The 53,231-nt window shown below is 50.2% G+C and overlaps 2 protein-coding genes across 3 annotated transcripts; one reads left to right on the top strand and one right to left on the bottom strand.

The window, feature by feature from the left end:
• Positions 1-18,066: 18,066 nt before the first annotated feature.
• On the bottom strand, positions 18,067-23,695 carry ZIC2 (Zic family member 2). 2 transcript variants are annotated; one of them, XM_032246156.1, is made up of 3 exons: positions 21,649-23,120; positions 19,707-19,870; positions 18,067-19,503 (listed from the first exon to the last, which is right to left on the bottom strand). In XM_032246156.1, the coding sequence occupies exons 1-3, from the start codon at positions 22,721-22,723 to the stop codon at positions 19,150-19,152; spliced, it is 1,593 nt and encodes a 530-aa protein (XP_032102047.1). In that variant the 5' UTR covers positions 22,724-23,120; the 3' UTR covers positions 18,067-19,149. The 2 variants fall into 2 exon arrangements, with proteins under 2 accessions (XP_032102047.1, XP_032102048.1); XM_032246157.1 differs by having other exon boundaries at positions 19,334-19,540; positions 21,649-23,695.
• A 9,263-nt stretch (positions 23,696-32,958) lies between these two features.
• On the top strand, positions 32,959-41,837 carry ZIC5 (Zic family member 5). Its single transcript, XM_032246155.1, has 2 exons — positions 32,959-34,732; positions 39,037-41,837. Exons 1-2 carry the CDS (start codon positions 33,202-33,204, stop codon positions 39,477-39,479), a joined length of 1,974 nt encoding a protein of 657 aa, XP_032102046.1. The 5' UTR covers positions 32,959-33,201; the 3' UTR covers positions 39,480-41,837.
• The last annotated feature ends 11,394 nt before the right edge of the window (positions 41,838-53,231 follow it).

Raw genomic sequence — 53,231 nt, 5'->3', positions numbered from 1 at the left:
CGGGTGGATCACGAGGTCAAGAGATCGAGACCATCCTGGTCAACATGATGAAACCCCATCTCTACTAAAACTACAAAAAATTAGCTGGGCATGGTGGCACGTGCCTGTAATCCCAGCTACTCAGGAGGCTGAGGCAGGAGAATTGCCTGAACCCAGGAGGCGGAGGTTGCGGTGAGCCGAGATCGCGCCATTGCACTCCAGCCTGGGTAACAAGAGCGAAACTCTGTCTCAAAAAAATAAATAAATAAATAAATAAATAAAATAAAAATAAAATTTTGTTTGCATGGGTCTAGTGTACACTTTAGGGTGAGAGTAGACATACTCCTATGTTGTTAACTAATGTGTTTAGTGAGGTCTCTCTGTGGCTGACTGAAAGCCCAACATCTCTTCTAGTGCAGTATGATTTCTAGAGTCTCCATTCAGCTACACTATGGCTACTCTCTGCCAGGTCTTGCAGTTTCTCCCTATGGATACACAGCTTACATTTTGCCAAAGACTTAAGTGGTCCTTATGCAGACTTTTGGTGCTACTGCTCTGTGGAGCTCCCTCTCTGGTACCCTGATCTAGCAATTATAGAACTCAACAGCTCAAAAATCCAATCTCCATATCTTCAACTGATGAAGGCCACAATATTCTACCAGGGTTCCACCTCCCTGCACCATGGATCAGAAAGTGCCTCCATACAGAAAGTTGTGCAAATTATGAGGGTCAACTAGTGCATTTTCCTTCTCCAATAGATACAGTCCTATACTGCCTGTTGTCCAAGATTTGAAAACAGTTGTTTTACATATTTTGTCTAGTTGTATGTGGTTTATACTCTGTTACCAGTTATTTTGACTTGGCCAAAAGAGGAGTGACTGTTCAATAACTTTTTAATAATTGCATATATATGTATTATACAAAATAAATAAAACCAAAACTGAGAGATGATCTAGAAAATATAACATAGAAAATTTTATATATATACCAAAACTGAGAGATAATGATGCGTTTTGGTAGGTTGTATTCATTTTATATTAATTATATATGTATAATATAGATATGATATACGTATGCATATATACAAATTTTCTTTTTTTCTTCTGTTTTTGGAGACAGAGTCTTGCTCTGCTGCCCAGGCTGGAGTACACTGCTGTGATCTTGGCTCACTGCAACTTCTGCCTCCCAGGTTCAAGCAATTCTCCTGCCTCAGCCTCCCGAGTAGCTGGGATTACAGGTGCTCACCACCATGCCTGGCTAATTTTTTTATTTTAGTAGAAACGGGGTTTCGCCATGTTGCCCAGGCTGGTCTCGAACTCCTGAGCTAAGGCAATCTGCCCACTTCAGCCTCCCAACAAGCATGAGCCACCATGCCCAGCCAAATATATATACATTTTCTTCATCACACTTTCTATATCATCTTCTCTATTTTGGTAAGTTGTATTTCTTCCATGTTTTAAATATCTCAAATTAGTCATTATTATTATTTTATATATGCAATAATTATTTCAATATTTCATGTGTTGGTGATCAATAGAGATCAACTTTTTTTTTTTTTTTTTTTTTGAGATGAAATTGTGCTCTTGTTGCCCAGGATGGAGTGCAATGGTGCATTCTTGGCTCACTGCAACCTCTACCTCCCAGGTTCAAGTGATTCTCTTGCCTCAGCCTCCCGAGTAGCTGGGATTACAGGCATGCACCACCACACCCAGTTAATTCTGTATTTTTAGTAGAGACAGGGTTTCTCCATGTTGGTCAGGCTGGTCTTGGACTCCCAACCTCAGGTGATCTGCCCACCTCGGCCTCCCAAAGTGCTGGGATTACAGGTGGGAGCCACTGCACCCAGCTGATCAACTTCTTTACATACCATTCCTTCTTGTAGTCCACTCTCTCCTTCTGGGTTTAATAGACATTTTCCTCCTATACATCCTATACCTCCTGTAATAATTATTAAATGTCTGTAAGTGGTAAAGTCCTACTTTTGAAATCTGTAAAAGTGGGAATTTACCACTGTAAAATCTGTAATAATTATCAAAATTCTGTAAGTGGTAAGTTCCCACTTTCTGAAATCTGGTTTTTGTTTAGCTGTCATTTTTGAATAATAGTTTAGCTGGGTATGGTATCTCAGTTACAGTTATTCTTTTCTTAGCCCTTTCAAAAGGGCTTTGTCTTCAGACCTGTCTTGTTAATGTTGAGAAGTATCCTGCCAGCCTAAATGTTGCTTCTTTGTATGATAATATTGCTGTAGTTTCTGATGTTATCTTGTCTGCCTTTGATTATCCAATAAAAATTTATTGACATTTCTTCTTTCTTTCACTTTTGAGATAAAGTCTCACTCTCACTCTGTCATCTAGGCTTGAGTGCAATGGCATGATCACAGCTCACTGCAGCCACGGCTTCCTGGGCTTAAGCACCTCTGAGTCGCTGGGACTAGACGTGCAGGCCACCCCACCATGCCTAGCTAAGTTTTTGATTTTTTGTAGAGATGAGGTCTCATCACGTTGCCCAGACTGGTCTCAAACTCCTGGGCTTAAGCAATCCTCCTACTTCAGTCTCTTAAAGTGTTGAGATTACATGCATGAGCTACTGTGCCTGGCCTGATATTTCTTTAAGGCACTTACTATATTTTGTATTAGCCACTTTCCATCCTTTAACATTATTTACCTTGTATTATTTAGTTGTTTTCCATACTTGCCTTAACCCCACCAGTAGAGAACAAGCTACCTGACACTATACGAAATATTATACATCTTTTCCTATAAAGAGGCACCATGTTCTTTCATGGACTGGGGAGTGGTATGTAAAGAAGAAAGATCAAAATGCTGAATGTGAGTTTAGCAACAGAGTCTCGTCTCAAAGACTGCCTAGATATGGCTAATGTTTAAGAAAAAATAAATAAGTGATGTACGCATTGACTCTTCTGTTCACAAATTATTGTTTGGCTTTCAGCAGATGGCTAGCATTCTTAGAAACTGTTTACATATCAAAAACGTATTTGTGGCCGGGCGCGGTGGCTCAAGCCTGTAATCCCAGCACTTTGGGAGGCCAAGGCGGGTGGATCACGAGGTCAAGAGATCGAGACCATCCTGGTCAACATGGTGAAACCCCGTCTCTACTAAAACTACAAAACATTAGCTGGGCATGGTGGCGCGTGCCTGTAATCTCAGCTACTCAGGAGGCTGAGGCAGGAGAATTGCCTGAACCCAGGAGGCAGAGGTTGCGGTGAGCCGAGATCGCGCCATTGCACTCCAGCCTGGGTAACAAGAGCGAAACTCCGTCTCAAAAAAAAAAAAAAAAACAAAAAAAAATGTATTTGTTAAGCTCAGCAAAGTTTTCATCTGCCAATTTAGGAATTTATCAATGTGTATACACATCTGTGTCTTCGTGAGTGTCCTGGGAAGAGAAATAGTCCCCACTACTCCCCAACTATAACATCTAAGTTGTTTTCTTTGCTAGCGTTCATATATATCTCAGCAATTCTGAAAGCATAGGAAGAAAATCACCTAAAATGTACTCATGTGAGAGACTGAAAAGCCTCCTGAGTGTAAACGTATCTTAAAGAGAAGATCAAGTTGCTTGATTTAAAACAAAGTTTTGGTGCTTAGAGGAGTAATTTTGAAAGTACCATAGTGCCTGATACTGGAAATTACCTCTACCACAACTACTTTGGATTCAAATTTGGGTTATAAGGAAAGAAAGGGCTGTAGATAAAAATGAAAATATCTGTTTATATTAAAACCAGTAACAGAATACATTGAAAACCATTTTGGAACCCATTGAGATGCTACAGCACAGATAACCAACAATGCCTCAGAGCTCTGGCATCTCTATATCACCCATACAGTCAACACCAGCTATATCCAGAAAAAGCAGCAACAATGCACACAGAAGAGATGCCTGACAAGAGGGGAAACATCCAGCAGACCTATCATCAGTGCATGCAGGCCGTGAACAGTGGCTTACACCTGTAATCCTAGCACTTTGGGAGACCGAAGCGAGTAGATCACCTGAGGTCAGGAATTCGAGACCAGCCTGGCCAACACGGTAAAACCTCATCTCTACTAAAATACAAAAATTAGCCAGGTGTTGTAATCCCCGCTACTAGGGACGCTAAGGCAGGAGAATTGCTTGAGCCTGGGAGTCAAGAGGGCAGTGAGCCAAGATCACACCACTGCACTCCAACCTGGGTGACTGAGTGAGACTCCATCTCCAAAAAGAAAAAAACAGTGCATGCAAACACCAGCGTGGCAAAATCACCAGAAGAAGGCAAATAGTTGAAGATGAGGTTTAGGGTTTTTTGTTTTTGTATTTTTTTTGAGATGTAGTTTCACTCTTGTTGACAAGGCTGGAGTGCAATGGCGCCATCTTGGCTCATTGCAACCTCTGCCTCAGGTTCAAATGATTCTCCTGCCTCAGCCTACTAAGTAGCTGAGATTACAGGCATGTGCCACCATGCCCAGCTAATTTTGTATTTTTAGTAGAGATGGGTTTTACCATGTTGGTCAAGCTGGTCTCAAACTTCTGACATCAGGAGATCCACCTGCCTCTGCCTCCCAAAGTGCTGGGATTACAGGTATGAGCCACCGTGCCTAGGCCAAGAAGAGATTTAAAGTGCAATATATTATATACTACTAAGTCTGGTAGTCTAACAGACTTGTTACTGAAAATACCTAAAATGGCCAGGCTCAGTGGTTCACGTCTGTAATTCCAGCACTTTGGGTGGCTGAGGCAAGTGGATCACTTGAGGCCAGGAGTTTGAGTCCAGACTGGCCAACATGGTGAAACCCTGTCTCTACGAAAAATACAAAAATTAGCTGGAAATTGCATGAACCCAGGAGGTGGAGGTTACAGTGACCCGAGATCATGCCACTGCACTCTAGCCTGGGCAAGAGAGGTAGACTCCAGCTCAAAAAAGAAAAAAAAAATACCTAAGACATCTCTTCCATCCTAGAAATCTCCAGATGGAGTTTCACTAAAGTCTGGGGTATCGTTTTAAAAAATGGGGCACGAGCATTGCTAATGCATACAGCAAAACAATCAGGCTTAATTTAACAGTTGGTCAATGTGCGGCCGTGTGTGGTGGCTCACGCCTCTAATCCCAGTACTTTGGGAGGCCAAGGCAGGTAGATCACGAAGTCAGGAGATCGAGGCCATCCTGGTCAACATGGTGAAATCCCGTCTCTACTAAAAATATAAAACTTAACTGGGCATAGTAGCTCATGCCTGTAATCTCAGCTACTCGGGAGGGAAGGCAGGAGAATCACTTGAATCACAGAGTCAGAGGTTGCAGTGAACTGAGATTGCGTCACTGCACTCCAGCCTGGCAACAGAGCGAGACTCCATTAAAAAAAAAAAAATGTTGGGGGAATACTACTTAGGAAGTGAATTTGTAACCTGCTCCTCAAATGCACAATGCAGTCAATTTTTGTTAGTATATTGAAGATAATTACACTCACTATGAGTATGATGTTTTAAAATCAAGATAGCGCTGACTTTATAAAAGCATTTGGTTATTTTAATAATTGAAAACTCCTACGTTTCTCTCTAGTTTAGACATTTTTAAACAACTAGAAATAAAATAGCCAGAGAAATCTTTTGCATAATGACAACCAGTATGAAAAATATCATCCAAGGAACTAAAGCAGGGAGTACTGCTGAAATCTAATTTCCACACAGTATATGCCATTTTTCTAGTAAATAAAACTTTGTACTTACCGTCCTCAGAAGAAAACCTCCTCATTAGTATTATTTTAGCTCTCTAGGTATGAGAATGAATACAAATGGTTTCGTGGCCCAGATCTCAAATTAAAGCCCAGACCTCAACCCTCTTACTGTCTTTTTTGCCAGAAGCAGTACTAACCCTCATTCTAACAAGGAGGGAGGATGTCATAGCAATGTCACAGCAGCAGACACTTTGAGGGAGAAAGACCAGAAAGGAAAAGTGGAGAAAGGATAGGTGGCTGAGATGAAAAGACAGAAAAGCAACTCCAGGGCTGGGCAGGGTGGCTCAGGCCTGTAATCCCAGCATTTTGGGAGGCCGAAGTGGGTGAATCACCTGAGGTCAGGAGTTCGAGACCAGCTTGGCCAACATGTTGAAACCCCGTCTCTACTGCAAAGTTAGCCAGGTGTAGTGTTGGGTGCCTGTGGTTCCATCTACTCGGGAGGCTGAGGCAGAAGAATCACTTGAATCCGGGAGACAGAGGTTGCACTGAGCCCAGATGGCACCACTGCACTCCAGCCTGGGTGACAGAGCAAGACTCCATCTCAAAAAATAAAAATAAAAAATAAAGAAAAGAAAAGCAACTCCAAAATACCGAGTTGAGTATTGAGGCTCTCATATAGAAGCTGCAGGCACTGGACCGTCTCTCATGCATTGGCCAAAGGCTCTTCCTGGGCTTTCCTAGACAAGGGTGGGGACAGTCAGGGGCCACGAGGCTAGGCGCTGTCAGCGCGGTTTCCCGACCACCTGTCCCCGGCCCACAACCTCACAGCAAATGTGGCCATTCCAAGTCCTTCAGGTATCAGTTAAATTTCCTCCTTGTCTTTATGAATTTGTATTATTTATAAGACACTTGACACACGTTTAAACACTTACATAGCTCCTGCGACTCAGGAAATAGGGCTTGTTCAGCTGAGGGAAAAAAAGCATGTAATGAGGGAGTTAACAAGGGCTGATATTTTTTTACAACATTCTTTAAAAACTGAAAAACCTCTTTAAACACCAGGAACAGCTTAAATAATTCACTGTGGGCTTGAGGGGGCCGTGTGGACGTTTCCCTCGCGGGTCCCTTTCTGGCCTCGGCCTCCCCTGGTGCCATCGCCACTGTGGGCGGAGGGCCACGGGCTCCAGGCCTCGGTCCCAGCGGTTCCGGGCTTCCGGGGCCCACAAGGGCCCGGGGCAGGGCGGGGGCCGGCCGGACCTGGGGAGCCTGGACCCCGGAAGTTGGTCGAGGCGGGCCGCGCCCTTTGAACCCTGGGTGCGCTGGACGTCGGAAGCAGGCGGAAGTGCGGCCCTCGAGGCGGTGGCGGCCTGTCAGGGCTTGGAGCGAGTGGCTCAAAGGCCTCAGCCTCAGCCTGGGCCTGGGCCGCAGCCCTTGGAGGCGGACGATGCCTGAGGCGCTCTGTCCTCGGCCCACCCTGGGGACTTGTTTGGCCGCAGGAAAGGATCAGGAGAGGCGGCTGCCCTTCTCCTACCGGCCCTAGGCTCCCGCGGCAGGCCGATGTGGGGAAGAGGAAGGGGCCCGTGCCGAGGCTCCAGGGGCGGCTCCTAGGCCGGGTCCTCGGTCTTCAGGCCCTCCTGGCGGTGGTTTTGCGGGAGCGAGTTGAGGGAGCTGCGTTCCACATGCCCGAGGGCCCGGGAATCATGAAGCAGGACCTGCGGGCGCGGTGGGAGGAAGGAGTGCGAAGCGCAGCCGCCGTGCTCGCTGGGCGCCGGGTTAGGTCTGGCGGTGGGAATGGCGCCGGCGGAGGTCGCCGCGGCGGAGGGAAGCACCTGCCCCCGCCCACCTTGACCCAGGGGCCGCCGCCCTCCTGCCCCGCGCGGAGTCCCCGCACCCCTCCTGGGCCATCCACGCGGGGGTCTCAGGATGGCGAAACCCGGGACCTCGCGGCCCTCGAGTGCTCCCCTGCCAGGAGGCGACCTAGGTACCCTTTATCGAGCCCCACCGCCCAGGGCAGAGAGAGTTCGACGTTCCCGAGGAGGGAGTCTCCATGGAGGAATTCGTCCTGCTTCACTTCCAGAGTTGAAAGCCCGGAGGCCGTCGGTTCTGCAAAGAGGAGCAGTCGGGCGCGGGCTAGCAAGCAGCTGATGAAAATAATTGTCCTCGAACACACAGCCTTGCGCCCAGGGGCGCGTGCACACACACACACGCACAACTTGCCTTCTCTAGCCGCTCAACCTTAGTATTCCGGGCATGCAGTTTTCAACAACTTGCTTGACACAATAACAAAGACATTTAAATGCCAGGACGCAGACTTCACTTTTTAACCTGCTGTGAGGAGCTACTTTCAAAGCTTCCCCACCGCGAATAAACTGACAAAAAATATGGGGTGCACTTATAAATTAAACACCTTACCCTCAAAGCAACATGCGTTAATCAGGTTTCTAAGGCAATAGCCATCTCTGTCTTTTCCTATTCACCCAAATAATGCCCTAAGAAGGAACCCCTTTACACAAGAGAGAGCTGGGAAAAAAAATGAATTATACCCATTGCTAATAAAAAATCATCTTAAATCAATAGAGCACCACTTGAACTTGAGTTTCTATTGTTTCACTGAATCATCAATGTTTTTAATTAAACAGAGCTACCCTTTCTGTTAAAACATTACATAAAAGGGTTAGGTTTCTACTTTTGTTGAGGCAGCTGGCGTTTGTTGGCTGTTGTGTTTGAGCAACAGACTGTTCAATAGAAGCGAGAAATAGCTCAACGCGCTCTTAATAGACCTGTTTCAACAATGTACCTTGAAAAGGAATACATTGTGTTATTGTGTTAGTTTGCTACAAACCTATTAAAAGAAAAATAGCATCCATCAGGTCTAACAAAACGCATTTGTATTATACGTACTTATCTGCTTCAAATACACTTCTTGGCACAATGTCTAGAATTCAACTAGATCATCAAGAGCTGGACAGAAGAACACGTACCAGTTAGGTAATGATACACGGGCTAAAAATAATAATAAAGGAAGGTCTAAGCAGATGGTAATTGCTACTTTTTTGTTTGTGTATCATGAGAAATGCAGGCAATCCTACTTCAATTAGAAATATATTGCAAAAGTGTGGACTCCTACGACAAAAACAATTTTTAAAATATTTGTAGCATGGGAATATTGATCCAAATCCCATATTTGAAACGAATCTGATACACGTTCGATAGGAATTTGTTTCAGAGAAGGATTCAGGGCAGAAGCGACGCATTTTTAAAGCAAAATTAAACGGCGCAAAGAGCCCAGCTCTTTAGGGAAATGCGTGAAACAAACAAATCGAAAGCAAGCGTTCCAGCCAAGAGGTTGGGGAGCAGCGTTGTCTGGCAGTAGGAAAGGAAGTGCTTCTTGAAAGTGCTTACTTAAAAATGATTTTCTAAACTTATTTTGTTGCATTTTAAACACAAAGTGAAACTTGAAGCAAAGAAATAGGAGACATTCCCGCTACCCAGCAGAACCTATGGTCCATTGCAGGAAGGACTGCCACTTGGACCACAGACCTTTAGAAAAAGCAGAGAGGCAAATGATTAGGCTAATTTAACGCTGAGATCTGCTTAGCAGGAAAGACACCCAAAGTAGCATCTGTCAGAAGAAAACATCTTTTGCTTCCACACAAGGCACTCGATTTGGTTTCCAACCTTGAGTTCCCAACGTTCAACTTTCAAGTGCAAGAATGTTGGGGGCACAAGAGAATAGTAGATTGTCTACAAGTGAACACAATTGTACAAAAAAGAGACAACATAAGTTACAATGACACTCTATGTGAGAAAATCTACTTTAACAAATAGGTAGAACAATATTTTGCCCAATAAAGTCAATCATTTGTTACGTTTTTGAATAAGTAAATTATCATATGAAGTTTAGAAAAATGTTACCCTGAAACTTTAAACGATAGTAGCTATATTCCAAAATAGCTATTTTAAACTTTTGTAGAAGGCATTTGAAGTCAAATGGCTACAACTGTTCTCCTTAGCTGAAACATTTTTTTTTCTTCTTCAGAAGGATGTGTGTGAATGATGTGTATGCATTTTGGAAGGTAGTTGAGATGAATTTGATTAATACTTAAGACTTTTCACTAAGGTCTCCCCCTAGTCCAAATTTACTTTTTAAATTAATTCACTTGGATTTAAAGAGTAGAAATGAGATAATAAACCCCAAATTACAGATTATAAAATTAGTTTCTCAAATTTATAAGTTTTTTGGAAAAAGTCTACATTTTCAAGGTGAGATTTTTTGATGTACCTGATAATCTACCAAATATGAGAGGAATGTCACAATAAAATTGGTTTTGCCATGATATGAAATGTTGTTACAAAGTCTTTCATTTCCATTTAGAACTTTTAGAAAAATCTGTGTGTCTGAAGTTGAACTATCTAGACAGAAATATTCTATGCATTTTAATTTCAGGAGATTCTTCAAATAAACAAAGTTCACCAAAGATATCATTTGAAAACCCAGCAAAGGAAGAAGTGTGTTTTAGAAGAAGACTGTAATCTGATTCTTTGTTTTGTTTTTGGTCTTGAAAATCCTTGATTCTCTACTTTTGCAAAGAATTTTCAATAGTATATTGAAGCCAAATATTTTTATTTATTCCTCTAACGTTAAAAAAAAAGTACACGTAGTATGTACTATAATTTGTCTCGCTTTAAACAATAGGAAGAATAGTATTAGATTATTAGATTACTTTCTCTATTCCTCCCAAATTTTTCCTAGAAAGAAACTGCTGATCTGTTAATTTATCTTCAATAATATCTAGAAAAGTCTTAACCAATCAATTCATAAAAATGTTTTTACTACTAACGATCTTAAGCAGCATCTAATTTGAAAGATTTTACAGAGTACATTTTCAAAGCATCAAGCATCTTTACAGTTTGTTGGTCTGCCTTCAGTAGGTAAATGAGTATCATTTCAGATTTCCTTTCAGCTTCTTTTGCCTTTTAACTCACAAGTATGAGAAATTAGAGAGGTTAATGTTTTTAAACATTTCTGCCACACGCGATTATTTCAGTGGCATTCTCTGGTGTTATGTCTGAAAAAACGGGTGGCCAAGCCTGCTGCCCGCAGCGCCAGACATTCAGCCGGATCCACCCCTGGGCACAGTCATCAGAGGGAAGAGATTCAGCTTCCAAACTTGATTAAAAACAGCCCAACAATTTCTGCCCCGTTAAAGAACTGTGTGATTGGAGAAGCTGAGTAAATTGCCTCAGAGAGGAGGTGGCTGAGGTCTATGTCTGTTTCAAGTGGGAGCAAGGAGAAGCTGAAATAGGCAGTTAGACAGTGTGCTGCGGAAGGGCAGCTTGTCCACCAAAATCTGCAGTTAAAGTCCACTTTACAAGATTTAGGCGCTGAGAAGGAGTGATTCTTCCTTATAAATTTTCACCTTAATTTGATAGGAGAAAGAAAACACATACACATGCCAAACACCTACAGAGATGCTTAGGAATTGTAAACTTATTTATGAGTTACTGAGACCTTTTGTTTTCCATTTAGAAAATATTTCAAAATATGCTTCTCCTCTGAAAGTTACAATCTGAAAGATATAATTTTAAGAAAAACACTAAGAGGGGAAAAATGAAGTAGGAATGAAGAGTGTGTAGGCTGGTGAATAAAATAGGTATCTGTCAACATCTTTTTAATAATACATTGTTGTTCTTGTTGTTTGGTTTGTGATATTTTTATAGTAAAAACAAGCCATCAAAACAGGAATCCAAATATAAATGAAAGTGGGAGGTTTTCTGGTGTATTTCAATGCTAAAATGAACACTATGTCTGTATGTGCCTGTGTGTTCTCCTTCAATTCAAATTTTTATTCCAAAAAGTGGTGCAATTTGTTACTTCTTTTTTTGTGGGCACAGGAGGAGGAAAATATGATACATTTGGGGATTTTTCAGTAGAGCTGTGTTTAGTTTTAATTTTCCTGTATTTTAAAATAAACACTTTGACCAAAGCATGTTTGATCTTTGCAAGAAGGAAGTATACATTGTGAAGGAATGTGCAGCGGTTGGGTATGAAAATGGGGTTGTGACTCACAGCTGCAGGCAGAAAAAAAAGGCGTCGTGGTGTCAGCCAGAGGTGTTCAGTCTAATAATTCAAGCTGTAAACTGTATCCCCTAAAATTACCTACATAATAAATCATTGTGCAAAGAAAAAAAAAGTTTGGACTGAAAAGTGTAAGTGAAACAGCATCCTCAGGAGACTTCAGTACTGGGACCTATTGGCAATGAAGTGAAATACAGGCTTATTTTGTCCAAAACTTTAAGGATCAGAATAATATTGGAAATTATTCTAGCACAGCTGATTTTTTTTTTCTGGCTTGGGTTTCAACACATTTCTACATTGTCACAAAAATAGGTTTATATATTTTTTTCTCTCCTGATCACACAGTTGAAACTACTTTATAGGATTTACAGTCGACTTATGCAGTTTCAAGAAAAAAGTCAATTCAGGAATGGGTTTATTTTAATAAAAATGATTATAGGTAAGTTATCAAATGCATATCAAGAATGGAGGCAGAAATCTTTCTGACAATTCTTTTAGATTGCTGTCTCATATTACACTGCTGCTTATAGGTACCAGAGAAACCACAAAATTTATGTTACGTGGTAAATTAGCTTGCCTAAAAATTCACTGCTAGGTCGAAATACTTAGACACTGCGGTTGGCAAAGCCAGTGCCAAGTCCTGGAGACTGAGAAACGTGAACGTCTGGGGACAGAGTGCACGGTTTGGAGTAGAAGCCTCCGTGGCGGGAGAAAAGATGCAATTGTCAAGAGGAAGTTTAAAGGCCAAGGACACACGAAGTCTTTGAAACAATAAGGGTGAAGAAGTCAAGAAGCAGACTCGCCAAAGCCACACTGAAACAATTTATTTTATAGGAGCCCTATATTTCCATAATTAGTAAACAGAGCCACACTGGAAACACGGGCTGTGGGCTCTCGAGCTCACACGGGCATCTCGAGGAGGACAAAGTCAAGTTGACACAGGTCTCTTTCGCCTGGGCATTTCACAGGAAAATATGAGGAGGAGGAGGCTGGAGAAAGCTGACTCCAGCGAAGTTTGCAATAAGGATTAACTGGAAAAAGGAAGTCCACAGCAATTAAAACCCCTATCCTGGCTCATTAGTATTCATGACTGAATGTCCAGCTTTTCTGTTTATCTTTCTCCCAGGATCAATATCCGAGCAGCATGGGCCTGGGAGGAGCCCAAGTTGGGCCCGGCGTGCGCCTGACCTTTCGCGCCCTCCCTCCAGGTCAGCGCATCTTCAGAACCGCTGGCCAACGCCGCACAGGCGCTCATTAAATCCACCATTCACCGGCTGGCGGGCAGAGGCCGGGAGACAGGCCCGGGGGTGGAGACCCGGCCAGGGGCACGCAGACCCAGCCGACGCCAGAGTTTCGGGAAACCACACTCGGCCACCCTGACCACTGTGGGCCCGGTGGGCCAAGAGAAAGAAAAGAACAAGAAGCAGCCTGGCTGCAGCGGGAGGCTCCGGCGGGGCTCCTGGCAGGCCCTTGCTGGCTCGGCCTGGTTCCAGACCCGAAGTTTAGGGGGCTTTGGCGAGGGGCGGGGGCAACATAAGAGGACCCCAAGCCCACCTCCAGCTCTGCCAGTCAGGAGCCTCTGTAGGTCTCCGCCGGCCTCCGCCGAGCAGCCCAGTCGCTGAACTTTAACTGCGATGGTTATCTCTGACATTATTAACATCATTATTATTTCTACCCCCCACCTTCTCTAGCAGCTCTGAGCCCCTTTCTGCTCCCCGGGGCCACTGGCTTGGCCTCTAGGACAGACAGAAACCTGGCTCCGGGAGGTTGGGAAAGGCAGAGGTTGAGACCAGGTTTTGGGGACGCGGGGGCCAGGCAGCTCTTCCCTCACTCCAGATTTCCTGGGAGGTGAGGGGGCGCCCCACTCCCTACACCCGAAGGCCTGCAGGGCACGCGGGCAGATGGGGCCGCCTGGCCTCTCGAAGCCCCTGGGAGTGGGCCTGGGAGACTTGACTGCTGGGAGCCCGGCTCAGCCCAGTCCCACTCCAGTGGCTCCGGTGCGGGCCTGGGGAGTGCCGCCCGGGCGGAGGACCCTCCAAGGCCGAACTGGGTTGAGAGCGCAGGGCAGGTCCTGCCGCCTCCAAGGCAACGCTAGAAAGGGCTGGGGGAGGTAGGAATGGGTGGGGGGAGAGATGCGGGGAGCGTCTCCTGCTGCCCACATTCACCCCCATTTCTGCAGCCTCAGGTCCTTCCCACTCACGCGAGCCCGTGGCTAGGAGGTGCGGAAGCCGTAGGAGGTGAGGATGTGTGAGCATATGGTGTGAGTGTGTCGGTGTGTGTGTGCGCGCGCGCACACACGCAAACAGGGGAACCCCCGCCCCCGCCACTCTGACAGACAGCTGTGCTGAGCCTCGTCTCGCTTCGTGGGGCAGGAGGGATGCCGGACGAGGGCAGGGCCTAGAGCAGGAGAAGGCGAAGCAAGGTGTCACCTTTTCAAAAGCTCGTTGGTCCCTGGGAACAAAAGAGAAACTTGGGAGAGCGACGAGGTGGCCCCAGGACCAAGAATTCTCGGACCGTTGGGGCGGGGCAGGAGTGGGAGGACCCTGGTCTCGAGTTCCCCGCCGGGGATCTTGGCTGTGGCAGCTCAGGGGCGGGGCGAGGCCTGGACTCGCTGGACCTAGTCGACCACAGCCTTGACCGTGAACTCAGACCCTCTGGCTGCACTGGTTATGGCTTACAGAGTTCTCATTTGCAACACCCGATTCAAACGGCCATAGAGGCCTTTTCGTGCTCAGGCACCCCACCGGACTAGCCTGTTGGTTTTTGCCCAACCACTGTATCCAGTCTGGAAAGACCTTCGTTTTTTTTCCCCCTAAAATAAAAACCCAGCTATGATCTGGGGTCCGGAAGGGGGAAGTGGAGGGGAACTTCTTCCTGCCCTGTTCTCAGTTGCCAGTTAAAAATAGAAACGGTTCATTTCGGTCTCCTGGGGGTGACAGTGGGCCAAGGAGCTCCAAGTTTCTGTGGAACCAGAGTGATATCAGACTATAACCATCAATCCACAAATCATTATTGAACCCTTGCTTTGGGTTTCAAGGACCTCTTTCCGGGACACGTGCCTGCTAAAGTGAAAAAAACCTACCCAAAGGTCCAACCAAGTCTTGACGGAGTGTGATTTTGAGGCCTTGATCGCTCAGCCCTTGGAAGCAGGCCTAGTGCGCCCTTCCGATCAGTTCGGTGGAGTAGTGTGGGAGAGGGTAGGACCCGAGTGTCCCTGGTGGGCGCCTGGTGGGTTTCCATGGGTCCCTGATGCCACGGGTGAGCTCACCAGGGACCTACCAGGACACACATACCCCCAACTCCCCCAGCCCCCCCACCCCCAGCCTGCGGACCTGGAGACCCGTCACCTCTCCGGCCCAGGCCTTCCTTCCCAGCCAACCCTGGGATGCAGAATAGCACGGAGTCCAGGGAAACCCGAGCCTCCGGTACAGTCTGTGATCTGCCCTTGATCTCAGGGTTTTGTGCGGAAAATAAAACCACTTGAGACTGAAAACATCCGTCTGAAAAAGAGACAAAGGGGCTAGGGGGTTGGGAAGAGGAAGAGCGAAGGTGCCGGCCTAGGGAAGAGCGCCAGGCAGCTTGGGATGGGCCTGTGGGGCCTAGAATGAGTTTCTTCCCCCGCGTGCAGCCCGGCCTTGGCCCCAGCAGCCTCCCCTTGCCTACGCCCCGAGGAAAATCGACGCGGCCTCTGATCCTGAAGTAACCGTCTCCCCGCCCCGAATTTCGTGGGATATCACTGAACCAGGGAAAGCTGATACCGATGCTAGTTATCATCCTGGGCATTAATAATGCAGTGAGGATCACGATAATTAATAATAATAATGACGGACCTCCCGAGGGGCCTCCAGATGCCTCCAGATAAAGCGACCCTCGCGCTGAGGAGAGTTCTTAGGTGGTGGATGGAGCGGAGGGCAAAGGAAGCCGCTCTGAGCGCACTGAAGTTCAAGTTGAAGGCGGCGGCTGGCAGAAATCGTGCTGCGGCCGCTGCAAGTTGGGCCTCCCTGCGGGCGGCGACCCGCAGCGCAGCGCAGTGCAGTGCAGGGTCCCAGCGAGCGGAGAGGGCTGGCTTCAGTTTTGTGTCTCTGGAGTCAAGGCAAGAGCAGGTTAGCGTTCAGGTCCGGGGTGGGGTTGGGGGAGGACGCCCGTCCCCCCCACCCCCACCCCCACCCCCAGGCCCAGGCCCAGGCGCCTGAATGCAGTGCAGGCTGTTGGGCCGCGAGCCCTGCGTGCGTTCTCAGTTGAGCAATTTTCACATCTTGACACTTCTACACTACTGCCATCTCCCCTCTCCTTCATCCAGTCCTTGGGATTAGAAGGGCAGAAGAGAAAGGCGAAAGGGAGAGAGACTGGACCACCTTGTTGGATCCGTGACTTGTTTGGACAAAGCCTTGTGAAGCGAGGGACCGGGAACTGGGAGCCCTTTCGAGGGAAGGCGGCTCCCTCCCGCTCCGCAAGTCCTAGGGTGGACTCGGAGACCACTCCCGGGCTGGGATCTGCCTGCTTCATATTTTACTTTTCTGCTGAAAACTAGGATCAGCGCCCCCGGACCCGAAGGGGCCTCGGGCGGCTCTCGGACTTTGAGTTGAGGGAAGCAATCGAACCAACTAAATGCTGTGAGCTCGGCCACGTCTTTCTCGCCGTTTTCCTTCTTCCCCAGATGGGAAGAAAAGCCTCAAGCCCCATGGTAAAGTTGCCCTCCTCACTCCCATCTTGTCCTTCTCCTTAGATTTGGGACTTCTCTCAAAACCAATTTCCACCAAAAAAAAAAAAAAAAAAAATTAAAGTTGAAACATTTCCAATAGGCCTTTTTATTCTTGCACAAGTTATGACAAATATTTCATTTGACTCCTTCGTCCTCCTATGGGGGAGAGGGGGCTTTGGAAAACCCTAAACGATTTTCATCACAGCTTACAATGTGCTCAATGAACTCTCCCAAGGATCAGTAACATATGCCAATTATTTTAATAATTTCGCCTAATATATTAGGGGTTATAAATTTGATTTTAATAGGGGTCTGATTGCTTCAGGAGATGGCGCTTGGGCAGTTCGAAGAGCCACTGGGGAAGGCGAGCCCGGCATCTGTCACCCTCTGGTGGCACCCCCACCCCACCCCCAGGCTGGACGCCTTTCCTCCTCATTGAACAGGTAGTGTGACCTCTAGGAGGTCAGGGCTGCCCGCTCTCCCCAAGCGCCCCTCAGGCCTGGCCAGCCTGGCCCGGAGGCTCATTCCAGGCAGGAGGGAAAGGAGAGCCGGGCAGCCGCAGCCGCAGCCACCGCAGCCACCCGCGCTCTCCGTCTCTGTGGCGGTGCTGGGCGACCCTCTGGAGGTGTCGCTGCTGCCACCCAAGTCTTTTCCCCGCTGGTGGGGGGGGGCTGGAGGGGGGGAGCTCCACCACTGCCCAAGGCCTCTTGGAGCTACTGGGAGATGGAGGTATTTTGATGGCTTAGAAATTTAAAAATAATCTTCCCCATCCCTACTCTTTGGTTATTAAAATTATTTTTGCCTTCTTCCTTTGAGTATCTTGTTTGAAAACTCTTAATAGCTCCTGCGGGGGAGGTAGCAAGGCTATAAACCTAGGAGAAAAGCTGGTGGCCGGGGGTCTGGCTCCCTCACTTCCACCTAGCAATTTTATGTTGATACCTTATTCTATTTTATTTTTACTGAATTCTTCAAGAGGTTCTCTTTTTTGGGGGGGCTAATGGTTTGTTCCTTTCCTATCTATTCTCCTCCCCCAAGAAGATCAAAATGTAGCCTATTTATCACCTTGCCTGGACCATCCTGCTTGTTGGCACACAGCCGCTTTGCTTCAGCAGGATTTCTCTGCTTAAAATTTCAAGCAACTTTTGGTACACACGGGCTCTTAAACTATAATCATTAGGCCAAGTTCAAAAAGAAAGTACTCTGCTCAGTTTTAAATGTGTAATTAAAAATAACTGTACCTCAGCTTTTCAGAGGGAGGGAGAGGAAAGGGGGCAGGAAAGGGGGCAAACAAAGAATAAGGAAATGTTTAGTGCTCTTAAATCCAGCCCAAATAGCTGAAAGAAAGAAAGGCATTCCCTCAGATAATGGAGCCATTAGAAGCTCTGAAGGTTCCTGCCGCCATTCCTCACAGGGGCTTTCCAAAAATTTAATTCACTCTCAGCTATTAAACAAAGGACAAAGAAAATAATTTTGAGACCTTCTGCCAAAGGGGCGCTTTGGCTTGTTTTCTATGCAGAAACACACCTTCCTCCCCAGAATGCATGTGCCACCCGCCCATTCAGGCTCGCTACTGCTACCCAAGTCAATCCTCAGCTGCCTCTTTCCCCATTTTCTTTAATAACTTTGCTAGAAAAAATAGTATGTTCATGCAGTTTCAACACATTTTATTATATTTCTGTATGCATTACTCTCAAAACATCACAAGAAATGATCAAACCACTTAAAACCTTCAAATAAAAAATCTTGAAACAGTTTATGCCCACAATTGTACATATTTATAGTTAAGAAACATTCTTTATAAATATTGTTTCCTCTGTAGCAAGTTAATACCATAATTTAATTACAAATGGATAAATATGGTAACGGGTATTTACAGAAGGAAGGGTGTTATTACGGAAAAAGCTAACGGCACGACGTTTATTTCCCCCCCACAATCTTTCATACAGGAACTAACAAATTGAACTTGCAAAAGCACTACAACATCACATGTAAACCCAGCTAACAGAAAAATACATTCACAAGCGTTGGTGGTGGTGGTGTGTATGTGTGTGCTATGGGTCAGTGTGTTGAAGAAACAGAAGGGCGACTTTGGCACGGCTCGGTTTTTTTCCAGTCTATAGTTACATGAAGTTTACAATCAGGTTGCCTCATAAAAAGGAACACAATATTCAATACCACAATACAAAATAAACCATTTTCTTCCACATTACTTAAAAAGAAACCGGGTAAACTAAAAAAGAGAAGAGAAAGCCCATCACTTTGGGGAAGGGAAGGGGAGGAAGTCGGGGAGGAAGGCAATCCGGAGTTTTACAAATGGACAAACTTCTATACACCAAAAAGCCATTAAAACCACCTCGGAGAAGAAAGGAGGAGTCCGCTATGTACACAGTTTGTCAGAAGACTGGGAACAGGGTGGGAAAGAACGTGGGCATGGAGGTTAGCAGGGAGGTTTGGGTCAACATTTTTGTGGGTTTTTATTTTTTTATTTTTTATTTGTTTTATATTTTCAGCTTCAAAGACTCCGGAAGGGATATTTTTGCTCTTCATGCCTAGATTATTATTTTTTTAAAAAAAGTTTTAAAAATCCTTCTGCTGGTAAAATTTTCATCATCATAAAAATCAGATTCGTAATTTTAACAACATGATCACAAGGTGCCCTCGCTGCTAGCTGCGGGGAGGGTCGCTGCGCTGGGGTGGGAACAGGGAGTGGAGAGAGGCCCGATCCCTCACACGTACCATTCATTGAAGTTGGAGGAGAGGCCGCTGTGGCCCCCAGCTGTCCCGCTGCCCCCGCCAGAGCTGCCGCCGCCCCCACCGCCTGCCCCGCCGCCGCCCCCGCCGCTGCCGCCACCCGAACCGCCTCCCGCGCCGCCACTCCCCGAACCTCCGCCCCGGTGTACCGCGGACACCGCGGCCGCCGCCGCCGCAGCCGCCGCCGCTGCTGCTGCCGCCGCTGGGGACAGATTGGAGCTGCTCTGGGGCTCGGAGCTGGGGGACACCAGCCCCGGAGGCGTCGACGACTCGTAGCCAGAGCTGGCAGCTGGGGAGGATTCAGAGCCCTGCGGGGAGGACTCATGGACCTGCAAGACAAAAGCCGGGAGGGGGGACCAGAGGGGACTGGGTGTGAGTGCAGCTGCTGTGGGGCCGGGCCCCTGGGGGAAAGCACCCCCACAAAGGTCCCCATCGCCACCCCGACCCCTGGGGACCCTCCCAGGCCCGCTGAGGTGGTCCAGACCAGTGCTGCCCCGGTGCCTCGCCCTCCTCCCGGCCGCCGCGGTGGTACCTTCATGTGCTTCCGCAGCGAGCTAGGGTGCGTGTAGGACTTGTCACACATCTTGCAGAGATAGGGCTTATCGGAGGTGTGGACGTGCATGTGCTTCTTCCTGTCGCTGCTGTTGGCGAAGCGCCGGTCGCAGCCCTCAAACTCACACTGGAACGGCTTCTCTCCTGTGGAAGGCAAACACCGGCGCTGGCTGCAGACACCCAGAGCCTGCTGAGCCCTGGGCCGTGGGGGGCTGGGCCGCGGCGAGGGAGAAGGGCCTGAGGGGGCTGAGTCCCTTAAACCAATCCAATCCCCTCTGTGGCAGAACCGAGATCAAATTAACCGCCTTCTCGCCCGACAGTCCCGCTCATTTATTTAATATTTTACTTTCTCCCAGGCTGACGCCCATCTCCTCAAATTTCTCAGGAATGTGGGTAGCTCCTGGCCCTGCCTGCCTTTCTAGAGGGCTTCTTGGATTTGCAGCTTCTAACAAGTTGGTCTCGCCACAGAGAAGCTGTTATTATGACAAAATATTTGGGGCATTATCAAAATCACACAGGCTGCTGGGCTGCTGTCGGTTTCGCGCCAGGGCCAGTAAGCAATTACATTTGGAGTTGCTACGTGTTGTTTAGGGGCCGGGCTGTGGAGAGTGACTGAGCCAGTATTTTCCATCCAAAATTCTGCAAATGGAATTAACCACAATTCTAGTCTCACCTCCAGTCTTTAAAGAATAAGTTGAATGAAAGGTAAATACTAGAGATAAGGCAGCATCTAGTGATTGCGGAGAGGCACAAGCTGGTAAGTGAGGGTTGGGGAAGTCAGAAAAGCCTTTCAAAACCTCCTCGTTTAATTTTCTGGCGGTCCCTGCATCCGGTTGCCAGAATTCCAAATGCTTGGAGTCATTTAGAGGTGTGAGAACTCAAACCTCGTTCCACTTGGAAAGGGGATCATTTAACGTTAAATTCCATTAGCACCTAAATTGTTTCTTAAAGACATCCGCTCAGACACAGGACTCAAAAGCAAGCATTTCATGCAAATAAATTTCTCAAATTTTAAACCTTGTTAAAAGCTTGTCTAGCACCTCTGCTCCCTCCCTCCCCGGAAGAGAACAATAGGCCGCTGGCGCATCCCCACTTCGGAGTAAATATTGACGGGGGAAGTTGCTAAAACATTTGGCTTTCTTTTAGGAAATCGTCTGGCACGATTTTGGCTGAGACCTGGTCATAGATGAATAATCTATGAGGCAGGAGGCGCGTTCTTTTTCAGCTCTCTTCTCACGCGATCCCCCTGCGGGGCCGCGCTGCCTGGGGCTCTAGCTGACCTGGGTCCAAGTTGGGAATCGCAAACCCTCTGGTGCCCATTAGAGAATTTCACAAATTGCTGCGAAACCACCGTAAAGTCCCTGCGACCCACCCGGAACGGGCTTTAAAAACACTTTAAAAATGAGAAATGCATTACAGCTTCGGCTCACACCAGTCTCATTTAATGCGAAACAGTCCCGGGAAGGGCGTTTGGACCACGAGTGAAAGAAGTGGGAAAACACACAAACCACTCAAACAGACAGACACTCTGAGCAGAAAAGCACATTCAGACAAGCTGGCAAAATCCTCTCTAGGCTCGCTTCCCGGGCACCGAATTAGAGAGCAGTTTTATTTTGTGCTTTCTACTTAGAACGGAAATTATTAACCGGGGCTGAGCAAACCAAGCAACTGCATGACCGAAGCATACATTTGATGTGAGGCTGATCATTTAAAACTCGATTTCCGCACATGGAAAAATCCAGCCTGATAATATTCTTTCACCCTCCAACAAAAACAAGCGGCTGGCTCTCTCGTAGATGCAAAAAAACACCTCCCATCCCAGGGCCCCCGCTGGCGGTCTGCACCCAACGTCGGCACCCACAGCCCCTCTGCCTGTGCGTGTCTCCCCTCCGCACCTGGTCCCTGTCCCAGACCGCGGTTACCTGTGTGGGTCCTTTTGTGGATCTTGAGGTTCTCGGAGCGCGCGAAGACCTTGCCGCAGCCCGGGAAGGGGCAGGGGAAGGGTTTCTCGCCTGTGTGCACGCGGATGTGGTTGACCAGTTTGTATTTGGCCTTGAAGGGCTTGCCCTCTCGCGGACACTCCTCCCAGAAGCAGACGTGGTTGCTCTGCTCCGGGCCGCCGACGTGCTCCACGGAGACGTGGGTCACCAGCTCGTGCATGGTGCTGAAAGTTTTGTTGCAGCTCTTCTTGGGGTTGCTCAGCTGCTCGGGGTCGATCCATTTGCAGATGAGCTCCTGCTTGATGCACTGCTGCCGCATGTAGCGGAAAAAGGCACCGGGGTGGTGGTGATGATGGTGGTGGTGGTGGGCCGCCGCTGCTGCCATGTTCATACCCATGTTCATATTCATGGGGCCGTACTGGTTGTGGAGTTGCGCCGCCGAGTAGGGGTCGGTCCGCGGGCTGGCCACCTGGCGGTATTGCTCCGAGCGCCCGAACACCTCTCCAGGCAGCCCGAGGCGCATCTGCCCGTTGAGCACATTCTGCGAGCTGTGCGGCCCGTGCTGCTCTGGCAGGCCGGGGAAGAGGAGGTGGCCCTGCGCGTCCGAGTGCGCATGGTGTAGGCCGCCCGCGCCCGGTCCGAACAGCCCATGCTGCCCGCCACCTGGCGCCGAGTCCCCGAAGCCGCGGCTGCGGAACAGGAAATCCCGGGTGGAGTTGAAGGGCGGCCCAGAGTAGGAGCCAACGTGCGCAGCGTGGGGCCCGAGCGCTGCGGCCGCAGCAGCAGCTGCAGCAGAGCCGGGGTAGGCGCCGGGGCCCTGCGACGTGAACGCCGAGCTCTGGCCCGGGGACAGCTCGTGCGCGCCCGGGTTGAGCTTGAAGGCTCCCATGTGAGCAGCGGCCGAGTCAACGAAGCCGTTCTGTGCCGCCGCCAGGCTCAGTTCACGGTCCTGCATCTCGGCGGCCGCCGCCGCCGCCGCGGCGGCGGAGTGGTGATGGTGGCGCGCGAAGCTGCCCACCCCGATGGCCGGGAACTGGGGACCCGCGTCCAGGAGCATGGCCAGAGCGCCCGCCCGCCCAGGCGAGCCCCGCGCCTCCGCGCTGCCTAGACTCCCGCTCCCGATCCGCGCGGTGCGTCCGGCGGCCACCGGGCTCCAGGCGCAGGCGGCGGTGGTGGCGGCTGCTTCAGTCCTGGGAGCAGCTCTCCGGCGCCCGCCGCCTCCGCCGCCGCCTGGATCTGCCTCGGGCGGCCGGGAGCCGAGCGAAGGCGCAGAGAGGAAGAAGAGGAGGAGGCGGCGGCGGCGGAGGAGGCGCGGGAGGAGGAGGAGGAGGTGGAGGAGGAGAAGAGTCCAAAGCCAGGAGGAGAACCAAAGTGTATTAAAGGAGCTGCGGCGGGGGCGGGTGAGCAGGGCAGGGGAGGGCGGGCGGGAGGAGGGAGCCGGAGGGAGGTGTGGGGAGCCGAGAGGAGAGGGGGGCTACCGGGGGCGAGCACCGCGCAGCGGCCCCCACCCCTGCGCGCACCCGTGCGCGCACGCACACACTCACTCACTCGCACGCCCCGCGGACCCGGAGTCCGGCCGCGCCGAGCAGCGCCGGCAGAATGCAGTCACAGCCGCGGCGGGACCACGGTGCCTTAGCGCCGCGGCCGTGGGCACACCAGGCAGGCGGGCGAGGAGAGGACCGAGGCGAGCTCCGCGCTTGGCGCCCGGAGCCAGCGCACCAGCGTCTCCACCTGACCGCGGCGGGAGTGCCGGGGCGGCAGGCGGAGTCCACGCGTCCTCCACGGCGCGCTCCGGCTACAGCTCCCTCCCCCACGGCCCTGCTCGCGCCGCCCCGCGCGCGGCGGGTATTGTTCGGCGCGGCGGCCGCAGTGTTTAGCCCTCCTCGGCCTCGGCGCTTGGCATTGGCTGCGCCTCGCGTAGTAAACTTGCAGTGGCTACGAATTCCCCCAGATGAAGGCAGCAGCCCCGACGCTCCCCCTTTCTTTAAGTTGTGCCGGAGGAGGAGGCGGGGGAGTAGGGGGAGGGGGATGTGGGAGGGGAGAACGCAAGCAGGGGGAGGGGAGGAGGGGGAGGCTGGGCTGAAAAACAATAACAACAATAAAAAAAGTGATCTCTCGCTCCCTCTCTCCCTCCCACCGCTCGGCCCTGGGCGCTGAGCCGGGAACTAGCGGCCGCGCCGCGTGGACCGAGCGCAGTCCGCGGCCAGAGCGAGTGTGAGGCCCAGGCGGGATCCCTGGGCTCGGCTGCGGTGGGCTGCGTTGCCACCTCCTCTGTTGATTTCGGTGGGCGCCGCCGACGCCGCAGCAGCAGCCTTTTATTTTGTATTTTTTGTCTCCTCCTTTTCCTCTCCCCTCCCCCCGCGCCCCCTAGTCTCCCGCCCCGGCCTCCCTCCCTCCCACCCACCCACCCTCCAGCTCGAGGCCGGGTCCCCCGGTCAAACCGCCCCTTTAACGGCGGCTCCCGCCCCGCCCGCCGTCCCAGGGCCGCGATTGGCCACCGCGGCCTCGTCAATCCCGCGCCCCCGCCCCGCGGCCGGCCCGCCTCTCTGTCCCCGCGCCCCCTGAGCTGCTCGCGGCCCGGGCGGCAGCCGAACGTGCCCGCTGGCCCGGCCTGCCATCCTGCCGCGCTTCACCCGAGTGCTCGGCGCGGCGGCTTCTAGTCCCGGCCGACCGCGGCGCTCCCGGGAGCCGGGCGTCCAGCGTGGCGTGGACGTGCGCCCAGGCCGCGAGGTCTAGGCGTCCTCGGCCGGGTCAGGAATGGGACGCAGCCCAGCGCTGCAGTCCTTCCGCGTAGGCCACCGACTCCCTGGAGACCCGAGCAGCTCCCAGCGGACACCAAACACCTCGGGGGCGCCTGGCCCGAGCACTCCTGGCTGCTCCAGACGTGGCTAGCAGCTGGGTCGCCCGGCAGGAGGCTCTGCGCACCGGGACGTTTCAGGCCCGGGGCCCCGCCTGGAGCGCGCCACGAGGAGAGGGGAGGGCCGGTGTGCTGCCCGCTTGGCACCCTCCCTTCTCTCCCCCCTGCCTTTGTAAACTTGCTCTGTGGCATGGAAACCACAGGTGCAGGACGGTGGGCACAGAGAAAGCCAGGCAGTCCCCTTCTTCCCACCCTCCGGACGCCCACCCAGACACCGCCTTCACCGCCCCCCGCGGCGGCCCCGTCCGCCCCTTGACGCGCTGAGCTCCCCCCCCGCCGCTTGCGTCCTGCTCCGATTACAGCAGTAAACACTGGGCTGCGACCCCCGCGTGGAAGGGGGTTGTTTGGAAGTCGTTTAAAGACAGTGTCACCCTCAGGCTAAATGCCCAGAAGCCGGGCCGCCGCATCCTTGGGCTAGGAAATGTGGGAACGCCCGAGACCAAGCGAGGCTCAGGCCCGAGTTTGTCTGCGGGTCAGGCTCAGGGTCTCGGGAGAAGAAGCCGCCAGACTCCTCAGGGCTTAAACCTTCTAGAAAGCATATATATCCACTCCTTCTCCAGGAGCGGGGAGTGCCACCCGGGCGGTGGTCCGGCGGCGAGGCTGCTCCCGTGCGGCGCCTGGCCAGCCCTGCGGCCCAGGCTGACCGCTGCGGACATTTCCTATCCCGCCGCCCAAGTCTCGCGTTCCCGAGGTAACCAGAGAGGGAACCGCAGACCCCGGGGCTGCAGAGGTGTGAAAAGGACAGCCTGAGGCCAGCGCTTCGAGAGTGTTCGCCGGACTGGACTGGATAACTGCTTTTATTTATAAATCCCTAGGAGTTGAAATAAAATTAAACGAAGAGAAATAATCAATTTTCAGTATTATATGCTGAAATGAAATCAACAAAAACGCGGGAAGAATCCTCTAGCTCACTATGGCTGGCAGAGCCCGGGCTCTCTTGCGCCGGCTCAGGCAGCCTCTCCCGGCTTAAGCGAGTCTCTGCAGGTTGGCGCTGGCCGTAGCACCTAGCATAAGGGACCCAGTGCCCTCCCTCCGTCCCCGTCTTCCCTGTCATGGGGGTGGGGGTGGGGTGCAAGAAGGAGGGAGGCTATGGCATCCTGTCTGAAAGCAAGGCAGTTTGCCTGGAAGGTGGAGATTCTCACCTTTCTTGAAAGGAGGAAAAGTTCCCATTTCCACACCCCTCTCTCTGTGCATAAAAGGGGGCGGAGGGCACTAGCCAAACTGGCCCCCTAGACCTAGAGAGACCTGTGACAGAGACGCGGCCAGAAAAGAGAACTTCTCAGGCGGAAAGGCTGCCCTGCTACGCTGAATCCATTAAAAATTGCCCAGTGCAATTTTTATATTGCACACTTGTTTGTTTTATTCATCAATTTTTATGGGGATGGGAGAGGAGCGCGAGAGGAGAGTACCTGGAAAGGCTTACTCCAAAAATATTTCCGAAGGAAAGTGCTTTCTTGGAGATTGGTTGTGAGAATAGCAGACCTGCACATCCAGAGACCTCACTTCCCTTCCTTCTTTCAGGCCATCAGACTTCCAAGTCGTCCTCCTTTCCCACTGTCTTACCCCTCCCCAGTCCTCCCTCCCTCTCCTCTTTGACCCATTCTCTCGTTTCGCTTTGATTCCGCTTTTGCTGCGCCCGCGTTTGGGGATCGCGCGGCTGGACGCTCGCTCGCGCCGGATTCCGGGGGCCGTGCGCGGCCGGGCGGTGGGGCGGACGCCTTAATTCCCGCCGGAGACCCCGCGGGTTGGGCCCTCCTGACTATTCTTTCCCGGCTCCAGTTCTCCTCTCTCTGCAGGGCACAGAAGAGCTGAGCCAAGTTCAAAGTCACGTCGCCGTCCCTTCTCAGAAGTGCTTTATTTCTCTACAAACCGCAAAACCCCTTTACTTCATGACACTTTTTTTTTTAAAGGAAGGAAAGGGAAGAGAGAGCGAGAGAGAGAGAGAGAGAGAGAGAGAGAGAGAGAGAGACAAGGGAAAAAAAAAAAAAGCATGGAAAGGCTTTCAGAGTTACTGCCTCAAAAGTAGACTCGGGTTCCTTGGCTGAAGGAAAAAAGCGGCCAAGCGGTGTAGTGCACAGTTTGAGTGAATTCAGTTTTTCAACAGGTTTCTGGAAGGGCCCATCTGTGGCAGTGTCAGGCCCGCAGGACCCACAACTGTCTCCATCTGACAAGCATGTCTCTTCTTTGTAAGTTTCCCAAAAGTGTGCTTCCGAAATCTTACGGAGGCGGCGTGCGGCTGGGCCGCAGCCCGGGGCTTAAGCGGATCCGGCTCCAGGCCGCGCGGGCCGGTGTTCATTTCTCCGCAAGTAGAGGGAATGGCAGCGCAATGGAGAATTCAGGTTGTCTTCAAAAAACAGAAAATCCCGCCAAACACCAGAGCGCCCATCCACCAAAGCACCTCGTTGCGGTTTGTGGGCCTCTGTGAACAGTGTTGACTGAGGTTTTTGCTGGTATGGGGTGTGTTTTGTGTACCTATGCATAAATACATCATGTATGAACACTCTGTATCCTTACACACACATAGGCATGCACTGCTGGACAGGAAAAGCCAAAGAACAAGCAAATAAAATTGACCTTTGCATTGAAAAGCAGAAGCTCTTGGTTGCCACACCACTCAAACTTTTAATTTTCCTCTTAAGGAAGAAGGTGGAAATGGGGGTAGTGGGAAAGAGTTGAGAGAAGAAATGAGACAAACAAGTGACCCCCGCCCCCCCCAAAAAAAGGATTTCACAGGATTCCAGCACCATCATCTGTATCACAGACTCATAAATTCAACAAGATCATCAACAGGATATTAAGTTGCAGGGCACCTTTGATTCTGCCTTCTCAGCCACTCCTGGGCTGAGTGACCCCTGACCCATGAAGGACCACATGTGTGGTGGGGGAGCCCCCTCTATAAAACCCACCTAGAACAAAAGTTCTTTGTTAGGGCTTTAGAGAAGTGTAATGTAAAAGAAGGGGAAATTGTGAAAATCTCAGCCAATGTTGTAACTTTTAAATACCATTTGTAAGAAGCAGGGGTGCTCAATGAGGTTGTGATAGGATAAGACCCTCTCCAGTTTGCCAAAAGAATGTATTTTCTTCCTACAGTTAAAATTTAATGTTCTGTAACTGGGCTTATAAAACGTCTCTATATAAAATATGTGCTCACCAGCAGTTTAGTGATAGGGATGTAATATTTGTGTATTTGTCAAAAGGGACTCAGAAAAAATAGAAGCCATCAGTCACCTTGGCCTTTACCCCTGGATTGGTGGTAGTCAGTGGTTGTGGTTTTGCTAAAGGAAGAGAATTAATTGTCCTTACTTGTCTCCTCTTTTCCTGATGGTACTGTTTCCACTGCTGCAAAACAAACAAAACCAAACAACAAAAAATAGGAGGCATTAGCTTATGTGAATGTGTTTAATTATTCTGAAGACCTATCCTTTGGGCTCCCAGGCGAACTATATCCAGAGAGATTGAATACAGATGACAGGCAAGCAGCTTTCCAATAAACTGCAGTATTATTGCAATAGACTTTGTAATACAATTTATGCTGTCATTCATAAATAGCAATGCCATATGTCAACCATATTGCTTACACAAGTAAATCCATCAACGTGTCACTATTTGATTTATCTCAGCAGCTTCTTCAAATATTGAAGTATAGATATTGGAAAGGGTGTGGAGTGGGAGGAACTACCCAAGAAATTTGAGATTTTATTTTTAACTGCACAACCTCTACTTCTCCTTTATTTCCCATCCAAAAACATCCTAAAGGATAAGAAATGAAGGGGAGGAGAAGCACATCGTGGGGCCAATAGAAATAAATATTGAGTGATTATATGAACTGTGAGCATGTAAGAGAGTTCTGTGGTTGTTTTGACCTTCTGGGCATATTTTGGAACAATAATGCATTTCCCAAGAAATTATCAATCCTAATGGTCAACTGTAGGTCAAAGGTCTTTCTCCAACAACCTCCATCTCTGAGGGTAAAAATGATTGCAAACCAAATGAGAGTATTTGATGACAGGCAGATTTTATTCAACTTATTCTTTAGTAGTAAGGAAGTAAAGGAAGTGATAGTTTTTCAATGGCTTTCAGCCACAAAGGTGAGGTGGACGTGGGATAGGCCAACTTCATAACTGTACAAACAACAACCAGACAAACCAAATCCCCACGGAATCCAACATATCAGTCACGGTCACACAGCCCCAGTCTTCTGCCTTTTCATCCTCATGAAGTCTACATAAGTGTGATAGTGCTATTAGAAGAAGCACTTTTCTGTTTTCTGGTTACTCTTAGCTCCACACATATCTGTGGAGCCTCAGGACTCAGGGCCAGCTCAGGAGGGCGGTAACCCTCGGAGAACCCCTGAGAGGGCTGTGAATTGCGGAGTGATTCTTAGCACCCAAAGGCCCTGGGCCAGTCGCAGTTCCCACGCAAGTCAGGTGGTCAGTGGCCAAGGCTGGAGGGTGGGGATGGGGAATCCGATCCCTGCCCCGTGCAGACAGGGCAGGCGACCAGGAGAGGCTGCCCTGAAACTCCCTGCATAGCGCATGGCGAACCTGATTTGGGAAAAGCCCTTGAACCACAAGTCCCCATCACTTAGGGCCCTGGCGCAGCTCTACTAAAATGCAGCTGTGCCGGTGCCTTTGCCTACCTCGCCCTAGCTTTTAGGGAAGGTCTGAGTGGACCATCAGGCCCTTCCCAGTGTCGGCTAGCAACCCCCCTCCTGTTTAGCACCCACTGGCGCCCTTGGGCTGGGCTTCAAAGGTCCTTCGATTCCTCTAGTAATTCGGGTGACCCATTCGCCCTTGAACCCGCCTCTGCCGTGACCCAAATGGCACTAGATGCTCCAAACCCGCCGACACCCAGCCCTTCTGCAGGGAGGCCGCACTCACAGAAACCACGCGGGACCAGCGGGTTGTAAAGCAATTGCAGAGGCAATAAAAGGCGGTTCGGTGGGTCCCCCAGCTCCTTTCTTGTCCACCCCACCGTCCCCCCCCCCCCAGTTTCCCCTCCCTCTGCCTGCAGAAACAATCAAACAAAGGCTCAAAAGCCAGGAAATGTCTAATTCACTTCCCTTAGAGTTTATTAATTGCCCATACCCATCGCAGGAAACTTGGCTGTGTTCGGTGACACACCGAGGGCCCCGGGGAGCGGTGGAGCCTCAGTCCCCCGTCCGCGCAGCGGGGAGCCGAAAGCGCCAGCCCGAGCATCCCCAGAGATCGGGTCCAGGGGGCTCCAGGCAGCTGAGCGCGGTTAGCTCAGATAACCTGGGTTCCAGTTAGCTGGCCATTTACTAGGCCTCTCACCTCCCCAGCCTCCTCACACCTTTGTCTGGGGCTGGAAGGAGGCTGGGGTTGGGGGTGCAACCTAGAGGTCTGGAAATAGGTGCCCTGCAATAGCCCTTGCTAACTCCAGAAAGGATGTTTCCATGTTTCCATGGCTTGCCACTTTGCTGCCTCCACACAGGCATCTCCACTGTAAAACGCAGAAAGGGGCATGGGTTTGAGGATTGGCCCTGACGACCAGCACCACCGTCGAAACATACGGGCCAAACCCACAGAAGGAGAATGGACATAACGCCTTCCACAGCCACCTGCTTTTAAAACTAGTATTATTATTCCCTTCAGCGCCCTGGAAATTGTTGGTGTTTATTTAGGAAGTGTGACACAGTTATTGGGTCTTTAGAAACTTGGGATGTTAAGGGGGTTTGATTTGGTTCCCAAATAGCTTGAAAAAGAAACAGCGCACCTGGGGTCAGGCGGGTCATCACAATAACAAAAAGGGTTTCTACAAAATAAAAAGCTCTTTTATAAAGAAAGGCAATCCCGGAAATCCACTGCAAGCCTTCCTGATGACCATCTAGCTAGGCCTATTCTCAGGTTTAATTGGCAGGCGGTTTATTGGCGCCTTATTGGTGTTGATTGAAATTTTGCTCCCAGTCTTTTATTTTAAGAATTAGCATCTCAAGTCGATTTACCTGAGTCAATTATCTTTTTAGGGTCCAGGTTTGGTCATAAATTTGCAAATATTCATTAAACTCACTTTGTAAATATCCCTCTTTCCTATCGCTCCCCAAATCTCTATTATTTCCTAAGAAGTCTTTTCTTTTTTAAGGCTTCCATAAAAAGAAATTGATCAGGGAGCTATATTTGAATTAAGACATATTAAATCGATGACAGATACATATCATGCTGTGTTTAACAAGAGTTGTACAAGGAGGCGGGTTCCAGATTCCGCACGGCTCTGCTGCACCATTATTCACATTTTTACAGCCTTTCCTTCATGCCTTCACCCATTAAACCATTAAATTTCAGCAATTCAATAAAACAAAGCAGTTATAATTTTGACGAAAAGCTATTTTGAAGGGGGTGGAGGTACCCATTTTATTGCACAATAAAAATGCTCAACAGTCCATATTAAAGGCTAGGTTGTGTTTATTTTCTTCTTTCTTTATTTATTCTTTTTGTTTTGTTTTGTTTTTACTTATAACCTGCAGGATTGAACCCAAAGCTGCCATTACTGCAAGAATTAATGCTTATTGCCAAGAAATTCAAATAAAGGAAAGGCATCGTAAATGTTCTGAGAGGAAATCAAGACGGTGATGATAATTCCAAATGTAATGCTTTCTTCATAAACCATCTATAAAGATGGCACAGTTCTCGATCGACCTTCGCCTGGTTGGCTTGAAATGTTTTAAGTGTTTGACACAAAAAATTGTGAAAGGACTCGTCCTCTCCAAATAGAGATGAGGATTTTGTTACTGCTGTTTATTAAATTTTTTTCGTTGTGTTTCCACACACACCTTTAATTCCCCATATTTGAACTTCATTGAAGCTTAAAGGAAAAGTCCATTTGGAATTTGATGGTAGCATTGTCTTTGTTTGCTTGTCAGTTTTATACAAGAAAGGACATTCCTAAGTCTCATACCGAAGCCCCCTGTTAAACATCGTTCATACCAATGTAAATGGTGCTATCTAATCGACTCTTTTGAGAATATTTCTGATTACTTCCCAGGATCATCGCCCCGATAATGGCTTTGTGCGGTCTACTTTTACTTGGACTGCAAACGAATTAAGTTGGAAACATGTTTTATTGTATCTCCAAAGGAAAAAAAAATCACATTCTAATCATTATCACTTTTTTTACAAGTAATGTTACGGATGGCAGCAAAATAAAAAATTAAAAACCCTGGACTTTAATATACGAGCATTTTGAAACATCACAAATTTCAAAGAATGCTTTCTTTTAAAATCTGAAAAGGACGCTTTGGGGCACTACAACCCCTAACTTGGGGGGAGGAGCCCCACATTTCTCTGTCTGCCAAAAAGTGATGCAGGAAATTTCTATTTTAAAAAAATCTATTTGTTACCAAACCACTGGCAAGGGATGGGATTCGCTTTTTAGAAAGCCAGTTTTTATGGTTTTCAAATAAGACATCTTAGAGGTAGACTGGTTTATTAGAAAACGATAAGGTGAAATATTATTAGCAAATAAAAAGCAAATATATTTATTGATTTCAAAATAATATTTTATTGGATCAGTTCTAATTGTGGACCGGTCAATGAAACTGAGGCATACATGTGGACTGTGACCTGGACTGGAAGGAGAACTTCTGCTTAAAGGACGGTGCTTATTTAGCGGCTTGTCTCTGAAGAGATGCCGTTTGGCCTGCCCTGCCACTGTATACCCGAAAGGCAAAAGTTAGAATCGCTGCCCGATTTCCTCTCCCCCGCCCATACTGTAGATCTAATTGAAAGTGGCAGATCTAGAACCGATGAGTAGTGAGATTACACTTCGAGCCAACTCCTTTGAACCATGTTGAAAAGGACTCCATGAGCTAAAAAGTCGAGGTAAAACGGTTCCTCTGGGGAAATACTTATTTTGACTTCACCTGGTGTTTCGCGGAGCCAAATCATTGAAGTTGTCTTGCAAGCAATAGACTTTATCTTCTTCACTCCGTCTACTGTCTGTGCGCCCTAGTTCAGAGCTAGGCGGGTTGGGTGTCCAAATAAGAAGTTTCTAGCATCACCACTACAGGTAGGACGGGCTGTTCACCCTCCTCCCCGAAAGAGCAGCCTAGGGCCCTTCCACCCCGCAAGGAAGGTGGAGGTAGAAAGTACTTGGGTGCCAGAAGGCACACAGCGAGAAGTGAGGTCGAGGTTTTTGAAACTGGAACTTTGCTCCTAGGGGGACCCCAGCCCCTCACCACCCCGCGCCCTCTGCCCGGGTGCCGGCGCGCGCTCCGTGAGGTGCGTCTGGGGAAACGCCGGGGGCTGCGCGCGCAGGCCAGGCTCAAACTTTCTGCAAGTGCAACTTGGGCATCCCTGCGGAGGCGGGGATGCGGGGCTCCAGCAGAGGAGGGGCGCTTGGGGAAAGCGCAGGCGGCCGCGAGCACGGGGGCGGATCCCCGCTGGGCCGAGGGCCTGAACAGGAGCCAATCGGGCAGCCGAGGCTACTGCCAATCACGCGGCTCCCTCCAATCCCACCCGTGCCATTTCCAAAATCTCGGTCCCACTGTGCAGCTCAAATGTGGTGTTCACTCTGCCAATCGCTGGAGGATAGAGTGGGAACAGGAATAAGCAGAGTTAGGAGGCCAGGACAAAAGAAGTTAAAGAGCGCCTAGTATATACATGTTTTTGAAGGCGGGCAGAGGGAAAAAAGTCCCCCCGGTGAGGGTCTATGGGCCTGATTGTGTAGTTCTGATGGAGCCCCCTTTGAGCAAGAGGAACCCGCCAGAGCTGAGATTAGCGGATTTGGCAACGGCTCAGGTCCAGCCGCTTCAGAATATGACAGGCTTCCCGGCGCTGGCCGGCCCGCCCGCCCACTCCCAACTCCGCGCCGCCGTCGCGCACCTCCGCCCGCGGGACCTGGGCACTGACCCCGGCGTGGCCACCACTCCGCTCGGACCCGAGCACATGGCCCAGGCAAGCGCGCTGGGCCTCAGCCCTCCCTCCCAGGCGCTCCTGGCACACCCCGAGGCTCCGGCGGCCGCCGCCCTTGCTGCAGCCTCGGTCGCGCACCCTGGCGCCGGCAGCTACCCCTGTGGCGGGGGCAACAGTGGCGCGCAGCCCTCTGCGCCCCCGCCCCCCGCCCCCCCCCTTCCTCCCTCCCCTTCACCCCCTCCCCCTCCCCCGCCTCCTCCTCCTCCTCCTGCCCTCTCGGGCTACTCCACCACCAACAGTGGCGGCGGCGGCAGCAGCGGCAAAGGCCACAGCAGGGACTTCGTCCTCCGGAGGGACCTTTCCGCCACGGCCCCCGCAGCGGCCATGCACGGGGCCCCGCTCGGAGGGGAGCAACGGTCGGGCACCGGCTCCCCCCAGCACCCGGCCCCGCCTCCCCACTCGGCCGGCATGTTCATCTCAGCCAGCGGCACCTACGCTGGCCCGGACGGCGGCGGCGGCCCGGCGCTCTTCACCGCGCTGCACGACACGCCAGGAGCCCCCGGCGGCCACCCGCACCCGCTCAACGGCCAGATGCGCCTGGGGCTGGCGGCGGCGGCGGCAGCCGCGGCGGCTGAGCTGTACGGCCGCGCCGAACCGCCCTTCGCGCCGCGCTCTGGGGACGCGCACTACGGGGCGGTGGCTGCCGCTGCGGCCGCCGCCCTGCACGGCTACGGAGCCGTGAACTTAAACCTGAACCTGGCGGCTGCGGCGGCGGCAGCAGCGGCCGGGCCCGGGCCCCACCTGCAGCACCACGCGCCGCCCCCGGCGCCGCCGCCGCCGGCGCCCGCGCAGCACCCGCACCAGCACCACCCCCACCTCCCAGGGGCGGCCGGGGCCTTCCTGCGCTACATGCGGCAGCCAATCAAGCAGGAGCTCATCTGCAAGTGGATCGACCCCGACGAGCTGGCCGGGCTGCAGCCGCCGCCACCGCCACCGCCCCCGGCCGGCGGCGCCAAGCCCTGCTCCAAAACTTTCGGCACCATGCACGAGCTGGTGAATCACGTCACGGTGGAGCACGTGGGCGGCCCCGAGCAGAGCAGCCACATCTGCTTCTGGGAGGACTGTCCGCGCGAGGGCAAGCCCTTCAAGGCCAAATACAAGCTCATCAACCACATCCGTGTGCACACCGGCGAGAAGCCCTTCCCCTGCCCCTTCCCGGGCTGCGGCAAGGTCTTCGCGCGCTCCGAGAACCTCAAGATCCACAAGCGCACTCATACAGGTGGGTGTCTGTCCCCGGCCGCGCCGCGGCCGCCACCAACTCCTGCGCCGCCGCCGCTTCCACCGCTGCTTCTCCTCCTCCTCCTCCTGCTCGCCTTAATTTTTTCCTCCTTCTGCTGCTTCTCTTCGCATACGTATAACCCGGACATGTGACTTCTTTTTTTTTCTCTCCCCCTCTTTTTTTCTATGAATAAGTAATTCGATAGCACACACAGGCCCCGCGTTGGGTTGCCACACGGCGGAGTCTCCAGCGCTCCCGCAGCCCCTCAGCCGGGACAGGCAACGCGCGCCAGCCGCCGCCACCACCACCTTGGAGCAGATGCTGGAGAAGCTGGAGCAGGAAGGCGCCCAGGACCGTCGGCAGCCCCCACCCGTCCGGCCTCGGGAAGTCGGGGAGGGCGATGGGAAAAGAGGCCGGAGCCGCCCTGGCAAGCGCCTCGCTTCCCACCGGGTCGTAGGCCCCGCGCGGTCGCCGAGCTCCGAGGACCGAGCGTGGGATTTGCTGCGGGATTTAGGCCGCTCGAGGCAGCCCCTCCGGGAGGGGAAGGGAACCCTCTGGGAAGACACGAATGCGCTTTCGGGCCCCCAGAGACCACTCGCATTCGCACTCGCCCTCCGTCGCACACCCCTTACGTACACCTTCGCTTGCATGCGTCTCCCACAATTTTACACTCATGTCCTCCCGTGCGTGCACCCCATTCCCGCGACACCGACACCTGTGTGTCCTCACACTCACACCATTTACGCGCCCCACGCGCTCTCTCGCACGCAGTATCATACTCGCCCTGGAGGGTGCTGGAGTTAACATATGTCCTAGGGAAGGTTCTAGTTGAAGGAGGACCGAGCCTCCCGCCATCGGTGAGGCCTACCCTGTCGTGGAATTCGGGGGACGCCTTCGGCGTCGTAGGGACCCTCCCATCCCCCCTCAAGCCCTGCCTCTGGGGGTCCCACAGCTCTGAGGAGGGCGACTGCAGCTCGGGGCGGTGGGATGGCTCCTGTGGGTCGTGTGCCCCCTTTGAGCGGACGAGCGCGTCGGGCGGAAGCGCTGGTGAGCGTGAGCGCAGTCGGGATTTATAGGGACAAACACGATTACCCCTCGGAGGACACTTAAGTAACAGGAGTTTACGTTCAGTAATCACTTGGCTGATTTATCGGCGCTGCCGCGGCCAGGAGGCAGCGGTCAGGGCTGGGGGCGCTCGGGGCTCTGCGGGGGCAGCCGAGTCGGGGTGGCCCGAGGCAGGAGCCTCGGCCTGGCTCCAGCTTGCCTTCGTGTCATAGGCCTCCCCTGCCGGCCTCCTGATGGCCGGCGGGGAGCACGTTTTCCCTGGAGCCCTGTTTCTTTCTAATCGGGATCAGTCCGCCTTAATGATTTTTCCAGAAGGAAACTTCCCAGGAGGCTCTCGTAAAAACGCCCTGGCCAGCTAAGCCGGCTGCTCGCTCCTGTGCCCAGCACTTCTCGGCCGGGCCAGGTCCAGGGACCGTGAAGCTGCTCCCCACCTCGGCCCCCAAAAGGAGCCCCCAAGCGCGGTGCAGTGCGCGGACTCAGGCCCTTCCCGCCAGCCTAGGCCTGGCCAGGGAAGCTGACTTCCCTTCGCAGGTACCTGGAGCTGTGAGCGTGGAAGCCGATCGGGACCCCGGCGAAACGGTCCGTCCCCCCGCCTCCTGTCCCGGATGGCTTCCCGGGCCGCCCGCGCGTGCGTGGGGTCGGGGCAGCGGGCGCAGGGGACCCTGGGTGCCGAGGGGACCTGTGGCCATTGGGTTTTTGGCTCCGCGTCTCGTGGACGGTTGCATTTTCTGTCCCCTCCCGGCGGCCGCGTGGGCCCCACCCGGTGGAGCTTGGGGGTTCTTCCGGGAGGGATGCGGGCGCCTTGGGTTCAGAGTCCAACCATATCGCGGTGTTTCTGGGGGTCCCTGGGCCTCTCAGCCATCCGTCGTTGTGTCCTGAGAGGGTCCATCCGGACTTACTTCCCTCCCTGCCACGCCGCTCTCCTTTTTGGGGGTTATCCGGGATCCCGGAACGGATTGATCAAAGGGACTAATCCCCGAGCCACTCCCGAAGGCCCCTTTCCTGACCCACGTGCCCCCAATTCCGTTTATAACCGTCCTGCGGGCCCGACTCGTGTGCTCTCTCGGGAGAGGAAGCTGCTAGGAGCTGGCGGTGCCCGCACGTAGTTCCTTACTTTCCCATAGGCTCCAGGCTCTCAAACTCTGTAAATAGTTAAATTCTGACGTGACCCGTCTGTCGGAATCTTAAAAGTAAACACTGAGGTCTCTCAGCCTTTCCAGTTAGGTAGAATTTGCTCATTCCCTTAGGTCCCCTGAGCACACGGGCCGTGGCCGTTCCATTGCCCTGGCCTGGTTCTCTGCTGTTTCTCCGAGCACCTCTTCCTTTATTTACCTCTAATGTTCCACCTTGCCTTCCAATCCCTCCCTTTCCTGAATCTAGTTGTTTGCCTTTTTCATGTGCAGTGGAGGAGTTAGCAGTGTTCAAAGCGTTTATTCACAATCCGGGATATGTAGGTTGAACAGAAACATGACCATGCTGAAAGCAGCATTGCATTTTTCGTAGGGTGGGTGAGTAAACCCACTTACGCCTCCACATTAAAGAAAGGCTGATTTTAATTTTTTAAAAAGAATGTGATGTTAACTTGGTCTTATCTATGACTTAAAGCGTAATATAGAAATCAGGACAAATCACTGTTTTGATAAAAAGGAATTTGCTTTGTTTTTGGTGAAACTCATCCACAGAGAATTTTTAGAGGTTGCGATTATCATGGAATTGTGTTGTTTCTCTCTTTATATATCACTGTAGGAGGCATATTTGAATAATGTCTAATTCTATTTTAAAACAGTATTTCCATATAGGGAAAGTTAAATTCCAGGCATCCATCTGAATACTCTCAGATGTGCTAGCAGACTCTGCCACTGAGGCAGTTATCGTTGGCAAAACTCACTGCAGTAAAATACCTGTACAGGGGTTGCAAGAAAATTCACCACAGAAATGTGTGTACACTAAGCTGAGGCTTCATAGTTTCTTTTTGAAAATAAGTTATCCAAAACAAGGGAAAACGTCCTACCTAGTATATCACCAGAGGAGCTGCTGAAATGGGAGCAATTCACCTTTATTTTTAAATTATTTACATAAAAGAGGAAAATATTATTAATACAATAATATGAATAAAATGATTTGTTCAATTCTGGACTCAACTATATCAAGTTCAGGGATGCCAAGGGGAGAGGGAAAATGCAGTTAGACTGTTGCTTGCTGTCTTCCTTTTCTTGCTATTTAACACCAAAATGTAGTGTGGCTGAATTTCTCTAGTTGTCTTATTAAGTATTTCCATTTCCTGGACTGGAGGCCTTGTGTTTAAAGGCATTGTGTTCTCGGGGTGGTTAGGTCAGCTTCAGGAGGTGTCAGGCCAAAAGACCCTTGCCTTTTTCAGAAAATCTTTTTGACTATTAAGCAATGTAGTCAAATGTACCATACTTATGGTATAAGGTAAAGGTACGTTCTGCTAAGGTTTGTGGTCTTTATTAATGTTTGTTATGGCTCTGTACTGCTGTGCTCTTAACCACCCTGCAAGTAGTGAGGAGAGCTGTAGAATGCAGAGGCCAACAGCCTATTCTCTGCCCAGCTAGCCCTGTAAAAACCGAGTGCTGGGAGTGTGTTTCACAGGTGCCTCTGTTTCTAAAGAAAGGCATTGTTTTGTTTTACCTCCTTCCCTTTCCCAGCTCCACATTCTCTCCTGCTGCCCCTCTCCATCAATGAAATGCTGGGGAACACTGAAAGGAAATGCCATTATTATAATTTTACTGTACCCCCAGTTTACTTTTAATTTAGTGTATGTGTTTGTTTTTTTTCTTTCTTATATGCTTACTTCCGCCTGTGGCTTTGGAAGTATCATTTGTGTTTATTTTGACAGTAGGATCTCCTGCTTGTGTCTTTGAGTGTACAGACCCTGAGGGGAGTGTGTCTGTTGGGGGAGGGGGTCTGCGGGTCCCAGGTGGGCTTCAGTGTTATATACTGCTCTTAGTTCAGCACTGGGGATCTCACCCTGACCCCTCTGGGACTGCAGGGGCTGACAGCCTCTTAGGAGCCCAGGTCCAAGCAAAGCCACCAGGCCAGTGGACTCCAGGCCCATCCTTGAAATATCCCTTCCCTTTTATGAATTAGGAAGAAGAATTAGGCTGGGAGGTGGTCTTTGGGAGAATAGGAAAAACACATCCTTGGTTCTGCTCCAAGGCTTCTCTCAAGTGAGGGGTCTCTGGAAAGCCATTGTTGACTCTTCCTGTGTTTTGTTGCAGGGGAAAAGCCTTTCAAATGTGAATTTGATGGCTGTGACAGGAAGTTTGCTAATAGTAGTGATCGGAAGAAACATTCCCATGTCCACACCAGTGACAAGCCCTACTACTGCAAAATCCGAGGCTGTGACAAATCCTACACTCACCCAAGCTCCCTGAGGAAGCACATGAAGATTCATTGCAAGTCCCCGCCACCTTCTCCAGGACCCCTTGGCTACTCATCAGTGGGGACCCCAGTGGGTGCCCCTTTGTCCCCCGTGCTGGACCCAGCCAGGAGTCGCTCCAGCACTCTGTCCCCTCAGGTGACCAACCTCAATGAGTGGTACGTTTGCCAGGCCAGTGGGGCCCCCAGCCACCTCCACACCCCTTCCAGCAATGGAACCACCTCCGAGTCTGAAGATGAGGAAATTTACGGGAATCCTGAAGTTGTGCGGACGATACATTAGAATTTATGATTAATAATAATAAGTGAAATAATAAGTGGGAGTCCTTGGACCACTTCCTAACCTGAGACAATGCTGAGCCTGAGACAAACCCGTGCCTCAGACTTGCCACCGGGTCTAATTAGCCCTATTTATTCAGTATGAAACCCTATGGTGTTTGTACATTTAATTAATTTAATTAAGATATTTGGGCTTTTTTTTTTTTTTTCTCTTAAAAAACAAACAAAAAACAACCAAGCTGGACTTGTACATTGCAGGAGGACAGGGCTGGGGGCAAATTGTACCAAGAAAAATGGAGAGATTAGTTAGTCGAGATACAGACTGCTGATGCAATATATATATATATATATGTATGTATTTTTTTTTTTAAAGGGGGAGAAAAAGAGCATTAAGTCAGAACTTAACACAGCAACAAGGCCCTCTGCATTTCCTGGAGTGCCTCTCAAATGCCTTTAACACCATACTGTAGGCTGCTTTTGAGCCTCCTTGCTGGACCCTAATTCTGCCAAGGCCTCTTGATTGTAAACTACACACCTGCTGCATTGCCAACAGATCCTGGACTGTACCTGTGTCCAAAAATATTTGTAAAAACCCTTTGAGTTTATTATTTGTAATTTTTAATTTTCTGATCTCACCTTAACACAATATTTTTATACAGGATTATTTCTTCAGTATTCTACTGTGTGATTAAAAAAAAAAAAGATGCAGCAACCTTAATATATCTCCATATCTTGTGCTACTGTGATTGCTCAAGCAAAAGTGGAGGGAAGAAAAGCTGCTGCAATAAGACAACTGTGAAACTGTGATATTTTATAAAATAGAAGAAATTCAAGTGCTTTCTTTTTCCTCTATGGTGTTGTTTTTTTTTTTAAATCTGAATTCTCAGATGCTGCCTCCTAACTGTCCAAACTTATTGTGTAATAAAGAGATTCTGTTTTCGATCCTATGTTCTTTGGGATGCCAACATTCACAGTCAAGTCTTGTGGAGGTGTGATGATGGCATCATGCCTATTTTTTTGGAAAGCTGTTGTTTTTGATAAACAGGCCAACCCCTCTTTTATACTGTTGTATCAACCTTTTAAAAAGTCTATTTTTCAATGCCTGAAGCTGCATTTTAATGCATTTTCTTCCACCTGAGCACTGAGCACACCAAACTGGAATCCATTTGAAAATGACAGTGTGTGAAGTGTATGATTTACATTAAAAGAGGGGAGGGAGTTGCCATACATATTAAAATTTTTAAAAGGTTTATAGTTACCACCAAACACTGATGAATGTGCGACCTTTGCCAGAGCTGTCAAGCTAGGATAAAAAAGGTCAAGGACCTAGGACAATAACTCTTAGTCAATTTATTTTCGGTTGGTACAACACATCTCCCGTGCAAAATGTAGTCCATCAGAAACATCATACAGATATACTAAAGAGCACTAATTTATCCTTAGAGACCCTGAAGACACCCCCTCCCCAGGGTTTGTAGAAATTTGTTTTGTGTGCTGTGAGTGGTTGATGTAGTCTTGTCATTGTTAATAACTTGTATGTGAACACTATTATTTGTACAGTTGAATTAATTTATTTTCAGACATCATCCTTTTTTTTTTTTTCCTGGAAGAGTTCAAAGCACACCAAAGAATTATATTATACATTTTGGTGAAAGATTGTCATTTATGATCCATGGTTTATTTAATTAAAAAAAAAAGGAAAGAAAATGGAAAAATATATTTTTAAGCTTACTTGAATGAACAATGTAATGTGAAAACCAAGACTCTTCCTGCATGTCTTTTTTGCATTGTGTTGATGAGATTATATATAGTTTATAGATATATTATATGACTAGTACAGTGCATGGTGCTGTCACTTGGAAAGCCTTTCAATGTTGTCTTCAGATTGTTATGGTGAATATGAAACATGCAGACCCTCCTTTATAAAGAAAAAGACCGTAAAACTTGAATATGAGATAATTTTACATTTTAAAAGTTTATTTGATTTTCATATTATTCACTTTCAAAGCCCTTTCAAACAGAAAAGATAAGTTATGAACTTTTGGGGGGATAATTTATGTATCGTAAACTTATTAGAACAAAATATTCCTGATGTATAATGAGTTGTTTTATTTATACAACTTTTTCAATGGTAGTTTGCACTATTCTTTATTATGCTACAGGTTTATTTATTATGAAACAAAGGAATATGTATTTTATGTATTTTGCCATACATAGGTTAACTCTTTGCCACAGATTTATTGGTTCTTGATACACCTAAAATAAAAACTTAAAATGTGTACCTCCAATAGAGAGCAAGCAAGAATGATTATGAAGTAACAAATTTAATAAAGGTATTCTTATTATTATTGCTGATGTTTTACCTATTGGCGTATCTCTCATTCTCTTACAAACAGAACAGGTTGTGCTAATTTGAGTCAATGTCTTCCCTTGATCTCTTGATTTCTTAGCCTCTCCCCAAGCAATGTAATATTTTTGTTGCCTGGTTTAACTTCCAGCTTACAAGCTTACCTAGGAGCCATGAGATTTTTATGAAGACTAAGCCTTGCAGGCAATACCTAAAGTAGCGTAAATCTTTTGGGTGATTGTATTTATTTGTTAAAATAAGTAATATCCTGAGTGATTCTAATCAGTGAAAAGCTGAAAAGTGAATTTTAGCATTTCTTTGGTGCCTAGCCTCCAAAAGGAAAAAAAAAAAAAAAAAAAAAAAAAAGAATGAAGAAAACTTGGAGGGAGGGACAGTGAGGCTTCTAGACACAAAGAAGGTGGAAGCAAAATCGGTCAGGGGCTGAGATGGGTATTGAATCACACTGAGTAGTGGACATCGAATGCCTCTTACAGCGTGGGAGATCAAGATGCAGTTTTACTGTAGTTTGGTCTGGAAGTTGAGTGGCTATTGGTAATGTAAGCTCAGCATTTTGGGGCAGGTGTGTAGAACAATTAGATTCTTGCATGACAGCAAAATATTCAAGTGGCTTAAATGAAGGTATTTGGCTATGCACAGGTTTACTAGGCTGGATGTTTGCTTGCGTTTTTGTTAGCAGATACAAAACTGATAAAGGCAAATAGTTAAAAGCAGTTGCTAGTAATGTCAATAAGCATTTCTCTGAAAGGTTATAGTGGCTTTTGAGAGTCAGGTTTGTTAAATGCAGTAAAGGTGAAACAGGTTGCAAAGAGTTGTTTTAAGTCAGATGACAATAACCAGCACACGAAGGAGAAAAACACTCATAAATGAGGGCCCCAATCAATGGGAAAACTTATAGCTCTCTAATGAAGTTTCTTGTGAAAAGAAGGGTGACACAAAGCCACCAAGACATGAATCATTCATGGGAAATATAAAAGATAAAAGATATCTGACAATGAGCAGAACCTTGTATAGAGTGTATAAAACAAGTTTCCCCTTCTTATTATCTGCTTTAAAACGCACAATCTCCCACTCCCAGCGTTCTCTGTCCAGTCTATAGAGTTAAAATTGACCACTGCTCGTCCTGCGCCACTTCAAAGTAATTTAGTCCAGAACGGAAGGCTTGGCGCTTGGACAATCTTCATGGTGTGTTAAGATTTCTATGGCAATTGGCAAGCAAGACGTTCCCATCTGAATATGTCTCAAAGAAAGCCACTTATTGACACTAAGTTGGCTATCATCAAAGACTTCATCTTTCCTAGGCAAAACGGTGGCCCTTGCAAATACTGTTTAAATCATCTACCTTTGTTTTCCAGGCTAGGAGAATCTTCAAACGCACAACTATTTGAAGTTTATGTATATATTTTTTCCCATTCAGGATGATCTTTGGTAAAGCTAATGGTCCTAAAATCTAAACTCCATAGAGTTTGAGGGTGGGAATTATATTCTCTTAAGATGGCCACACAAGCATCATAGCACTAGGGACAGGAAAAAAGAAGGCCCCACTCTCCGAAAACAGTTTGCACTCTCTTATAAGTGATCTCTTTCACTTTGGGGAAGGTTTTGGAGACCATTGTGCTTTTATCCACCGAGCAATCTTTCATCTATCATCTCTCTGTCTACAAAATGGGACAAGAGGTGCTGGCCACTAGTATTTTTAAATCCCAGTTTGGTTAGGAAATACAGTTCCTGGGGAGGGGGCAGGGGAGACATCTGGTTTCTCAAGTGATCACCATAAGCCAGCAGAAAAGAAGGCTGATCACAAGGCAAACAAAACAACCCAACCGCTGATTATTAACCGTACTTCCATCCCCTGACATCACTGCTGGCCTGCCAGTCCACCCACAGTGTAGCAAAACAGGGCGCCCAGCCACGGAAGACTTCCAGGTCTGGAGGCACAGGGAGGCCGGCAGGAGACCCGGGGTGAAACTGTCCTGGGGCCCCCAGCACACTTGCCCTCGGTGGACAAAACTCAGCCCCACGCCCACGCACTCCCTGAGCACACATTAACATACACGCAAGTGCCTAATCAGGCAGAAAGAAGTTCAAAGGTATGTTTTTTTTTTTTTTTTTTGAAATTCAAACTACTGCTTCTATGGTCCATCCACGCGGAGCGTCAGGATCGCTATGGCAGTGGGCAGGGCCAGGGGAGTCGCCAGCAGAGGGGCCACTGCGATTCGAGACAGTCGACGAGTCACAGCTGGAGTGACCTTTACGTTCATGCCAAGTTAGTTCAGTACATTTGCACCTCATCAGAAATGCATCTCTCTCTCTCTCTCTCTATTTCTCTCTCTCTCTCTCTCTCTCTCTCCCCCTCTTCAGTGTTGGTTAAGATTCACCCATAGAACCTCCTAGCTGGAGAGAAAGGGGAGAGAAAGAATGAAGAAAGGAGGATAGGAGCAGAGGAGAGTAGGGGTGGGGAGTGGGTGATGTTAGAAAGGTGGGGGAGAGGGGCAGGGGCGCCAGAGCCCCAGTTCCTCTTCCTTCTCTCCCCACCTAAGTACTTTTATTTGCAGAGCGATTGTTCTTTGTTTATTTAATACAAGTACTGTGTGAATGGTGAAAAATAAACACGATGAAAAATAACCAAACAGATGATTCCTCCGAGTGAAAAAGCCCGGACTTAATAAAAGTGCGAAGCAGTCACCGCTGAATGAGAAACCCTTTGAAGTGGAACTTATTATAGGAGGAATACTTTGGGGTTGCCTTAACGACGCCGCTGAATCGAAAGCGCTCGCCTTTGTCAGCGATTTGTTCTCCTTTGCTGGGGTGCCCGGAGAAATTACTTACATGGGCTGCCTTAACATGCAGCCTGCAAATCAGTAACTTTGCAGCTCAGACTCGCAGACGCCACTCGGGTGCGGACAAAAAGAGTCAGTGGGGAAACGCACCAACCTTTCACGCCGAGGCTCTGGGGCTGGGGGCGCACGGGCGTGTTGGGGGCGGCAGATAAGAAGTTGTATTACAACGGCCCCGCTCGCCCAGGCTTCCCTCTTCTTCCCCCCACCCACCCCCACCCCGCTAGTCCTGGCTGGGGCTCTGCGGGCCCAGACCCCACTCCGTGGCAGGGGAGGCCCGACTCTTCCAGGGCCCTCCAGCGAGGGGCGCTCTAGGGCGCCCGGGCAGGGCGCGAGACTTTCCCAGCGGCCCGGGCCATATTTAATAAGGGTCGTTCATCACTGAGGCGCTTTGAAGGGTCGCCTCCAGCCCTGTGCCCATTAGAAAGGCGGAGGTGACATTTAAACTCCGTTTTCAAGGATCGCGGGGGGATTTCATTGAAAAGGCAACTCGTTTGTCTTATGAGCCTGGAAACAACCCCCTTCTCGCTCCTTTTGACCACATGGCATAACTCAAAAACAATAGTTCAAAAGTGAAATAGCATCGTGGTGTTCATTCGGAGACAGGCCCCCATCTAGCACCAGAGAAAAGGGGTAGTCCGCAAGACAATGTGCTTTTTGTGTCCGACTCTGTCACAAGGACTGTGTTGTTTGCTTTGGAGGCTGCGCCTGTTATACTTTCCTGAAAGTGCTTGTGTTAAACAAGAGTTATAAGTCATCCAAAACAACAAACATTTTGATTTTCTTTGCCTAAAGGGCTTTCCCTGGCTATGGGCACCGTGAAAAAATAATGTCGTTGCTGAGAAAGGAACACCAGTAGTAGCATTACAAGCGAGAGCATTAAATATTGAATGACACGGGAAAAAGAGCTTGTCGAGGGGCACTCAGCCTTAAAGTCTTTCTTCAACTTTGTCTTCGGTGGCCGCTGGACTATTTAAGATGGTATTAATTAAGGCAGCTTCGGATGCTGCCGAGCCAGCCGGCCCCTCGGCCGCGCTCGGTCAATGGGCCTGTGCCCCGGCTCTCTGCTCACGCGTTGGCTGAGCCGAGTGCAAATGTCACTTCTCATTTGGAGGCTGAAGAGAAGTGCCCATCCTGCATTAAGGACAGCAGGAATGCAGTCAGCAGCAGGCGTTAAAGGAATACGAGGGACTGGGGTGAGGGGGGAAGAGGCGGGAACAAAATGGGAACAGCTGCCCGGGGCGGGGTCGAGAGTGCGCCCAGCGCACCGCTTTTGGCACATTTTGGAGAGCGTCGCTGGCAAACTCCGGCCACGCGGGACTCACTGTGTTGCAAGCCCCCCTCTCTTTCGTCGTTACTGCGTGGGGAAAATGAAAACTCCAGCCCTGCACAAATCCATTAGGCAGGCTGGCAGGGCGTTATTTTACAATGGGACTCGCTTCTACAAAGAAAGACAAAAGCTTGGTGCAAACAGGCGTCTTGACTGACTTCCACCTCCCCCCTACGGTCCCCTTCACAGATCACAAACAAATAAAGCCCAAAGGACCTCAGCTAAGGATCTCCAGATCCAATTTTACAGATGGCGAAACTGAGGCCTCAGGCAAGACTCAAACTGATTTTTGTCAATATTCTGCGAAGTCAGAGGTTGAGACCCTCATGGAGACCAAAGATCCAGGCGGGAGTGGAGTTCTCTTTAAAGTCGCCAACAACCACGCCAAAATGTCCCTTCCCCCTGCCACCCATTGCAAGTGTTTGATTCCAAATCAAATGAAAATTGGTTTCAGCAGTTGAAAATTCCTAACATAAAAAAGGAATGAAGCTTACTGCCAACTGAGTGTGGCATAAATGAAATGCATGCTCTGAGAAACTCGGTTAACTATCAGTTCTTGATGAAGAGAGACAAGATTTGGCTGGGCAGAGGGGGCAGGGCATCCAGAGGACTGATTTTTTTTTCGGCCAGAAACCCAACAGGCTCCCCCGTCCTCCGTTTCCCTAAGTGGCCTTTCACCTGGATGTGAGCCTTCTCTTTTACCACACAGCCCTTGTAGGTGGGGGGAGATGCAGTAAAATGTCCTCCCTACCCCCACCCCCACCCGTGTGTGTGTGTGTGTGTGTGTGTGTGTGTGTGTGTGTGTGTTGTGTGTTTGTGGTTTAGCACCCTTAGCTTTTAATTCATTTGCAATGTCTGATTCTCCATCTTAAAGTGTGTCCACTCAGGGGTCCCTCTGGCCTTTTGGATAAGGGGCGGGTCATGTTTCCAGCAAGAGCTGTGCTGGCGGAGAACTAGTCCCTACCCTTCCTGCAGAGACTGGAATCTGAGCACGATGGGTGGCCGGGGAGCTCGCATTCAGACAGCCCTGAGATGCGGGCCTGGGGCCTTACGCCCCATTGGCAGCTGGAGGCGTCGGTCTGGGGCCAAGGAACGCCTGGCCGGGTCAGAACGCGGGCAGAGGTGGGCGGTGGGGCAGCGAGAGAGGGCCGCGCCAGAGCAGCCCACTCCCGCACAGGCTAGGACTGGAGTTCCCAGGCCCAACTGTCCACCTGAGTGATCCATTTTGCACATCTTTCCTCATTCCCCTTCTCTGCTCTCCCTACATCCTTCACTTTTTTTGCATGAACAGGGCCCAGGCCACGATAACTGATGCAGAAAGATGGCCTTTTGGCCCGGAATGCAAGCTCTCGCGAGCGCATACACCACCTCCCGACCCCCACCCCCCACACACTTACACACACTCACGCACAATTCAACCCCCCAGCCCCGCCCTAGCCAGTGCACTGGGCACACACTCGGGATCCAGGCACCTTGCCAAGAGCGCGCGAGCACCCTGCGTGGCACACTGGTTGGAGTTCCTGCACGAAGTGGCGGGGGTGGAGTGAGGAGGGAGGGGTGGGCGGCGGTACATGCAGCCGACTGCTGGCGGTGCTCACAAGTTCAGTGCTCAACTTCCCGCTCTTAACAAGACCCGGGATCCCTTTGGAGAGGCCCTCGGGAGCTGGCGACGGGGCTGGGAGTGGCGTGGGTAAGCTGGCCGGCGCGGGGCGCGGGCGGCGGGGCACAAGGGCGCGACAGGAAGAGGGCGCGAGGGTGCCCGCGGCCGACCGGGCGCTCCAAGAAGTCAGCGCGAGCAGCTGTGACTTCACCTATTAGCCCCGATGTCTTTCCGAGGAGCCTGGTGGAGTTAAACAGCCCACAATGGGCGCTCTGGGGCGCCTCCAGCCTGACCTCCACCCGGGTTTAATAGTTTCATAGGAACTTCATTAAATCAATTACTTAGTGAGCACATCATCATTTATTTGTAATTAGCAGCGAGGAGCGCGTTCTCTCCCCCAGCCCGCGGCCCGGGTCCCAGCGGGGTTGACGAGTTGTGCAAGCACTTTTGTTTGCTCGAGTGTTGACTCCCGGCATTACTCGGCCCGGGTAATCTTTATGTCTCAATCTAGTATTCAGGGGGCGAAAGGAAAACAAACAGGGCGCAGGCCCGAGGCCAGCCCTTTGGTCCCAGCCGCCCCAGAACTCGACCCTCGCTGGGCGTGCAGGGCGCACCTCCGCGGCCCCCAGCTCCTGCGGGGTGGAATAGGCTAGCGCCACCGGGGCAGAGGGGCAGAAGCCAGGCCGGCGGGTCCAGAATGCAAGTGGCGAAGGAAGAGGAAAGCAGGGAGCGAAAGGAGAAAAGCAGGAGCAGGAGCTCCAGGCCTGCAAAAAGAGCACAAAAGGGAAACGTCCAGGCTCCCGCACGTGTGAGAGCGGCCTTGGAGGGGGAATGCACGTTGTACATATGTGCAAATGTATGTCCATGCACATGTGTGTGTGCGCACGCAGGAAGTGCGTGAATCACATCCATTTCAGCTGCCCAGGGCTGGGCGGAGAGACAGAAGCGGGAGCAGGAGGTGCTGGCCTGGCGTGCACGGAGGCAGCTCACTGAGTGTTTGGGCTGCAAAAGTGCTTTAATTGGGGGGGCTGCAGCCCCGGGCGCAGCTCCACTGCGGCCCACAAATTACGTGCGAGTGGTTAGCGAGGAGGGGGGAGTTGCTGAAAGCTGGGCTAGAACCTGCGCGTGCGGAGCGGCACGAGTAATGGCTCCGCGAGGAGTCGTGATTCCCTTCGAGGGTAATCATCTTTCCCCACACGCTGCAGCTCCGGCCAAATCTCGTTCATATCCAAGGAGTTGCAGCTCGCCCGGCCAGAAACGTGGGCGACACGCCCCTGCATCCTTGCCCCGGCCCCGATTTCCGCTCCAAGCTGGAAGTCCTTCCAGCACAGGAAACGCTCAACCTCTAGGGCTATCCCAGCTCAGGAAACGGAGCGGGGCGGGGAGGCGAGGGGTCATTGATGACCAGGCCTGAGTTTCCCCAGGAGCAGGCGAATGTGAACAACTGTGAGGTGACCAAAGGCCGAGGGGGCAAACGCCCCACAAGCGGGCTTTCAGAAGAAACAGTGGCCCCTGGGGATCCTTGAGGTCAGTCTGTTCGACTCCCTGGGGCTGCGAGGTTTTGAGGACCGGGTCCTGAATTTCTCCCCTGGTTCCGACGGCCAGGCCTAGCTGATCTGGGTTAATACTTGCAGGCAGGGAATATGTGAAGGCGGTGGTTGCCTTATGGATTTTCTGGCCAGTGGTTTCAGTACAGATCGAATCAGTGTCTGGAGTGTTTGTACTCTGGTGGGCCTGAAGAGGGTTCTGTGGCCCTGTGGCGAGACAGGGTCCGTCCTGGAGCGGGGGTGGGGAGGCAGGGGGCTGGGTGTGGCCCCCTGGCCTCTCTGGACAGCCCCATACCCAGAGTCCGCCAGCTATGGCTGTGTCTGGGCGCACACGTGCGCGAGGGTGGTTGTACTCTCAGGAGTGGGAGCTTAGCTTGCTGGGGAGCCTGGTGCCGGCTCTCCTGAGGCCTCTAGTCTGGGGAGCCAACACCCCCCACAGTGCTTTGGGTTCTCAGGAGGGTGTCCTAAGCCTGTAACTTTCTCACTCCCCCAGTCTTCTTGCGTCTGTCTTTCCTCAGGTCTCACCATCAGACACCCATTCTGTTCCTCCCTCTATCCTCCTTTTCTGCAAAGTTGACTCCCAGGTCACTTGGCCTCTACCCCAGGGTCCTAGGTATCCTTTGCCTACGGGACACAAAGATGAGAGAGGCAGGAGCAGCTAGGATCCTGTTTGAAATAGGCTTTCTTGGCTGGGCATGGTAGCTCATGCCTGTAATCCCAGCACTTTGCGACGCCAAGGCGGGAGGATTGCTTGAGGACGGGACCAGCATGGGCAACATGGTGAAACCCCATCTCTACAAACTATAAAAAAATTAGCTGGGCCTGGTGGTGTGCACCTGTAATTCTCGTTACTTGGGAGGCTAAGGCAGAAGAATCGTTTGAGCTGGGGAGGCAGAGTTTGCAGTGAGCTGAAATGGTGCTACTGCACTCCAAGCCCGGGAGATAGGGTGAGACGCAGTCCAAAAAAAAAAAAGGAGCTTCCCTCCAGCCCCCTACCCCAGCATTGCAGAGCTCCCGGAGCTACCCAGCTGCTGCTCACTCCTCCCCACCATGGTCTGACAGTTTGGGTCAGCCTGAAAAATAGGAAATAGATTCAGATAGGGACCATCAACAATCTGGGAGAAGCACCTTTTAAAATATAAAAAGCAGTTTGTAAATTTGCATACTCCTCTGCCCCCATCCCCAGTGAATCTGTGCTGAAGAAGTTACAATGGGCAGGCTTCCAGAAGATTACCAGGAAAAGGAAATCTTAAAGCATAAGGCCAAATGTGATTTTCTTAAAAATATCTGGGAGCCTAACATGATAAATACAAATGCTTCTTTGAGTCTGCTGTGCACATTTCTGCTCCAGTGTATAGAATACCTACACGTGTTAAATATATATTTATTTATCAGACAGGTGCACACACATGCACACACACAATTATACCACATCTGAATCCCACCTTGCAAATTATCAGAACTAGCCAAATTTACGATGTTGAAGGGAGCAAGACTGAGAAAGACTACATTTAAAATAAAAGTGAAATGTTCACCCATGACTTCTGTCTCTACTCTTCCCCCTCGCTCCCACCTCCTACACCATTTAATAAAATAGCATCATTTACAGAAAGGAAGGCAAGTCAGGGGACATTTTATGAGCTGGCAGGGAATTTGTTCAAGTGGTTGATTTAGAAAATCTGGAAACTGACTGCGAAGTTCTCTTAGTGATATTCATATTATATGTCTTTCTCTCCCCAATCCAAGTCCTAACAGCTTTTCTGCCATTATCTGGCTGGTTCTGTTCATGAATCAGGCTCTGTTCTGATTCTGCCTTTACTGGGCTGCATGCCCCATGGCTGTCCCATCTGCGACCCTCCTTGGATCAGTGGGAGCCCTGTGCTGTGCTCCCCGAGCCCTTTCAGGAGAGCTACCCTTGCAGGGCATATGGGACCCTTCTAGGGTCCTTGCCACTGTACCTATCAGTCTGAAAACTAACAGGATTATGCCCACAGACTGTCCTCTCTCTGGGAGGGCCTTTCTAGTCACCAGTCATGAGTTTCATCCTCCTGACCTGGCGCAAAGAAGGACATCTGGCACTGGCATAGAAACCCATGCAGGGGGAGCCCGGAGTGTGTAGCAGCCTGGTTTCGGATAATGACATGTATGGGACATTTCAGGGAGGACCCAGGGGAGCCTTGGAATGGGAGGAACTATGCCAATGTTTGTCCCCTTTTAGGGGTGAGGGCAAAGGTTTGATTGCTCTGGCCATTTCTTAAGTAAACTGACCCGAAAGAGCAAGCATTAGAACAAACTGGCCTAGGGCAAGTGTCTTTTGTGTTCCTGACAGAACCTTCTGGCCACTTGCTGCTGGGCCACCACTCTGCGTTCTCAGAACCGGCAGTACTGGTGGATCCCTGTGCATAGCTGCGAGGGACAGAATCGGGAAGTGATTCCAGGCAACTCTACTCAGGGAGGAAGAACACCAAGAGACGCATAGGCGAGTGCAGGAAAACCACTGCCCGTTAGCCAGCACCACACCTCCCTGGCCAGTCCTCCTGCGATTTCCAGCCTACAACGCCCAGATCCTTCAGATCCACTCAGTAAAGCAAAGGGCGGGAATGGTCAGGGGACAAAAATATGTCTGCCAAGAACTTAAGTGTCTTTGGCCCCTGGCAAGATTGGAGAATTTACTGTTCTCCAACTTCTCCAATTGGAGTAGTGCCTATTAAGAAGGAAGCAGAGGCTGGGCACAGTGGCTCACGCCTATAATCCCAACACTTTTCGAGCCTGAGGCCGAGGCCGGCGGATCACTTTTTGTCAGGAGTTCAAGACCAGCCTGGGCAACATGACAAAACCACATCTTTGCTAAAAATACAAAAATTAGCCAGGTGTGGTGGCGCAAGCCTGTAGTCCCAGCTACTTGAGAGGCTGAGGCATGAGAATTGCTTGCACCCAAGAAGTGGAGACTGCAGTGAGCCAAGGTTGTGTCACTGCACTTCAGCTTGGGTGACAGAATAAGACTCGATCTCAAAAAAAAAGAGGAGGCAGAGAAACTGCATTATGAAAAAGTATAATATCCTGCTTGGCTCCTTAAGTTTCTTTTGAGATTGGAATGAAGTTTTAATAGGAATGTTTCCTTGGCCCCATGACTGTCTGCAGAACGGCAGACACAAAACTTCTTGGACTCAGACCTGTAATCCTAGCACATTGGGAGGCCGAAGCAGGCAGATCGCTTGAGGCCAGGAGTTTGAGACCAGCTTGGCCAACTGAGTAACAGTTTCCCTTAAAGCTGGGTGTTCTGAGGCCCTAGAGGCAGAGCTGTGGACCCTATTTTGGGGCACAGTAGGAGGGGACACAGGAAATTGCAGAGAAGCCTAATATTCATTGCCCACATGTTTCCCCTACCATTTAAAAAAATTGTGGTAAGGCCAGGCATGGTGGCTCACACCTGTAATCCCAGCACATTGGGAGGCCAAGACAGGCAGATCACTTGAGGCCAGGAGTTTTAGACCAGCTTGGCCAACATGGGGAAAACCTGTCTCTACTGAAAATAAAAAACATTAGCCAGGTGTGGTGGTATGTGCCTTTAGCTACTCAGGAGGCTGAGGCATAAGAATCACTTGAACCTGGGAGGTGGAGGTTGCAGTGAGCTGAGATTGTGCCACTGCATTCCAGCCTGGGCAAAAGAGTGAGACTCTGTCTCAAAAAAGAAAGAAAACAAAACTGTGACAAAATGTATATAATGTAAAGTTTATCATTTCAACCATTTTTAAGAGACGGGTCTCGCCGGGCGTGGTGGCTTACGCCTGTAATCCCAGCACTTTGGGAGGCCGAGACAGTGGATCACGAGGTCAAGAGATCGAGACCATCCTGGTCAACATGGTGAAACCCCGTCTCTACCAAAAATACAAAACATTAGCTGGGCATGGTGACGTGTGCCTGTAATCCCAGCTACTCAGGAGGTTGAGGCAGGAGAATTGCCTGAACCCATGAGGCGGAGGTTGCAGTGAGCCAAGATCGTGCCATTGCACTCCAGCCTGGGTAACAAGAGTGAAACTCTGTCTCAAAAAAAAAAAAAAAAAAAAAAAAAAAAAA

The sequence above is a fragment of the Sapajus apella genome, unplaced genomic scaffold (genome assembly GCF_009761245.1).
Source record: "Sapajus apella isolate SASKATOON/1434 unplaced genomic scaffold, GSC_monkey_1.0 scaffold60, whole genome shotgun sequence".
Taxonomy (NCBI): Eukaryota; Metazoa; Chordata; class Mammalia; order Primates; family Cebidae; genus Sapajus; species Sapajus apella.
This window is presented reverse-complemented; position numbering and strand designations above follow the sequence as displayed.

Bases quoted from the DNA above. Each gene is read 5' to 3' on its own strand.
- ZIC2 (XM_032246156.1), bottom strand. From the start codon at position 22,723: ATGCTCCTGGACGCGGGTCCCCAGTTCCCGGCCATCGGGGTGGGCAGC. The intron at 19,871-21,648 runs GTAACCGCGGTC...TGCCTTCCACAG, and splicing joins CCACAAAAGGACCCACACAG to GAGAGAAGCCGTTCCAGTGT. The intron at 19,504-19,706 runs GTACCACCGCGG...TTTGTCTTGCAG, and splicing joins CGCTGCGGAAGCACATGAAG to GTCCATGAGTCCTCCCCGCA.
- ZIC5 (XM_032246155.1), top strand. From the start codon at position 33,202: ATGTTTTTGAAGGCGGGCAGAGGGAAAAAAGTCCCCCCGGTGAGGGTC. The intron at 34,733-39,036 runs GTGGGTGTCTGT...GTTTTGTTGCAG, and splicing joins CCACAAGCGCACTCATACAG to GGGAAAAGCCTTTCAAATGT.